Source organism: Trachemys scripta, chromosome 17 (genome assembly GCF_013100865.1).
Source record: "Trachemys scripta elegans isolate TJP31775 chromosome 17, CAS_Tse_1.0, whole genome shotgun sequence".
NCBI lineage: Eukaryota > Metazoa > Chordata > Testudines > Emydidae > Trachemys > Trachemys scripta.
The window spans coordinates 20345053-20406000 of NC_048314.1; the positions used below are offsets into that span (position 1 = coordinate 20345053).

Below are 60948 nucleotides of genomic sequence, written 5' to 3' on the forward strand. Positions count from 1 at the left end.
CCTAAGTAGACCTTGCCACAATTATCCATGTTTTTGTCATCGCCAGATTGGACTTCTGGATTGTGGCCTACTCAAGAGCTACTAGGGAGCTTCAACCACTGCAGAATGGTTTCACTTTTATAATACAGTGTAACTTGGTTAACAGGATGGATTTAAGCACTAGTTCTAGGGGAATTAAATAGATGTCAAACTGGTTTCTTCAGGGCCATGAAATCCCAGCATAAGAAGCTAAGGAATGCTGGAACCAGAAGACAGTATAAATACAAATGGGTCTTTTGCAGACAGGCAATACATTTTACGTGCCACACGGTTGTAGGATACAGAATGCAGCTTGATAACGTTGGGCTGGCAGACAGTTGATGAACATGTCCAGAGATTATGTTCCAGGTTTATGATGTTTCATAATGCACCCCATGGATTTTATGTCATCTGCATTGCCTTCAGAGGGTGAAATCCAGGCCCCGTTGAAGTCAATTGCAAAACTTTCATGGACTTCAGTAAGGCCACGATTGCGCCCAGAAAGTGTAAAGCTGGGGGTTTAAGCTGGCCTTAAGTGATACATAAGTCTTGTGCCAGCTCTCTGCACAAACAGGGGTAAAATGTTCACCTCAGATGAAGATTTGTACTTTGAAAGAGTATTTCACTTTGGATCCCAAGCCCCTGCACAGAGGTGTTTCACCTTTGATAGCAGGGGCGACGTGTGGAGGGGGACCTGCGGGGTCATGTGCCGCCCCCAGATTTGCTGCTTAGCTTGTACTGAGCATGCTCACATGGACTGAGCATGCTCAGTAACACGGCTGAAGCCAGCTGCCCTCACTCTGCACCCTCACTATTGGCAGGCGTGGGTTGTCTCTGTATAATAGAGGCTCTAAGATGTTGGCAAAGCTGCATCTAAGTGTTGCTGTCAATCATCATTGTTTCTCCAGGCTGGAAATGTCATGGTATCGCCCATGGGAAAATGTGATCAATATTGTCTTACACACAAACACTCACTGTGCAATATGAACTCTTATGAGGGTTGACAATATTCATGGGTCCTTTTCTTAATAGAACAAATACTAGCTAAAAACCAGCTTACACTATAAACAACCCATCCATGAGTCTCACTTCCTGGCTAACAAAAACAGAAGTACTTTTGCTGAACTCCTAAAAGGAAGGCTAGGTTTGTACAGTTGGAGATTGGTGCTCAAGTAAATTAATGAAATGGATAAGATGGGTGTAAAAATAGCTGTGTGCTTGGATAGTTAAAATGTTTGAATAGCCTTAAGTATTATTGTTAGTTGCTGCTACTGTTGGGGTGATTTTTATTCAGACAAGGAATATTTGGGGCAAAATCTTTTTTTTTTAAAGTTTACTTAAATGCACTTTTTATAAACCACGAAAAATGTGCGTTGAATTTACCAAAAAACTAAAGTATAAGTTAACTTAGCCATGCATAAAGATATACCGTTGTCACTTTAAGATCTTCATGTCTTTCAGAGATTAATGATAGGTGTCATGCTCTCTTACATTTGGAACACACAAATTCAGCCGAAATGGATGAAGCTACACTCACCCCTGTTCCGATAGAAGACAAACCCCATGAATTTCTTGTAAGCACATCCTTCTTTGAGATCCTGTGTCCACTTATGACCACTGCAGTAATTCTACCCCAAGGCCTACGCGCCAGTCCAAACAGTGATGAAGTGGTGCATTGGCTTCATATTGGCTTCACCCTCTGCACAAGGGTGAATTCCACCATTTAAGATCTTGAATAGCTTTATAAGCAGGAGCTCTTATCACCTGCTAGGTTAAATTTACTAAGGATAACTGGTTTGAAAATACGGCTCCCTTGTACTGTATGTTGTTTATTTGAGGCTTAAATGCTGTGTGGCCTAAGCAGCGACCTAACCTTCCCTCCCTTGCTCCCAAGGGCAGTAAACTATTATTATCCCCACCACCCACCTGCAGCAGAAATGCAGGGAGGCTGCATGGGGGTGTGTGTGTGTGTGTGTGTGTGTGTGTCTTAGGCCTCCTTATGTCTCTGTATAGGCCTGGCCACTGTCCGGCCCTTAAGACTTTGTCTGCACAGCAGCTGGGAGCAAGCCTCCCTCTCCGGGTAGACAGACTCACACCAACTGTGTGAGCTAGCTTGCTAAGAATAGAAGTGTGGACGTTGCTGCCCGGGCAGTGGCTCTGGCTAGCCGCCCGAGTCCAAGCCCACCCAACCCCGTAGGAGCCAGCTCAAGTGGCTAGCCTAGGTTGCCACCCTTACAGCAACTTCCATACTGCATTTTTAGCATTCCAGCTTGAGCGGAGCTAGCATGAATCTGCCTGTCCGGATCAGGAGGCATGCTCCAAGCTGCTGTGTAGACGTACTCTGAGGTACGTCTACACTGCAAAGAAAAACATGCAGTACCCAGTCTAAGAGCCTGAGTCAATGGATTCGGGCTGGTGGGGTTCAGGCAGTGAGACTAAAATCAGCAGTGTAGCTGTTCCCATGTGGGCTGGAGCTGGGGCTCTGAAACCTGACAAGGGGGAAAGGTCTCTGAGTCTGGGCTCCAGCCTGAGCGGGAATGTCTGCACTGCTAATTATAGCCTCACAGCCCAAGTCAGTTGATCCAGGCTCTGAGACTTGGCGCCGTGGGTTTTTCTTTGCAATGTAGACATAGCTTAACTGGCTTTGTGCTAAATCTCCCAACTGCAGAGTCTGGGCTTCTCTTCATGTACAGTACTACAGCTGTGTCACTGTAGCGCTACAGGGAAGACGCTTCTCTCATTAATCCACCTCTGCGAGAGGCAGTAGCTAGGTCGGTGGGAGAAGCTCTCCTATTGGCATAGCGTTGTCTACACAGGGGGTTAGGTCGGTATGGCTACATCACTCGGGGTATAGTTATACCGATATAGGTCTGTAGTGTAGACCTGGCCCCTCTCTCTCCCCTTTTATGATACTAACTCTGACCTTTGAACATTTACATTCTAGGATTACGATCATAAGGAAAAGAAGTTTGTTTCAAACCGAGCACTAGCCCCTAAAGACAATGAGGATATTAATTCCCATGACAGTGAGTTTACAATGAAAGGTTTGGGGATACTTTCCACTTGGTGTAGCTTATGCCTTGCTTGAGTAGAAAATAGTCTTCAAGGAACTGGTAAATCATATTTAATGCTATTATGTCCAATCTGTTTCAAGCGCTTCAATCAAACTTTAATATAGACAGAAAGAGAGACAGTCTTCTCATTTATTACCTAAGTGTCTTGCTCACTGTACCAAATGTATAAATCACCTTTAGGCAAGATGTTGGAGATCTGTCTAAGGGTTATTATGAGAGATGATTATACTGCTTTTTCAGAACAAAATCATAACTTATTTGGATTGTGTCATTAACAATTTACTTTCTTTTGAGGTATTTTCAAAATAATTTAAGGGTCTGCATCTTAAAAGAACATAGATCAGCTAAAGATAGACTTTGACAGGACATACTGGAGTTATTTTTGTTTCCAGGTTTTATCTTCAGTTCATATTTCTTGTTCCCAGTTCAACTTATAACAAATAAAACTGGCTTTTTATATATGAGACAGTTATATCATTTATATAGTTCTGTGTATGCAGAGTCTCTGGATTATAAATATATATATATAGTCACATCAGTTCTCATTTGTATCATTTTTACTAATGGAGTATCTTAACTGCATCAAATTCACCCAGATCCCATGATGAGGGCTGCTCAATTCATTTGTGTAATTTTTTTTTATAACAATGATCCAGATTACCTAGGCCTAGTATAAGCTTAATTTCAACAAGGTACTTAAGTACATGCCTAACTTTGAGCATGTGGGTCGTCACATTTTAAGTCAGTGAAGTCAATAGGAGTTTTTCCATTGACTTCAATGGGGCCAGGATTTCACATTTAGTGTTTTGTTCTCATTTGTATTCCTGTCCAGAGGCTCAGCTCTGTTTCATTACCTAGGTTTGCCATTGGTTAACTGCTAACACTCGTGCACAAAAAAGGAAGAGGAAAAAAACAAATGTTTTTGTTTTTTTCCTTGAAAAACTGAAAATTTCCATGGAAAATTGTGACTGGAATGGAAATTTTGTTGTTTCAGTCTAATGTTTCCATGGGTAATACCTAGCACTCTTCAAACATCACCACTCAGAATATATTTATCAATCCTGCCCAAACACAGTGCTCTCAGAAGCAAACAATACACAGTACGAAGGTGTTTAGTAAGAGCTTGCATGGTAGTCCTTCCCAGTGTGAACAGGGGTAGTTTTTGTCTGAGAATCATGTTAGACTAGACCAGTTTTTTATAAAAACATGCCAGAGATATTACCTACCTATCTGCTAGATACTTCAGTGATCAGTGCTTTACATAAGCCCATCTACAGGTAGACAGAGGGGACTAGTAGCTTTAGGTATAACAGTGGTAGAAGACACAGTTTGGCTAGCACAGCTCTTGGGGGCGTAAAATATCCTTGCGTACAATGTTCAAAAAAGCCATACAAATCATCTGGCACCACTTTCCATTCTCATGGTTAGAGCTAGCCTGGTGCTGCTGACACAGAGTAGAGAGCCGTAGATTCTTCCTTCTGTGTCCCAATAATCTGTGTATTGCAGGTAATGCTACCTCATCCTCAGTGGAAGAATTAGAGAGTGATACACTGACAATGGAAAAGGTGCACAGGGTGCAAGGAGGAAGCCAAGAGACTGCAGGAGAAGACGAAGGCTCATGCCATCCATATAAGGTGCATGGCAGGGCTGCTATTTATGTTTTGAAACTGGCTTTTTCCCAGATAAACATGCACCCAAATAAACCCTCAAAATCAGCCGGCATGACAGCATGAACTCAAGCTGTTGGCATAAAAACTAACTCTTTGTGCCGGCGCTTTGTTACGGTATGTTAAAGTATGACCCTTAAATCTCATAGGTTGGCTTACTATGGCAGTACAACTCTTATATATAGGGCCCTACCAAATTCACGGTCCATTTTGGTTAATGTCACAGTCATCGGATTTTAAAAATCATAAATTTCAGTTTCAGATATTTTAATCTGAAATTTCATGGTATTGTAACCATGGGGGTCCTGACCCCAAATGGGGTCATGGGGAGGGGGGACGCAAGCCTACTGTAGGGAGTGGGGGTCATGGTATTGCCACCCTTACTTCTGTGCTGCTGTCTTCAGAGCTGGACAGCTGCTGTCCGGGACCGAGCTCTGAAGGCAGCGCCACCACCAGCGGCAGCGCAGAAGTAAGGGTGGCAATACCACATCATGCCACCCTCACTTCTGCGCTGCTGCTAGTGGTGGCACTGCCTTCAGTGCTGGGCTCCCAACCAGCAATTGCCGCTTTCTGGCTGCCCAGCTCTGTGAAATCTGGTCTCTCCTACAACAGTCCAATTTCATGGGGGAGATCAGATTTCATGGTCCGTGATGCATTTTTCATGGCCATGAATTTGGTAGGGCCCTACTTATACAGCTCTCCATTTATATTCTCTTTCTCCTACATAATCAGTGGGGCTGATTCTTCCTTTGTCTCTTAACCATGGTCCATGCAGGCTAATGATGGTGACAGAGGGTCAAGGTTGATTTCAGATGGAACCTCAGCAGTGGAAGCACAGACAGGAAAAGGAAGGCGGTCAGAGGAGCAGAGGTACGCTAACCCCTGAGAGCATGGACTTCTGTCCCATATTCTGTTTCACTCACAAAGGATCAAAGCCTGTCCCAACTTCAGAGGTCTCAGAGAGCCCTGATCCAATGCAAGTGGTTGGTTCTACTGCAGAAAGGGGGAAGTAGGATATGGGGACCCTGCACAAGGGTCTGCTCACCTTGTGTGCCATGGAATTCTGCAGGGGTCCATTAGCCTGTCCCCCGCCCTGAGGGAAAAGCACAGAACAGCTCCACTGCCATTCTGTGGTCTGGGGGGGAGGTCAGGGGGTGGAGCCATCTATTGCTTGGCTCCAATGGAGACCCCTCATTCACTGAGTGAGCTCTCCTGCCATATGTTGACTTCCAGAAGAGTCGAATCACAGTAAATTCAAAGCAATGGATTGCAATATGATATGAAATCACAGCTGAGCAACAAGGGTGAATTATTCTTCCAGGTTAACAGACTTAGATATAAGGGGCAAGTTCTGCACTTGGATGCCAGTATGAAAATCCCATTGAAACTGTTGAGCGCCATAGAGCCATACAGCCAAGGGAACATTTGGCCCTAATCTATGTTTATAGTATACACGTGTCTGAAGATCACATAAGATGCAACATAATGGGTCAGGATACTGAAGGCACTAATTCCTCCTATTGAAAATGACAGTTTGTTTATGCGGAATCATTTTATGAGTCTGATGAAGTAACTGTCACATAAGCAAAATGTGCATTGACTTCCAGTTTACGTGTGTAAGAAATTACTGCTAAGACCTGATCCAAAGTCCTCTGAAGTCAATAGAAAGACTCCCATTGACTTCAGTAGGCTTTGAATCAGGCCATACGTGTCTGAGAACACAGTTAAAAAATAAGTAATACCATTTTGTCTTTACCAGTGCGTTTATTTATTGTGCATAGACAATGATTGACATATTTAACATTACATCCAGCATTCATTAAGATCACCCGAATACAGGGTTTAAGTACTAATGGATCCCAAGCTCTTCCTAAATTCACTGGAAGGATACTTTAAATCCAGCAAACGTGTGACTGTATTTCCAGGACAAATGTGAACTCCAAACGAGACTCGGACATCACTTACATGGGTGTAAAAAAACTCCAGGGGTCTGAAATCCTTCCACTGCAAGGTAAGAAACAAACGATTTTTTGCAATAAAGTTTGTGTGTTTGTGTAACACCGTAGAAGGGTTGACTCATGGCTGGTGCGCCCCCTTATGGCTGGATGTGGAAGTAGCAGACTCTCCTCCTCTGCCCTGCCAACAGTTAGTTGCTCCAGCCCTGTGATGGCCAGCATCTTCTCACACCTCAGCCTTTCAGTCAGGTCATGTTTAGTCTCACCCCTTCCATGGTAAACACAGAGTCCAATAAACTAAACTCAAATGAACATAACTCCTTGCTGCTACCCAGGCTCGCTCGTCTGCGGGCTCTTCACCCCTTCCCAGGCTCTGCAGGGATGTTCTTCCACACTTTTGCAATGATGCCTCCCAGGGCTTTCTCCCTGGAGGTCTAGCTCTAAACTCAATAGTCCTTCTTCCCTTGTGTCAGGGTGTGGTGTTTCCACACCACCTTATCCAGTGGATCAGAAGGGACCCCAGATCCTCCCTGTCCTTTGGATTCTAGTCCAGGCAGGGACCTTGTGGTGAGCAGCTAAGATTTGCTGTCTCTCTGGATTTCATCCTACCTTGGCCTTCTTTCAGGCCCTTTCCCACAGCCCCTTCCAAAGCTTGCTGCGCATCTTCCTCTAAGTCCTTCCTTTACTCTCTACCAACTAGAGATGGACTTCAGAGTTCTTCCCCTCTCTCCCAGCAGCCTCCTTCTCATCTGGGCTTCCTCCCTTTATGCTCCCCACACAGTTTCTTCCCCAGCTGGGCTTAATACAAATAAAGAAGAAGAAGAGTTGCAACCAGGTGAATTAATTGCTCTATCTTCAGTTATCTCTTTTATTACTAGTGTGAGGTACATCACAAAAACACTTGCAGATGAGTCACATCCCCCTTTAGCAGCCAGTCCTCATAAAAGATAACAGCCTACTATTGCTACCAGGTAGTGGAATTACTCCTTTAGCTCAAATGATAGATGTCTGTGCTTTCGTGGTGAAAGTCCTGGATTTAAACCCTTCTAATTAACCATACTGGAGGTTATTATATTTGCTCACTCATTACATTATTTAGCTCTTCAATGTTATCGGGCCTATTTTAAATTTATGCACAATATGATATTAAAAATAGTGCTTGCCTTGACTGCACAGTTAGTGTTATTGACTTTGAAATGAAAAATACAAGTGTGAATAGAAGGTGTAGCTTGAGTAGGAAAGTACTACATATATATTATATAAAAAAATCAGTATTTGCCAGATGGAAAAAGTTAATACCTGGAGGGTGAGAAATGTTGTTTGCAAATTTCTAAAAGATACTTGCAAACAGCAGAATGAAAAGAAAAAGAGAATAGGCCCCAGTCTTGCAGCTGGCTCCCCACAGGCACTCCCAGATCGAGACTGATTGAAGTAAGGGAGGAAAGGCCCTAGGAGGAAAGGATTGCAGGATTTGAAGGCTCAGGTACTTGACTGTAACCATTTAAAATAAAACTAAATGACTGTCATGATCGCTGATTTTGGCAGATGTTCCAGTCAACGAAGAAGCGAAAGTATCTGCACCATATGAGAAAAATCCTGCTGAGGACAACCAGTTGATTAAGCATGTGGACAACGATCCGTGTGATCCCTCTGATGAAGAGCATGCTTTGAAAACATATTCAGAGGGACTAGGGTACACAGAATCATCCACTGAATCACACGACTCCTCTCTGAGATGTGAGAGTGTAAACTCATACCACTCCCTCCCTGAATTTCACAAAGTGACTGCGGTTCGGATCGACGTCTCAGAAAGCTCTGTTTCAGACGCTGAATTAGAAGCTGAGGACACAGATATCAGCCTCCCTGAGGAGTTTACCATCCAGCAACAACTGTATGGTGGCGATGATGCTGATGCGTTTCCTAACCCTTTGACAAAGGCACAGATAGCAGTAAGTGACGGAAATGAATTATTATCCAGTGATATATGTGATGAACAAGTGCCCCACGATGATTGCAATCGTGAGGCCTCATCGCTCTTTCATGGCTCTGAAAAACGTCTTGGAGATGTTTCAGAATATGAGTGTGCTTATGAATCACATTCTGTCACTTCCTCAAACAGCGAAAAGCCAATGCTAAGTGCCTCAGGGAGAGAAGAACCATTTTCCTTTCAGTTCGATAACACTGCTAATGGAAGGAGCAAGCCGTACTTGGAAGCTTCAGCTCTATTGCCTTGCTCAGAAAACTGCCGTGTAAACAAGATCCCCTCTCAGGGAAAATCTGAGCAGCATTCAGATTCATCATCCAGCTCCTTATTGTATAATGTCGATTTTTGTACTGAGGAGACCTTTGAACAACAGGATTCCGGAACTAGCAAAGCGGAAAAGGATGGTGAAAGTTATGGTTTATCTGTTGGTCAGAGTAAAGTAGCGTTCACGTGGTTTCCATCCGAAAGTTCCCTGAAGCACCTAGATGCTGTTTCTGAGCAGTTCAATAACTGTGTATTGCTTCCACCTAAAAAATCCATGACAAATGAACAGATGCCATTGTTTCCTGTAGACTCTTCACTAGCCTCCAGAGACTTGTCAGGTTTAGAGGAAGCTAAAACTAATCAGACAAAACTTTTAACTGAAGGACACATATCCAACAAACCAAACGAAATTGCATCGCCACACTTATCAATGCCCACAAGTTCTGAAGAGGCTCCTAGAGAAGCTGAAGTCAGTTCATTTGACACACAAACCTTTCAAACGGTGGCTGCACAAAATCAAAATAACTCAGCAAGAGAAGGACAAACCTTCAAGAAACCTGAGATGGTGCCACTTTGTTCTATCACCTCCAAAAAGCAGTTGCCACAAGCGAGGCGCTGCCCTTCTGAGAGTGAAGATGATATGATTTTTATCAGTGATGAGGTTCCGCCTCCTATTGATAAAGATACCTTGTCAGAAATACTGTCTCCTGTTGACGAAGTGCTATCCTATGGAAGTGTTGATTTACCATCATCTAATAAAAAGGATTTGTCATTGTACAGTGAGGACCTTCCCACACCCCCAGAAGAGGTAGGTGGCATAAAAAGTGGGGACATTAGCTTCAGCACAGAAGACTTCCCTTCTCCACCAGAACAAATGACATTCTCCGAGATGAGAGATTCACACTATTCTCTGAATGAAGATGTGTCAGGACAAACAGACGAGTTACCCTCGTTAGGTGATAGCACTATACCTGAAGAATTGCCCCCGCCATCTCCAGAGTTAATGGATGTTTTTTCAGCTCAGGACAGGACTCTCTCTGGATGTTGTTCGGGTAAAGAAATCATTTCAGGCGGAAAGGAGGACTTATTAGAACATGTGACAGCGGAAAACGAGACAACATTGCAGCCATTAGGCTCACTCTGTATGTCAAGTCCCACTTCTTCAGAACAAGCCATTAAAAGGCCGGAACATTTAAAGAAACAAAGCAAGCCATTTTTAACGCTGTCCAAAGCTCAGGAAGATCATGATGACCCATTATTATCATTTGAAGTTGGAGACAGAGTATTAGTGAAGCACATCCAGCCAGGTACGCTGATGTTCAAGGGATGTACCTCTTTCGATGAAGGTTATTGGGCTGGCGTGGCACTTGACAAACCAGAAGGTGATCATGATGGAACTTATGGAGGAGTGAAATACTTCGTGTGCGCTAAATATTTTGGCATCTTTGTCAGACCTGATCAAATTTCACATCTCTTGGAGGATAATGAAAAGAGTTCTGATTACTCCAGGGATGAAGACTCATTCTCTGATGATGGATCATCCAGGGGGGACTACAAATGTGCTGTTGATAACCAGCAGGGAACAGGATATACAGAGCAGAAACCTGAAGACACATACAGTGCACGAGGTTCAGCATTGAAAGAAAACAAGTCTAGGTCACATACGTCCATGCCATCAGGAAAAGAGCACAAAGGACAGTTTCCTACCAATGAGCAGTATATATCTAATGAATTCACTTGTCAAGCTGACTTTGTATGTTTAGAATCAGAGAAGGAAACAAGAGAGCTAACACAGAGAAAGAAAGAGACAATTGCAGAAGATGTGCTTCCAGTGAGAAATAAAGACAGTAACACAGAAGAAGTAAACAAGAGCAAACGCATTAGTTGCTTGTTGAAAGATCAAGAAAGAAATAAACTGGCTGATGATATCTCAAGCGAGCTCACAAAAAAACTTTTGTATGACACTTTAAGTGCATTTTCTGATACAACCGAACACAAATATAAGAGTGCCTTTGAAAGAGAACTGCGGAATCATGTTAAAGGCCTAAAAAAAGAAGGCAATCACAGCACTAGCTTATCAGAGCGATCAGCTGAAGTTTTGGATGTCTTACGGTGTGACTTTGACACACTTAGCATTCATGGGCCTCACACAGCACAAACAGTAGCAGAAAAAATTGTAACTAAATTTGTAGATGATGCAGTGAAAGAATATAAGAAAATTAAAAGGAAACAAGGAGCTAAAGCAGACACGATGTTTCACCTATCTTCTGAGATTCCTCAAGGCACTTTGCCAGTAAGTATAGACTCAGGAGTTTCTTTGTCTTCTAGATATATCTGTTTAGGCCTTGATCCTGCAGTTGGGCATTTGCAGGCAGACCTTTGCGCTTGTCAAGTTGGTTTTTTTTGCCATCAGGAAGTTATATAATGTCAAGAGAACAACAATTAGGGCCAAATTCTACTTGGGAACATGCAAGAGAATCCTGAATGTGGCTCCCTTCCAACCTCTGAGGTAATGCTCTGCCCAGGGAGGGGCATTCCAGAGAGGCAGTTAAGGATCAGGGGACATGCTCAGCGTGATTCTTGCATAGACCATGCTCACCTTGACCCATCGCAGAGTAACTCCATCACGCGCCGAGCACCCTGCAATCAGTAGAGGTGTGTGGGTGTGGTGGGTTGTGCGTGGAGCCAAAGACAGTGACAGTTAAAACTTTTGTGCAGCATTAATGTACATCTGCTTGGGGGTCAGTTATACTGGAATCTGGCTCTTAGCTGTTAAGCTTAAATGGCTCTTTAAATATTAGCAAACTGAATACCTCTTAAAATTGGGAAAAAATACAAATGTAAATGCAATGGATTTTTCTTTTTCTTTTCTTTTTTTCCCCCTTCCAGTTCCTTATTAAGATCCTCGATGCTGGTGTTTTTGGAAGCTCTGAAGATTTTGATCAGCTCAATTCTATCCAACATAGCAAGGAGATAAAAACTCAAAGGCAAACTCAGCATAGATTAGATCACTGGCACTCAGCTCCTTGGAAGAAAACAATGGAGGTTCCTCTGGTGGTACCACATAATAGTTCACATGTTAAGATACTGTCTGCACATGCAGTAGATGAACTATGGACGCCTCAAAACATTTGTTCAAATTCTAGGAGGATCCATGTGCCAAAGGATTCTGAATGTAATGACATCTCAGATGACGATCTGGAAGCAGAAAGCAAGAGGATTTACAATCAGGTATTTTTAAAGTGTTAGCTGCGGTTTAATATTTCCAGTTTTTTAAAAATGAAAATTGCTTTTTAAGGAGCACCTAACTTCAATCTAACTGTACCGACGATAGCAAAGGGAGACCAAAACAGGTACAGAAAAATGAAGAGTTAATACATTATTTTTATTAAGCTATTGTGAAATAAAATATAGATTGCACTAATCTGAGACAACTATTTTGTTGCCGTCCATTGGGGGACACAAAACCAACATGATTTTCAGTCCCTCCTGTTCACTATTACATGTAAAACAGCAGCAATGCCTAAACCATTCATACTTGCACAGTAGGTGCTCGGCTAGTGCTGTGCTGATCGCGACTAGTATTAGGGTTCATATGTTCTTTAGATTCTGGCCACCAGAGGGTGGCACAATCATACCCACTTTAGAGATGTCAGCAATATAATTGCGTGTGGGAATCTTGCACTGAGTCTGGAGATTCCAGGGCTGTCAGTCTGGCCCCTTTCACCAGCCTTAAATTAACTTTTGAAAAAATAGCAGTGGCAGATTCAATTGATTTTGCTATTCTGTTTCCTCTTTGTTCCAGGTTATATTTGATTTAACTCACGAGCTGCTACACGCAGAATATCAGGTGACAGCAAATCCAAATCCTCTTCCATGGCTCAAAGAAAATTTGGATTCTCGCTATTACAGACATATTTGCAGAAAAGCAGATATCAGTGAGGTCAAGGTACATCATAGGGATTTAAAGGGCACAATTCTGAAAGTCAGTGTAGAGATCTGAATGTGTGATGAGTAAAATGGTAAGGAAATGTACAACACTTGGGCAAGCAGAGTGATAAGAGCACAACACAGGTGGTGATAGAGAGGGTTGATCTGAAATGCATGCATAAAAATAGAGTGAGGTGTGCAGCTAATCCCTAGCACATAGACTTCTAGAGCCATTTAATTATGAATAATTAAGCTGCAGACACATATTCTACAGCCTGGAGATGTTTTTATGTTAAAAGAAATGGGAATTGGGCCTCTAAATCTCTTAGTCAGCTTTACTCAGAGGTACAGTATAGCCTTCAAAGTATTCTCACTTTAAGAACGTATTTTTGAGTAATGATGACCTTGAGCCCAAACCCAGGATTCAGCACATCCCACACCAAACCCACAAACTTTGGGACATTTCCAGATTTTGAATTTGAATTTCACAGATCAAATCAACATTTCTCATTTGCAACTTCCACATCAGTGACAAATCTTATGTGCACAGCATTACAGTTCAGCTTTTTTTTATTTATTTATTTCAAAGTCATTTATTCAGGGAGAAATTATTAAGATAATGAACTTGGAAAAGAACAGCTTGGAGATGAAGAGGAAACTCCTTAATATGACCAAGTATGGAAATTGTAAAAGGGACCGAGTGGATCTTATTCTGGTAAGCATAATGGAGATGTTTTATATTTTATATATATTAAATCTACAATCCTTACGGACTCTTGTGACAGAGCTACATTTACTTAAAATAACGTATTGAATGTTATGACTCTCCTGTCTTTATATTTACAATAATAATCCAGCATTGTCAAAGCATTAAGGCTCAGGTGATGGATTTGATTGCATGTTCTAATGGTTGCTTTCAATGGGAATTGCAGTTACTCAAAAACTCCTAAGTTTTGGCCTTGAATTAGTTCATTTTATTTCAGAGTAGCAGCCGTGTTAGTCTGTATCCGCAAAAAGAACAGGAGTACTTGTGGCACCTTAAAGACTAACAAATTTATTAGAGCATAAGCTTTCGTGGGCTACAGCATCCGAAGAAGTGGGCTGTAGCCCACGAAAGCTTATGCTCTAATAAATATGTTAGTCTCTAAGGTGCCACAAGTACTCCTGTTCTTTTCATTTTATTTAGCTTTCTGTTTGAATGCAGAATTAAATCCGCTCATTGGGCTCAATCCTGCAAGGTTCTGAGTACCATGGCCTTGCGCCAGCAAAGACTTTAAACAGGTGTTTAAGCATGTGACTTCTCCACTAGACTTCACAGGAACTACTCATGCTTAAGGTAACGTGCGAAGTTGCTTTTCTGAATAGGAGACCAACTGCTCAGCATCTTGCAAAATCAAACCCTTTTTCTAGATGTCAACATTTATGTCTATGCTATATTTTTAGATTCAGGAGCTCCACAAAGAAGAATCTCAGTGGACTGACTATGCTGAGGATGAATTAGCTGTGAAGATGAGAGTAACTGAAGATATTTTTGACAGCTTGGTCCTTGATACAATAAGAGTTCTTAAAAAGATCTCTCTCAAAAGAACTTCTGATTAGATGTTTCTCTTAGAGCCCACAGTGGTGGAGGTTTTAAGTTCTGTGAGTTTCAAGGCAATGGTTCCATAAGCATATGCTTAAGAATTTTCATTCTGAACTTTGCATCCAATAACCAGCATCTCCTGGCTAAGTTATATGTTCATGTTCACAGTGAAAAGGGTGCAAACAATTGACTTACGGGGATGAAAAAATATCGCCCCCCCCCTTATGCACTGTAGATAATGTCTTCATGGCAGCCCCACATATTCTGCTCCAAAAGGCCAAGAAGGGGTCAGCCGAAAGGAGGGACCACCACATCTGTGTTTAGGCAGATCCTGTGACCCCCTACACACCTATAGAGAGGCTGTGGTCATTGTGGCAACCTACAGGCTGGAGTTGCAGTAGCAGTAGCTACAGAGGGGCTCACCAGCAGTTCTTCACTCTGACCCTGGATTGTAGAAGTGGATTTGATTTCCTTAACCCCCTCCAAGCTCTCCCTAATTTCTCAGGATTTACACAGGTGGAACGGATTTTGTTCACATTTGACACCACGATGCCTGCTCTCTGCACTAATATCGGCCCTACTGCTCATGTCCCTTAGAACCATGCTGTCCCCTCTGCTGGTTGTGCTAAACCCCTCAGTTTCTTGAGATATTTAAGATTAAATTGGAGAAAGCAAAATGAGACTGGAGCAAGAACATACTGTACAGAATGCTCCTGCCCTGGCTGGGGTAGGCAAATGATCAAGTAAGTATTTCTGTTTCAGTGTCTGTGCTCTTATGTAAATAAGACACATACCAATTGTCTGTACACTGTGATGCACTTTAAATGGGATACTTCCTATCAGCAGCCCAGTTTGATGAATGCTGTATATATTTATGCAAATAATTAGGTCTTTGGTATGCATTTAGCACATGTGAGTTTGTTTGAATTATTATAATCCCCCTAAAAAGAATGTATGCTGAGCATGTATGACTTGCCTTGGGATGGGCAAAATTGGGAAACTGAGGAAGTAGAAGAGGAAAATAGGATGTTCACATTCCTTGATCCAGATAAGGTTTCCATGTGTGCCCTGTACTTGCATTTTTTTCATATTCAGAGAAGGCCAATGACTTTGTTACTGTTTTAAACAAACATTGGCCAGTAGAGACTAGGGGTCTGATTTGTTTGTATATGATTTGTTAATTGGTGTTTTATTTAATTTATCAATATACAGAAAATGCTTAAAACTGAGGAATCAAATAATTAGTTCCATTGATTTATTAAATCCTACTCATTCAGGGAATCAAGATAATTAATTTAATATAAATTATATGTAACTGTTTATATTTAAAGCACAATATTTAAGATTTGGAATTGTTGGACAAGATGTAATGCAAATGTATTTTGTGTTAATATTTTTAAATATAGATACTTCATACTGCAGTTTTCAAATTGATTTGTTAGGCTTCTGAACAACTTAAATAAAACCTTTCTTTTTTAACTATTTTCATCACAGACTGGAATGGATTGAATACCATATGTTAATATATTTATATTATTTTATTAGATACCCATTTATATCACAATAGTGCCTAGTGGCACCAATAAGAGATTAAAGTCCCATTGTGATAGGAATTGTACATCCATAACATGAAAAGAGGTTACAAATGTAGGCAAAGATTTGTGCATGTCCTTAACTTTACGCATTATAGTCCTTTTGCACTCAGTGGAACTGTTCACATTGCATAAAGTTAAGCATGTGTGAAAGTCTTTGCAGATTCAGTCCCCAAGTAAAGCAAATAGTGGAATGGGCAATTCTGACATTCAGCTGCAATATTAAAATATATTCAATTATTCAGACAGTTCTGGTGAAATTAGCATGTTGTGGGGTACAAGTAGAGGCACTACCACAGAAACACACATTCTAGGCCAGATCCTTAGCTGGTGTAAATCAGCATTGCTGCACTGAGTTCAGTGAAGATGTCAAATTATACCAGCTAAAGAGTTGGCTGGACTTTCTTGTGTTTAAATTCTCATTCTTAATGTACCACTAATGGAGCCCTCAGTGAAAAGTGACCCAGCCAGAATTGATGTCAGCAATGCACAGGTGTTCACCCCAGTGTGTGGGTTGCACTGACTCCAAAAAAAGGCTAACCATCATGTCACTCTCCTCCAATGCAAAGCTACTGTAGACAGCAAGTGCTGACGTAATAACCCCAGCAGTGCAAACTGCCCTCCCACCCTCATTGCAGAAGACATCAGTCTTTTCCCCAACAATTCTGTTGGTACACAGAAGGAGTTGCTAAAGCTCCCACAAGCCACTTCTTTGGGAAGCTTTGATGGGAAACTGTTTGATAGATACCAAGAGGGAAATGCGTTGCAATTTTTTACTAGAGAGCGATGTGTGAGTGCAGGATAGAACTTGCAACCAAAACAAGGTGGCTGACTCTGGCACCATTCCTGTTTACATGCATGCCATCCTACTGGTTCAGTTACAGTGGTTAGATTCTCTACTGTAGAAACAAGCTTTGGGACTAGCTACCCTTTCCTGTCACCACGGTGACCTGACCTCTGCCCTTTGTACCTTTAGAATGAATTGAAATTAAAACTCTCGAGGGTGAAGGCTCTAACAGAATCAAAGGGCAAAACCATCTGATGGAGTGAGAAGTAAGAACTGGCCTTTCAGCTGTTTCCAAATGACTTGAAAAAAGGAGGGACAGAAGAAGAAGAGAAGCAGCTACGTGCACTGAACATTTTGAATCCCATTTTGAACATCTGGTTGAGGGAAGGGTGTCCCTGCGTCACTTCTCACACAGTGAGGCAGCTTGGAAGAATGATAATGCCAAAAGAAATGTGATGGAACCCACACTCCCTTCAGTATGATGCTCTGGTCCCTAGCTCGTAGCAACTGGACCACACAGAGAAGTTGCTGAGCCTGCTATAGCCTTGGCTAACAGTACAGGGTCTTTTAACTTAGGTAGAAGAGGCTCATGCTTTGGTTTCCCAGGTTCACTCCCTGATGCCAGTGACCCGCCCAGGGTGCAGTGTTACATGCCCTCTGCCCTTTTGGGGAGGTTAATTTTCCTATTTTATCCTCATGGTAATTCAGCTCTTTGTTCCAACAATAAGGTTTTCTTATTGTCAGTACAACAGGGTTTGGCCTTCCATGCTTGTCTTCCTGCACAACTGGCTTTGACGCCTCTGGTTTGTAACCACTGTTGTGTATTTTATTTGTGTTATAGCAACAACCACCACCACTCTTACAGCCTCATGCAGCAATTCTAGTTACAGTGTCACAGAATCATCATCCCCTTTTGACAGAGAGAGAAGAGCTTTCCCTTTACCCTACCCAGTGCTGGTTCGCTACACACTTCCCTTCCTCCCCCAAGCATCTCCTTCCTGTGCTCTTTTTAAACTACTTCCCTGTTAATGGGCTAATTTGCACTTTAACTTCCTAACCCCAGTCTAGCCTAGTAATCAGGCACACCCCTGACTAGCCAGGCTTTCTCTGGAGGAACCTAATTGGTGCTAATAGTGACCAGAGTGCTGGCTCAAGCGCCATCTCTTAGCACTCTGTGAGTTAATAACCCATCTACCTGATGGGGACAGTTCGCTCCTGCCCTGGTTGTACAGACAAGTTGTTGGGTACAGTAACACATCTATGTATTGAAGAACCATAGTTTTCTCAAAGTTTCCTTTCTTATTATTTAGTACCAGCATCATCAAGATTCCTGTTATGTATGTTAGCAATAAAGAAGTGTTTTTGAGTATAATTTATATATGTGAATGAGTGCCTCAAGGGCTTGGTTGATTTTAGAGTATTCAGATTGCAGGGCTGTATGTTACACTTGAGAGAGATGACCATTACAGAGGCAATCAGGAACCTAAGTGAAGCCTGAACCTTTGCAGGATAGCTATATATAGAAGAAGGACAAAGCTATAAAGTAACTGCTGCTTGATGGGAATAAAAAGTTTATACACAGAACATGTCAGACATGTTTAATATCCTCCACCATTATGTGTACAAAGCCTTAGACTTTGGCACCCAGATATATTGACCTGTTCAGGCAGTGGCAAGACTTCAATATCAAGATTACTTTATTTCAAGGTCTAATATTTTGCTTGCCTTGGTTTTGATCAATATTAACCTCCTGGGTCAATAAATCTTGATACTAGCCTCAAGAGAAGTCATTATCTTTCATAGAAAATGATTATTTCTCAGTTAAACCCTACATTTAATTTTCCTGTAATCCATCTCTTTCAGTCTCACACATTTAACAATTCGTCTTCTGAATAAAATGTACTCTAAAATATCTTAAACATCCACCGATTTAAATTCCTCGTTAGCAGTAACTAGGAGATTTTGATTAATTTAGACTTCACTATTGAAACAATCTCATTTTGTTGCATTGGATATACAATAAAAATAGAGTCAGAAAATTCTTTGGATCAAATTAAAAGATGACATAAATCGTGGCGTAAGTTACAATTCTGTAAGTAGATGTAAAGGAACATAGACTGCTAAGGGGTGGCAAAGAGGTGAGTAGCAGGTGAAACAATTAATAGGAAAATAAAGGATAAATCAAGGGGTGATACCAGCGTTTATGTTATCTCTGAATTTGTCCTGTTGGATATTTAAGGTACAGCAGCTTCAAACAACTAATATATAGCAAAAAGGGCTATATGGAAATTTGTTCTCAAAATATAGATCTAGCCAAATGCAAAAAAGTATCTGACATCCCGAGAACTTTTGCTCATTTCTGTTTCAGTGATGGTGAAACTTCAGTGTTGAACAATGTTTAACCTCCAATCAGCCCATAATGCCAGTCTCCACTGTCATGCTTTTTCCTACGCTGCCCCTCATGCTTGGGAGAAACTCCCTGTAAACATCTGCAAAACTAACTCATTATCTTCCTTTAAATCTTTCCTTGCCAACAAACAGCCTACAAAAAATTTGACAGGGGTAAGGCAGCTGGTGTGCTGAGACCACTGCCTATCACATGGACCAATATTGTCCTATTGTTTCCTTGTACTGCATGTTGGTCCATCTATATCCATCTGTTATCTCCTGTCTTATTCTTAGATTGTAAACTCTTTGGGGCAGGGACTGTCTTTGTTCTGTTTGTACACCACCTAGTACAATCAGGAGCGCCGCCAGCTTTTCTGCCGCTCTAAGCGGCAGAAGGTCCTGCGCTGAAATGCCGCCTCCCACAGAGGCAGCGGAAGGTCCCGCTGCCAAAATACCGCCGTGGTCGCTGCCCCCCAAATTGTAGTGCCCTAGGCGACCATCTAGGTTGCCTAATGGGTTGTGCCGGCCCTGAGTACAATGGGGTCCTGGCCCAGGATTAGAGCACCGAGGCATTAGATAACAAATAATAATAATCATGTAAAGGACACTTTCAAATATGCACAATGAATTTGTGACTGGACTGAGAATCGCCATCCCTACTAACCCTAACACAGTGGGGATTAGATTCGCAAATACATGGGGTTTTTGTTGCTGTTTGGGTGGGTTTTTTTAAAACCCACCATCATGGACACACCTGAGCTGGTTGTATGAGGAGTTTCAGAAGTAGCGGAAGGTCAAAGGCATGAATCTTATTTCTATTAGTTATTCTGCTCCTTCCTGGCATTTCTATAGTTTGCACAGGAGTGAATTTCACCCCTTAGAAGCAGCCACAGAGGCCAGCCGAAGGTCTATGCCCTCAAAATAGGATGTATAGGCCCTTGTATTGGTCCTCTGTGAATTTTACCCAAAGTTGTTGGGTTTTTTATTCATTTGGCTTGATTATATGGGGAAATTGACCAGCAGCACTATAGTGGTATAATTATACCACTATAGCAATGTTGATATCGCCCCTCCCACTGTGTCGACACTGAAAGTCACTTTATTCCAGAATAGTGTGTCCACATGAGGAGTTATACTGGCATAGCTACAGCATTATAATTATGCCACTATAGTTTCCTCATGTAGACAAGCCCTCAGGGTTCTGCAACAAACGGCCTCTCTGCTGAAAAGGTCATTTTATTGCAGAGTCAGCATCCATAGTTTTCTTGCATTTACACAGCTTGCAGAGCCATACGTTTTCAGACACATTATTCCCCATTCTTTCATCTGGTCCATTTCACTTTGCTTCACTTTTTTGCTGCAATTAAAATACATTTCCTTACCAAATATCCAGTCAAAGGACATTGCATGCACCAAATCAAAAGCATACAGACAAATACAAACAGACAACCCAATTCTATACATTTATTCATGAGTAGCATTTGTGTAAGTGCTACTCAGCATAAATAAAGGTGTCAGAATCTGGTCTCTGATTCTCAGATCAGCATTATTTGTTTATTTTATGTTATGTATTTGTAAGGTTCTAATCCGTGCTATAGACATCATGTGGACATTGACGTCAGTGTAAATGCAGAGTAAATTATCATGGAAGTAGATTCCATTATCTGAATTTACTCTGGTGTAATTGAGATAAAAATCTGGCCCCATATGTTTGCTATTTTACCCTGAAGTATTAAGAGGTGAGTTTGTCTGAACCCTAAAAAGCGAAAGAATTAGTTGGGTTTTGGGTGACTTCATTCTTTATTTGAATCTATGAGAGTTCTTAGAGTCCTTTGAATTCTCCCTCTGGGGAACATTCTCTCTTTCTCTCTCTTTGGTAATGTAATGAAAATCCTTAATCCTACATCTACAAATGAAAGGAGGCTTTGGTATGTTTGCTACTGCTACAGGAGGTGTTAGAAATGCATTACTAGCTCAGAACCAACCTGACTTAAAAAGGACAGTATTTCAAAAGTCCTCTTTAGAACTTGGGGAGTTCTGGTCAGCCTTTTTATCATGTCCTGTGTGCTGAAAGAACTTTAAAGTACTGTAGTTCCATTAGTGTCTCTCTCCTGCTGTGTTCTACAATTTAAAATATGATTCTTAGTAGGATTGATCCCAACTCCTCACAGCCACAGTTTTAAACTGTTCTTCTCCATGAGCCAGGAAGAAATGTCATGAAGGTAAAAACTTTTATTTTCATAATAAATGTATAATTTTTAAAATAAACCATAGACATGTTTCTGGTGTTTGTTCATTCTCCTGCACTTCCATGACAATATCTCTTGTTACTTAATTGTATAGTCAATAATTTCCTTGGAAAACAAGGCCAGGCTTTAGAATATGCAAAAAATTTTTTAGCTACCCTGTTTCCCCGAAAATAAGACAGTGTCTTATATTAATTTTTGCTCCCAAAGATGCGCTAGGTCTTATTTTCAGGGGATGTCTTATTTTTCAGAAATGAAAAATGCCTTATTATCGGTGGATGCCTTATTATCGGGGAGGTCTTATTATCGGGGGGATGCCTTATATTACAACGAGAGGCAAAACTGTAAGTAGGCCTTATTTTCGGAGGATGTCTTATTTTCGGGGAAACAGGGTATTATTACTAATGGACGCACTAGTCCAGCCACTGTGGGGTTCTTAACTGTGACCCCCTTTACGCGCCTCTGATTGTATATGGGGGGGGGGCATAGGAGGCAGAACAGGCCCTGGAAAATTGTGCCTGTACAGAGGTGTGCTGGTGTGCCCCCACACACAGAGCCCACGGAGTAAGGACATGCTGAAGGAGTGACTGAACATGAATGGGAGAATATCGGTGGTAGAAGACGAAGTGTCTGGAATGCCGATTGTCAAGCTTTTCTGGGCCACTGAGTAGCCCAGTGACAACTGTGGCCGTAGACACCATAAATTAGGGCAGATCCTAATTTGGGAGCAGGGAATTCTGCCCCATTTTGAAGTGTGTGTATGGGGGAATTTTTTTCAGTTGGGGAATTATAAGAAGATTGATTTTGAGATACTTTTGAAGCAGCACCCCCTTTATAATGCAAGTTTTGGCTGTGAGTGTGTGTTTCCATGCATCATTTTACAGTGCTTCTGAGTCTCACCAGTGTAAGGGAGAAACTCAGCTTTTTTGGGGGGAGTAGACTCCACTTCATTTATATGGAGCTTTCCTTCATTTAGGGCAGGCAGGACAGCTTCATTTGAGGGCACAAGATGCAATTTTTTTGGTGGGGGACAATTTTCAGGGCAGCACCCCTCTGTTTTCAGGGGGATACCTGTTCTCATTTTGCAGGGTCTCCCCTCATTTGAGTGATTGTTTTGGGGTGTCACTCTCCATTTTGGGGATGACTCCCTCATTGGAGTGAGTTTCTTTGAGTGACTCTCCCTCACTTGGAGGCAGCGTTCCCCAATTCTCACAATCTTATCTCGACTCTCATGATATTTGGCATTTTTCTTATAGTCCCAGCTCCTGGAATCTTGTGATTAGATGCAACTCGTGGCTGTCAAGTAAATAAAAAAGCCAGTAAGTTTCTAGGTTTCAGAGTAGCAGCCGTGTTAGTCTGTATCCGCAAAAAGAAGAACAGGAGTACTTGTGGCACCTTAGAGACTAACAAATTTATTAGAGCATAAGCTTTCGTGGACTACAGCCCACTTCTTCGGATGCATCCTAGTAAGTTTCTAGGCCTTGTGGCAGCAGAGAAAGGCTCAAAGACAGAATCTCCTAAAGGCTTGAAAGCCAGGAGGCAAATAAACAGAACCCCAAATTTATTATTATTTATATCCCTTCATTTTTGAAGGCTTGGGGCTGGCAATGCTGAGTGGGGGATGTTGATTCGGGGTGACTCCCCCTCATCTGTGGGGCAGTCAGTGCAGAAGTCCTAGTGTGGGGGGAGGGCTGATTCGGGGTGACTCCCCCCTGATCTGTCGTGCGTGTCAAATGCGTATAGGCGGCGGGGGCCTAATTCGGAGTGACTCCCCTCAGCCGCGGGGCGTGACAGTGCGGAAGCCCTGGGGGGCGTGTCTCGCGGACCCCGCCCCTCCTGCGTGCCAACCCCAGCCGGGTGCCGGTTGCTAGCCTAGGCCCGTCCCCAGGCCCGGCCTGTTGCTAGGGCGAGCGGCGGCCGGACTCCCCCGCCCCTCGGCTCCCAACATGGCGGCGGGTGGTGCAGGCGGCGGCTGCCCCCCGGCCCCGCTGCTGCTGCTGGGGCTGGTGGCGGCGGCCGGGCTGGGCGGGGAGGCGGCGCGGCTGTACCGGCCCGGGGAGGACCCGCTGACCGTGTTGGAGGCGGGCACCGTGCGCCGGGCGCTGCTCAACTCCTCGGCCGCCTGGGTGCTGCAGTTCTACAGCTCGTCGTGCGGCCACTGCATCGGCTTCGCCCCGACCTGGCGGGCCCTGGCCGGGGACGTGAAAGGTGAGTCCGGGAGCCCCCCCCCCCCCGATCCCTTCCCCGGGGAGCCCAGCCGCGCCTCCTCCGCACCGCCTCGGCCAGGGACGTGACCCTCTGCCCTCCTCCCCGCTGTGCGGGCTCCGGCTGGGGATGTGCCTGTAGCTCCCCCCCATTCCTACCCCCTCGCCCCCACTGCAGCACTTCGCCCTGGCTGCACATGGGAGAGAAGATTTCAGTCTCTCCTACTCCCCCCACCGTGTACCCCCTCAGCCCCTCCACCCACAGCAGCTTTGCCCTGCCCTTGAGATCTCTGCGTTGGGATGTGTAAAGTAATGGGGTGTCCCCCCCCTTAACATCACTGATCCTCCCGCCCCCACAATCCCCATTCACCCAGCTAGCCACCATAATAAGCAACTGTCAAAATATGACTGGGTGCACGTAGAGAGCGGGTTTTAGTTGGTAGATCTCAAAGCAATTTACCTCCCGGCATCCCATCACCAATCCAGTCCCCATAGCAAGCCCCCCTAATCTGTCCAACTTCCATCTGCCTCGCTTGTATGGGCTGCACCCCCTCTCCCCAGCAGAATCCTGGACAAGGACATCAACATTATACCCCAAATCCCAGTTTGCCCCCACTTTATTTTATTTACTTGTTGATTTGCAAAACATATATCAAAGATCTGCCCAGAAAGGCAATATGTAATAAATGGCAACAACCGTAGAAATAGTGAAAAATATTTTCAAATTAAGAAAAGAATCGCTGCTTTCACTGTCCTGAAGAAGAGAATTCCACCGCTGGGGTGTTGTGTATGTGCAAATATCAAGTATCCAGGTGCTTCACAGTGTAAAAGTGGAAGCTCTAACAGCATATGTGGTATATTTAGATTGTAAACGCTTTCAGGCACTGCATCTTCTGTATGTTTTGTAAAGTGCCTACCCTATTTTAAGAGCTAAACAAATAACGAAATAATAGTTTGAGCTGCAGTGCATTAATATAAAAAGGAAGACTGAACACTTGCAGAGAGCTGTATAGAGAAATGAAGATAGAAAAGAATGAAGTACTGTAAAAATCCAAACTGTAAGCCAAATTCTCAGAGGCATGGGGATTTACTGCTTAGATACCCTGATGATGGGCACCACCTAAGAACCTGAATAGAATTTTTGTCAAATGAAATGGCAACTGTACTAAATTCCTGTTAACAATCTTAGCATGTATGTCTTGAGAGGCCACCTTTATTTCCTTATTGTTATGAAATGCTATAGTCCCATATTGACTATAGGTTTTCACTCAGGCGCTGCCCCCCAGGAATGAACTTTCTGCTCCTATTAATGAATTTATAATATTTGGTTAATGAAAAGTGCCTGGCTTTCTTTTGGGTGTTGTGTAAACAATTTCTTTTTATTATTTTTATACATCAGCATGGCACCTTGTTAATTTTATGTACAAATAGCTTTCATTGCTTATAGTTAAAACGTATATTTTCTTACTAATAACTTTTTTCAGCAACATTTTAAACTTCTCCAGTCCAGAACACTTGGAATTTTTCATCAGCAGTCTGGCTTATTGGATCACCAAACACAAGATTTATATCATCCTTGACATGAGTTTGCCTTTCCCTTCATATGAATTGCAAGACACATTTGAGAACCTACTGGTTAAATGGATGAACCCTAGCCTGGTCTGAGACAGCCCTGGTGGCTAATCTGGAGGGTGGGTCCATATGCAGCACATTCAATGTGTTTCTCGCATATTGCTTGACACTGTAATGAATTTTCACTTGTGGCCTTCTGGAACACTGACTCTTACCCAGTGTGGCTGCTAATAGTGCTATCTCTCGCTTCTGTGCTCTTACACTTAGTACAGACACTCAGGTCCCAGCACAAAGCAAAAATAAGTGCTTCATTCCAAAAGGGAGTGTTGGATAAGAATAACAATGGGAAAATAGGCGGACATTCTGTGTGTGGTGTGAGACTGCCAGCAGTCATGTAATAGGACAGAATCATTTTGTAATAATCAGTATTTGATTTGTGTGCCAAAAAAGTTTTGTTACCCCTGTCCCTAGGTGTGATGTGTATTTAGTCACTTAAGATACTATTATTGTACTATTTTTACTCGTTGAGCTAGCACTGACCGTCATCTCAGAACCATATAGAATATACACCGGAAAGGTCGCTACCACAAGCTGCTTTCAGTCCAATATGACATTACTGATGACCAATCAAATGCAAATACCTTTAAAAAAAGAGAACTACCTGGGCAGTGCATTAAGCTTGATGGACTGAATGGTAGAAGTGTGGTTTGAAGAGGAATTTGAAAGAGAGATGGTGGAAGCTTGGCTCTCTGGAATAGAGAGGATCTTCCAACTCTTAATAGCAAAATTGGGTGATTTCCAGATAAATCTTTGCATCTTGGGACTTGTAAGGAAAGATACCTCTGTTCTCTTGTGAAATTCTGATTTATCTTATTTGGAGCCATTGTCTGTGCTTAACTTAGCACTGTATGGGTTCCAATTATTAGTTTTGAAAAAGGCTTTTTTTGCTTTGCTTTTTGGGGGGAGGGATAGCTCAGTGGTTTGAGCATTGGCCTGCTAAACCAAGGGTTGTGAGTTCAATCCTTGAGGGGGCCACTTGGGGATCTGGGGCAAAATCAGTACTTGGTCCTGCTAGAAGGCAGGGGGCTGGACTCGATGACCTTTCAAGGTCCCTTCCAGTTCTAGGAGATGGGATATCTCCATTATTTTTTTTTTAAATGCATCAGAGCTGGCAGCTCTTTGCAAATACAGCCATAGAGTTCGACTCAGCACTTCATAAGATTGGACCTTTGTTGAAACTTTATTTATATTATTGTGACCAACTGTGGGGTTAGGGGGAGCACCTTGTGGGAAGAGGGATTTGTGCTTCTAGCCACATCTGAAAATTTCCCCCCTAAAAGATTTACTTTTTTGTGATTGGCAGACCTTATTGCATTAGCAATTTGTCAGACCAAAATGGGCACTACTAACAGTGCAGTTGGTTAGGGCACTGTCTGAAATAACTTCTCTGTCTTAATTCTGGTCTACACTGGGGCGGGGGGGTCGATGTAAGATATGCAACTTCAGCTATGGGAATACGTTGACTTCAGCTACACTATCTTATTTCGACTTACCTCCCGTCCTCACGGCGCAGGATCGATGGCCGCGGCTCCCCCGTCGACTCTGCTTCCGCCTCTCGCCCTGGTGGAGTTCCGGAGTCGATCCGGTGGGTAGTCTGGACATACAATTTGTGTCTGGAAAGGTTGGTGTTAGTAGGAGACCCATGTGAACTGCCACAATGAGGAAGGAAATGGAAAATATTTCACACAGGGGGGACTACTCAGATTTATCTTTCCTGGGTGTTTTACTCAAACACTAAAATGTGTTTCAGATCTCCTGGCACTTGTCCACATAAGTAAATTGTACGAATTTAACAAAATAGAGTTAGGAATTTGTTTTGTGAATTTGGTGCATCCCCTTTGTGTGGCTGCTCTTAGGGCTTGTCTACATGACAACTGGAACCAAAATAACAAATTGGTTATAATTCACACTTAGTTATTTTGAGGAAAGTTTGAGTGTGGACACGCTTATTTCAGATGAAGAGTGTCATAAGCCAGAATAAATTCCCACACACAGATTTACATTGAAATAAATAAAGATGTGATTTACAACCTATTTTAGGTATTTCAGTTGTAGTTACCACATTGACAAGACATATGGATCTCTAAATCAATATAAGGCGCTCTTGTACAGAAACAGTGTCTACACAAGGGGGTTGCAGTGATTGAACTAAAGCAGTTTTTACTGATCTAGTTAAATTGGTGCAGGTTTTCTATATAGAGAAGGCCTGTGCTAATGTAGTTCACTTTTATTCCTTTCTTGAAGGTCTCAAATTCTGCAGTAACAACTGCAAACTTCAAACACTGAAAGCAGGAACCATGGCTGCTTTATGCAATGCCACGTACCCTGATGGAGCATCAAAACTTATATTTTCATTTAGGTATCTCTCTACTCTTCCATCAAAATAAACATTAAAATTAATTTTGGAGTTGGTCCTGATGGTGCCCAATTGCTAAAATACTCAATATTAAAACAGTTTCCAGGACTGCTGCTCTATTTAAGTTTACTATTGCTATTTTTTTAAAGGCAATTAAAACTTGCCTGTAATATTTGCTTTGGGGCTGGAATTTTACATAATAGTTCTCAGTGCAAAGATAACTGAAAAACCCTGTGACCACTGCTTCCGAAGCTGGCACTTGTGTCTTCCTTCTTATTTCTTAAATGAACACCTTTTCAGGAGAAGCTGTATAGTCCAGGAATAGACTTTCATGCTAGTTCTACACCTGATCATCAGGGAATACTAATAAAGGGAAGCCCTGCAATGTCTCTCTTATCTGTTACTAAACATTCATAATGGAGAAAACTGCAATGCCAGTAGTATATAAGAGAAAAAAATTTGTGAAAAGGTGTTCCCTCTTTAGTAATGTTTTGATGTTGATACGTTGGATACTTTAGAATATTAAGTGTTGATAGGTTTAATCTAAATACAGTCAATTTGACCAGCCTTTGAATTTATCGTTTGTACTTTTATATTTGCAGGGATCTATAAGGGAGGCTGGAAAATTCTTCAGAATAAGTAGTAATAGTCTTCTTTTAAATAATTTTACTGGATTTCCTTTGACACACATGAGGTACTTAGAGATCCTCCAATGTAATCTGTATCAGAAATTGTTTTCCATTGATATCCCTAACTTTCATTTTTGGAACAATTTCCAATATATTTAAATATATAGCAAAGTATTGCTGTTACTTTGGAAGCACTGGACTAAATTTAGCATGTGAGATGTGGCATGTTAAATTTTTAACTCTTTAGTAATGCAGTGTTGGAAAATCTTGGTACTATTTTTCATTCTGCATTCATTGAAAACTATTTGGGCCTTTCCAGTAATACTACTATCACTTTAAAATCTAATATGCAGTAGTGTTGTAGGCTGCAATGCCACTGTAAATAAAATGTGTACGATCTAGGCTGCGTGTTACAGAGGTGAACAGAAGCATGGGTTTCACTTCCCTTAGAAAACTAAAGGCTCTTTTAACAGAAGTGAATGCTAAACTGCTCGCATCCCAGCTGGTGCTCTTTAACCCAAGTATTTAGCTAGTGATGGGCTTGCATTGTTGTAAAGTAGGCTGTTTGCATTCGGTTTATAGTGCTTCTGTTCATTGTGTGTAGGGGGATCAAGACAGGTGGAAAAGGGAGGAGGAGTGGTAAAAGTTGAATGAGACAGATACCATGAAGCCAAACTTTGTTTTTTAATTTTGCATTTTATTTGATAAAATAGACTGTTGTATTCACAGGAACACAAAAGCTACATGTCCATCTGCTCTAGGATGCTTATAGTTACTGCTGGCGCCTGTTCAGCTGTTGGCATGTTCGCTACAACTGAAATTCTCAATCAGCTGCCCCATCCTTCCTGATAAAAATGCAGGAGTTCTTTCAAAGAAAAACAAAGGTCACGCTAAATTTCAAAAGCAGCCTGGCATAGAAATGTCGATCAAGTTTTGAACTTAATGAAATTTTCATGTCCTTTGATGCAGAGGCAAGTTTAACTTTAGTATGTTTTTAAATTTTAAGGAGTTTGTTGATTCGCAGGAATTCGTAAATGAAAAAACTCCCAAAGACACTAGCATTAATAGTGACAGATGAATCTTCAACTTCTGCCAAAGCTGTTTGGATTCTTCTTTCGGTATTTTAAAGTAACTACTTGAGGATTCTCCTTCGACATACTGGTATTGTAGGGAATGGCTTAAAAAGAAAATTCCTGAGTTCTTATGCATCCAAGAACAATTGTACAGATTAAGTCTTGTCTGCATTCGGAGAATTTTGCTAGCTACAGCAGTGTTCAGAAATGGTGATCAGACACCAGATGTGGTTCTACCAGCACCACACTTGACAGACATTTTCTAGCATGACTATGAAAGCACCATTTCTCTGCATAGTACAGACAGATTTTTTTGGAATTGAGAGAGAATGATGCTAGCAGAACCTGAGTTGCAAATTGCTTTCCACCCTCATCAAGTCCTGAAGCACAGTTTCTGAAAATGACTTGTGTGGTGTGACCACCAAACTTTGTCCAGCTGTGAATTGCTTTTAAAATATTATAAGCCCTATTAAGTACATGGCTTTATTGTTTACTTTTGGGAAAAGGGAGGGAGAGCCTTAGCTTCATCTCCACACCTACACGGAAAAATAACTTGTAAGATAAAATTCAGTATTTCCTACAGATGGATGCTTGCATTCCACAACTTCTTTTTGTAAAGTATAGTAGTATAGGACAGCAAGAAGAGAGGCGTATTACTGTATCTTATGTCATTGCGCAGTTTCACTGTGAAACTGGAATAATAAACATTAATACAGCTCTTCATGTTGAATATTTCCTAAAATGTTTTTTCCTCAAATAAGGGAACGGTTGCCATCTGTTACACCAACTGGATGATAGTATTAACTATATTTAGTTTAGTTATATGCAATTTGAGAATTCAGAATGATGTGATCTGTTGTTCCAGTGCAATTTGTATGATATTGGTTTTTATTAGGGTTTGAAATTACCTACTGAAGCTAGTCGGATTAAACTGGTTGCACAACATGGCATGAAATGTCACTATGATTTTGCTTATTGATCATGATGCAGACATTTTAAAGTTTTTTTTCTCTCCTTTTGTCCTTCCTACTGTGTTATGCGTTATCACTAACGAAAAATCCCTGATTATTCATAGATGGATACCCTATCTTCATAATAATAAAACAAATGCTTTATCCTTATAGAAGGAATGGCTTGGTGAGCACATTGTTATGCTGAAAATATTGATCTGTAGATGTGGAATGTATCAGCCACTCTAAGACAACAATATTATACAAATTATTTGTTTTAGGAGAAGTGAACTGTAGCTTTCTACTTCTATAAAGAGGGACTTTATTCCTGACTCCCAACATATAAATCCACTATAAAGTATCCAGAGATTAGACTATATTTCAGATTGGTCTTCAATCCAACAGGCAGTACCTGAAGACAAAAGAAACTATTTCCTGTACACATTATTGCTTTTTCTCAGAGCTAGATGATAATTTTACCAGGATAGAAAGATTTAGAATTCTTGCAAGAAGTGTGTGAACTATTATATGACATACCATTGATTCTAAGTTTTGTAAACTATGCTGTAGACCTTCAGTGGAGAGTACTAAAAAACTTGTACCACTTGTGCATGCATTTAATTGGGTAAGGGATTGTAACAGCAGTCATTTCTTCTGCCTAGAAATAAACTTTGGGAGAGGCAGTTATTAAGACCATAACTTTCCCGATCTCACCTTTTTGACACACTGAATGGAAAGTCCTTTTTAAGTCTCTGCCTCTGTTGTCCTGAGGACAGCAAGCATTGACGCTTTTTGTCAGATGCTTTTTGGTGTGATGTGAGAATACTGCATGAACAATCCAGTTTGAGCCTACAAAACAATATTTGAGGCTGTCTGTTAAAACTGTTATTGTAGTCTGCCAGATGAAAATAGAATGGAATTAGTTATAAACAAATCCTTCTGGAAAATGCCTCGGGTTATGATACTGCTGTAAGAATTCCTCTGTCAATGCCAAAGAGAGACTACATCCTATTAAGTTATGGATATATAGCCAAAAAAAATTGTTAGTATACTTGTTTTGTTCACAGTCTAGCAATTTGACATGACATTAAGGTTGCACTAATTACAGTAAAAGTTACCTAGCTCTTCTTATGCTTGCTAAGTTTAGAACTCTGGGGCAAAAAAATATTGACAATTCTAAAGTTCTTGATGCAAAGCTGACAACATGAATGTATCTGTTTGCTTTAGTACCACACGTACACATGGGACTTAAACGTCAACAGTGTGTGTGAATACCAAAGGCTCCAAAAGCTTGGAAGCGTGTGTGAACTATCCGAGCTACTTGGAGCTGCAAAATTGAGTTGGAAATCTCACAAGAACAGCTTGATTTGCAGCATTTTGGCATTTACACTTCACAGTCCATGGAGGGCATGTGTGGGCAAAAACAGAGGAAATAGGTCAAGCTAACGTCTTTAAAAATATCTGAATAAAGCTTTGGATGAAAATTGAGGGACAATGATGTTAATTTATCTGAGCCAGTTCACTCATCCCTAATAAGCGTATTCTATCACACAACAAAATGAATAATGAAAATGAGTGATAATAATCCTTTTCCAAATGTCAAGCCTTTTATCTTTGGCCTCCAACAAGAAACACAAGTTTCTTTAAAAGCCACTAAAGAATGATTAAACTGATGGTACAGCAAGGAAAGTGACATATGCTATTTCTTGTTTCCTATTGCGGGGGAGGACATGCTGGAGATGGGACCTTTTCAATGCTGAGGGCTGGCTTTTGAAGCTCCCTCCTTGAGGATGTCTAGAGTTGTCATGGCTGTTTTCCAAACTTCTCTGGGTTAGTTATGGACATTTAATGTTCCCTTGTTTCCTCCCATTATTCTGCATAGGTAGGGGAGGAAGGTTGTTGGGGAGTGAGAGTTGCAACAGAACTTTATTTTTAAAAGATTGAATATTTTTCTGTACGGTGCACAGGTATCTCTTAGCAATGAAGCTTAATACATTTAAATGTTTACTGGCAGCATGTACTTCACCATATTACTTTAAAATACTGATAAAGGGGGAAAGAAACTAACTATTAAAGGCCTCCAAAGGTTCTCTAATCAAAATGGTTTGTGTAAGAATGTTTCAAGCGATTTATCATTCCAAATATTTGTAGTTATTCTCAATACAACTCTTTACAAAACTTGAAACTACACCCCAATTAATCTTCATGGTTCTGTGTTTGCTCAGATATTTTCCAGTTGCATCCAGCATGCCCTTGGACAGCACTTGCACCTAAGAGCACCTTCATTAATCAAAATGTGAGCTTTGTGGTTTAATTAGGCATTGCACCATTTTGTAAGCCTCTGAATAAGTTACAAGTTCAGCAAAAAGCAGGTCTATGTTACCATCAGCTCCGATAGATTATACATCATCTATGTAACCATGTAGCTGAAAGCCATGCAGATGGGTGACCATTATGTTCACCTTTGAAAACTGACATGAAGAATACAGTTAACTGAATAATGAGCTTAGCTGACAGGATAAACCAGAGAATGCAGTACCACTTGTTAGTGTTGAGTTGGGCCCTGCTTCATCCACTTGGACTGAGTAAATGCCAGCAGCCTTAGAGAGAAGTCTAATTGTTTGGTTTGGGTTTCTTTTTCTTTAGATTTGTTGAAAATACTTCTCTCCATTGTGGTAGATGTCATCTTTAGTTAGTCTTCAAAACTAATCAGCCAAATTATTATTGAGGGTGCAAATGTAGGACAGATGTGCCCAGACCTACGACTTGATCCTCCCCCATTGAAGTTGGTGAGAGTTTTGCCATTGACTTCCATGGGAGCCGGAGCATGACCTAAGATAGGATGCCTGGTCACCGCTGCACCAAAAAGTAAATGTGTTTTATTTATTTATTTTCAGACTGGGAACCTGCCATCAGGATTGGTGTGCTGGATTGCGGGGAGGAAGAGAACTATGAGACCTGTAAAGAATATGGTATTCTCTACTATCCAACTTTTAGGGTAAGTAGCACGATATACAGCATCAGGCAAATGGTGGTCATTCCATTTTGTAAAAAAATACTTGTTTTAAATCTCAAACGGTTTCTATTATTCCATGTTCCAAACTACAACTGTTGAACCTCCTACCTGTAGTTAAAAACAGAGCAAACTTATTTACCCAGTATATTGTGTACTTGTTCTTGGATTTGGGTGCTTTCTTTTTCTTCTGCAAAGATTCTTGTGATTATAATAAAAGATGTTTCAGGCTCTGTTAATCAAAAGAATGGAATAGATTATGCAATTATATGAATCAGCTGGACTTATGATTGTCCTAAACACTGAATTAGAATTTTTCAAACATAAGACATGTGGCCCAGGAAGCAATATATTCTTAAAAGCATTTTTTGTGTCTCCCATCACTAAGGTATCTGGATGCAATATATTTTTGTTAGCTGTTAAACATGTAAAGATCCATATATAGTAAATATTAATAGAGTTATACATTTTGTTTCAGTTAGTGACATGAGGGTAAATCCGGTAGTTCAAAACCGATACATCAGGGACAAAGATGGAATCAAGTAGCTGATTTCATGAGGGACTGTGTGTTAGTTAGTCTTGTAATCTTTGGATCAATCGTTCGCTAGCCTCATATCATTCTTAACTTTTTACTTCACAGTTCACTTAAATTGAATTTAAAAATACTTTCTACTGTTTGCCAAGAGAATCAGGAACTGTGTTTAATACGGAAATTTTGCATCTAAGGATGAAAATGAACTTCTGTTTTTGCCATGATCTTCCCTGTTGTTTGTAATCATCATCATTATTTACCCCATGTGAGAATAAAATGGGGGACAAGGAGAATCTCAATAAAAAGTTTGTAGTGTGAGAAGGCAGAAGAGAGGTGTTATAATATAAAAACTGTTTGTTCTTCTGATGGTGGGAAAAACAATAGTGATTTTTTTTTTCTTTTATCATGTTGTGAGACCAAAACCTGACTCATTTCTTCCCAAAGCACTGTATGTTTTGCTTTTTAAAATAGGTAGAAGTTATGTTGCATTATGTGTTTTGTTTTAACCACCAGAGGGAGTTAAGAATGTTTAGGGTGTCAGCAATATTCTTTAGCACGGAATCATAGAAACGTAGGGCAGGAAGGGACCTCGAGAGGTCATTTAGTTCAGCCCCGCATGCTGAGTCAGGACCAAGTTAACCTAGACCATTCCTGACAGGTGTTTGTCCAACAAATGGGGATTCTACAATCTCCATTGGTAACCTATTCCAGTACTTACTTATCTTTATCCTAATAACTAACCTAAACCCCTTGCTGCAGATTGATTGCTTCTTGTCTTACCTTCAGGGGACATGAAGAACAATTGATCACTATGCTATTTATAACAGCCCTTAGCATATTTGAAGATTTACCATGTCCTCCCTTAGTCTTCTTTTCAGAACATTCCCATTTTTTTAACGCTTCCTCATAGGTCAGGTTTTCTAAACTTCTGTATCATATTTGTTGCTCTGGCCTGTTTCCTTGAAATGTGGGGCCCAAAACTGGACACAGCTGAGGCAACACACGTGCCGAGTAGATCAGGACAATCACATCCTGTGTCTTACATATGACACTCCTAATAATACACCCCAGGATATTAGCAACTGCACTGTAGTGTTGGCTCCTGTTCAGTTTGTGATTCGCTGTAACCCACAGCTCCTTCTCAGGAGTACTACTGCCTCGCCAGTGATTCCCCATTTTATATTGGTGCATTTAATTTTTCCTGTGTAACTTTGCAGTTGTCTTTATTGACTTGCGTTGTGTTGATTTCAGACCAGTTGTCCAATCTATCAAGTATCAGTTAATAGTATTGCTAAGTAAATCATCCGTATGAGTCAACCTCTCAATCCTAACCTTGTCTATGAAGTTGGAGACTTGAGTTGAATTTTTTCAAAATGCCTCTGAAAATTGTTGTTGTTTTTTTTTTTCCTGAGAAAATCCATATGGAATTTTATGTCACTAGTTTGTTAAATTATATCAATTTTTGACTTTTAAGAGTTTGTTTAAGGATCAGTGGGCAAGATCCACAGCTGGTGTAAATCAGCAACCATTATAACCACACCAGCTGAGGATCAGCCCTTGGAATTTACCAGGCAAGAGTAAAATTTCACTTGTATATTCTGCTTGTCTGTAAGCTAAGTAACAATGTGTGATGAATTAAACTGTAAAAAGCAAGAACTCCTGAAAATTGTGTTCTGCCTCTGAACTGAGCTTTCCTGAAGTACTTTTTCCCCTTGAGCCATGAGTTGTCTTCAAAGGAATATTTTTTTTCACCCCACAGTACTTCAAAGCATTTACAAAGCAGTTCACAACTGGGGAAAATTACAAAGGTAAGAAAACCGCACTCTAACCTATCTCAAAAGCATTTATCCCACTATCCCAGAGTACATTATATAATAAACAAGATTTCTTTACCCATCAATAAAATTCAGACATCCCTAGGTGGAATACACAGGCTGTTTAACGGTACAGTAAGCAACTGTTTAGAATAGGTTAAAAATATCCTTTGAAAATGAAACTGCAGGGGAAATTTTAGATGGCAGAATGTAATTGCTAGAGTTTATATTTGTCCGGGACGGTGGAGTTAACACACCTGTGCTTTTAAAATACGTTATGGTATTTAATTGCTGCAAGTGGGCAGATCCTTCATTTTAAATCTCATTTAAAAAAACCACACACACCTCTCAGCAGCATGGTGTCCCTGTTGAAGCACTTGCTTGGCTCTGACTTCAATGGAGGATTGCCACCTTCTGATTTACCAGCACTGCTTTCTCCAACACCTGAATTTATTAGAAGTCCTTCATTTAAATGTTAAACAACGTTGGACTTTATGGCTCTGATATGGTCACACCGTGAAGTGGTCTGGCTGAAGACTAAAGTAATACATCTTTTCATTTGGACTAACATATAAAAGGCCAGAAGTCAGAAAACAGACCACCTGCACCATTGACCCTTCCGGTAGAATATTATTGCAATTGTACCTGCTATTTTTAGGGTTTGTGAGTAGGTTGCTTCTGTTGGCAAAACAGTTTAAGGAATCCGTTTTTAGGCTTGATTTCCCCCCCCCCCCCCCCCCCCCCCCCCCCCCCTCCCGTTAAACTAAAAAACCCTTTATTATTTATTGCCCTTTGTGGCTGGCTGTTACCTTACCTGGGCCATTTGTTAAGAGCGTTACACCAGTGGCTCAAATTTTCAATGCTTGCTGTTAGCCAGTGTGCAAACAAAAAGCGTTCATTTGGTCACTGAACATCTCCATTGCGAAAAAGCTGCTTGAACTCCTGCCACTACAAGAGTTGTTTGTGTGTGAGTGTAGACCAGGATGATGCAAGATGATAGTGTATTGAAGATGAAACTGATGAGACGCAGGTGAGCTATTTTGAGTAACAAATATCTTTGTTTCTTTTAAGCTTTTTGGGAAAACGACTTTTAAAAAAAAGTCTGCAAACTTAATCTTACAAATAAAAGTACTTCTACGCCCTCCTAAAACAAACATTGTCACCTAGCTTTTTAACTAAAAGAACCTCAAACAGAGAATGAGACAACCTGAACTTAGTGATACTTTTCTGTCTTCTGAATAGTTCTTTATTTATCTGTTGTTAGCAGGGTCAGATCGTGAGCTCCAAACCGTTCGTCAGATGATGATTGATTTTCTACAGAACCATTCCCAAGAATCAAGACCACCTGCTTGCCCTGCCTTGGATCCAATTCCGTAAGAATCTTGTTTGAAAAAACAGAAAATATTGTACGCTTAGTAAGCTACTCAAATAAAATGTCAGGACTGTTTCCAAGGATAAAGAATGTTTTTGTATTTCTGTTTAACAAATACTTAGAGTAAGTTCATGTTGTGAATAATGAGAACATTGAATTCTTCATGTGCTAAATAGCTTTCCTTTTCTTAAAAGGTCCAGTGAGATTTCTTCTCTTTTTGACAAGAATAGTCATCATTATACTGCCATTGTGGTTGAAAGTAGTAACTCCTATGTTGGGCGAGAGGTAATGTGTGACTTCTGAATTTAATCCAATATTTAAATCATGAATAATACAATTGAGGTTATATTTTATTCAGTCAGTGGAACTATTCATGTGAATAAAGGTGCGCCTGCTTGCAGGATTGGCATGTAAGTAGTTAAAGCCAGATCATATGCATTTAGAATATGACTAAGCCATGTGCTGCCATAAGACATTGGCTTTTACTTTAGTCACAGAGAGGAGTGTGTTTTTTAAAGAAATGCAATTTTACTTTTCTTGCTATTGGGATTCCTTTCATGCCTTAGTGGAAGTTTAGTTTATCCTCCTCAATATTAGCAAAATACTTCTGACTGTCAAACCTCACTTCATCACAGGAAAAATATTTCAGATCATGAATGACATTGCTTTATCACTATTAGAGAACCATTCATAAAGTTTGTTCCTTTTGGTCAGCTTTTGCAACATCGTTATCTTATTGTAATCTGTATGATATACTGTGTGTCTGTGTGGTCCATACACCACACTAATTAAAATAAAAAAGCCACCAAAACCAAGACAATGCAGAATATTGTAGTAGAATTCTTGGATGATGATGGTCTTAGCTCAGTTTGTGCTGAGGTGTAGTAGAGACTTCAGGAATTGTATGATCTTACATTTAGGGTATTGCATATCCTGTATGCTGTTATAATGTGGTAATATGCTGTTTTTCATACATATCTTATTTAATGTCTCAAATTGGCCCAAGCTGCTAATATGTTTCTTGGAGTCAGGGCCTAATTGCCCATTTAAATCTTATAACAGATTTCTGTGTGTGATTGATATCAATCAGTGAAGCAGTTAAATATGTCATTGTAGCAAGTAAGTGAGGTAAGAACCCCTCTGGGGTACTTGGCCTTCCTTTGGATGTGCCAAATAAAGAACACAGCAGGGTCTTTTGCAGCAGGAAAGGGCCAACAACGAATTAACTAAACATGGATATTGGAGTGCTGCACGGGGGACAAACTTTTTTTTTTTTTTTTTTTTTTGAGCAATATTGAAAGCACTGTGGGATTCAAAATGCCAGACTGAAACAATCTGCGTGGTGGGAGAGATGTGGATAATGCCAGTACTAGCAGTGCGCTATACAACATAGTCCTTGCCTTGAGGAGATGACAGTCTACCCCTGCATATAAATCTTGCTAGACATGAATGGGGTAGCTTTATGTGCCACATTGCCTAATTAAATGTGAAACTTAAGGACACTTACAAAATGTTGTGCCATCGTTGTAGTGTAGACTGGATAGTAAATATTTTCAGCATCTTGAACTGAAGTATGAGGAGGTGGAGAATTAATTTGTTATGAAATTTGGTTTGGCCCCATTTCACAATCTAAAGAGCTGCAGTTAGCCTACACAACTTCTGTTAGTTTTCTACTACTGCCAAAACCTAGGACAAGAAACAAAACCAAATTGCATGATTACTAGGCATAATCTGTATAGAAACATGCAATGTGTGTTTGACACGTCTAATTACATTAGATTAGGAGCTGGCCAGCAGCACAACCGGAGTATGGGGTGCTGCCTGCTTTGAGAACCATGTCTGCTTCTGAACTGGTTCCCAGGTGCTGGTTCATTGTGGCTAATTGTGGAAAATCGACATTACTGAGATACAAGGAGGTATCAGTAACAAAGCTTCTCAGCATTTTATTTTGTCCATTCTGTAGTCTTATTGCCTTCTGCTCTCTGCCTTCCGAAAAATGGAAGATACTCTGATGGTATCTGCTGTCAAGAATGGAAATTGTGCTAACATTGTATAGTGTTCTAAGTTTACATACAGTGTTTAAGTGAAATAGACACACACCTCACCTCTAGAAGTTTACACTCTCAATAAGACAAGACATGCACACGACACATGGCAGAATAGTTCAGGAGAGGGAGGTTTAGGTATTTATCACTAATGAGAAGAAACAGGGAGAGATTGGAAGAGATGGGTTTGAAGAAGCTAGCTGGAGAAGAGAGGTGAATGAATCTAGGGGAGAGTTTAAGGCATAGGGAGCAGCATATTCTTATTTGTATTATTGTAATGCCTAGGAACCCCAGTCACGGACCAGGATCCCATTGTGCCTGGTGCTGTACAAACAGAACAAAAAGACTGTCCTTGCCCCAAAGAGGCTACAATCTAAGTATACGATAAAAGACAACAGATGGATGCAGACAGACTGATGGAGGAGTATAAGGAAACAATGAGAGAGTTCTGGCTAGAGTGATAGGTTGTGATCTCTGAGCACCAGCTGCCTAACTGTTGTCAAGTTTTTGTAGGCATTCTGGCAAAGGAGAGTAATGGAGTGGTTTTGTGGATGTTTATGGGGAGTACCTCCCAAGCATGAGGGGCAACGTGGGAGCATAGCAGACGGTACAAAGCCAAGTGTGTAGGGGCAGCAAGGGGGGAGTGAAAAGAGAGGATTGGGAAGAGCACAGAGAAGGGCAGAGTGGAAAATAAAGGCAGAGAAGTAAACGAAACAAGATTATTGAGGACCTTGTAGATGAGAATGAAGAGTTTGATTTGATATGGTAAGAGTGAGCCAATAGACAGATTTGAGGAGGACAGTCATTGGAATGGCAGGAGAGGAAGATGACTCTAGTAATGGGACCTTGAATGAATGAAATGGAGAGAGAGTTGTGAGCCAAATGTTCATCGGAATCTTAACTGGGCCTGCATATTTGCAAGCATAATTTTGGGAGTTAATGTTTAAGTGATGTAGATGTTTAAGTCCTTGATTGTGTCCACATAAGTCATAAACTTCGACATCTAAATGACATCTAAACTGTGAGTCAAATAATTGTCCCTACAATTATTAGAGCTCAGAAAAAATGGAAGCCAGTGTCTGAAAAATTGGCTTTAAACCCTTGTATGTATGTAACATGTCATCACAAACCAGTGGGTGTGTGACAAATATCATTTTATCATCTGTGTTTGGAGGCTTCTTCAGGACGTTTCATCACTCTCTCTCATGTGGTCTTCAGCTATGTGAGACTTGAGGGAGGAAAAAGTCAGGATGGGTTAAGGAAAAATCATAGAGCTCAGAAGATGAGAAAAAATTGTTTCTCCCAATGAGGTAAAATTTCTGTTCAACAGAAATTGTTAGTGTCCATATTGGAATACTGATAAATAATAGGGCTGTCGAGAGATTTAAAAAAATATGTACAAAAAACTGCATTCAAAAATAAAACCAAGTAAAATTTTAGTGCCTACAGGTCCACTCAGTCCTACTTCATGTTAGCCAATCGCTCAGATAAACAAGTTTGTTTACATTTATGGGAGATACTGCTGCTTCTTGTTTACAGTGTCACCTGAAAGTGAGAACAGGTGTTTGCATGGCACTGTTGTAGCTGGCGTCGCAAGATATTTATGTGCCGGATGCGCTAAAGATTTATGTCCCCTCATGCTTCAACCACCATTCCAGAGGATATGCATCCACGCTGATGATGGGTTCTTCTCGATAACGATCCAAAGCAGTGGGGACCGACGCATGTTCGCTTTCATCATGAGTCAGATGCCACCAGCAGAAGGTTGATTTTCTTTTTTTTTTTTGGTGGTTGGGTTCTGTAGTTTCCGCATCGGAGTGTTGCTCTTTTAAGACTTCTGAAAGCATTCTCTACACCTCGTCCCTCTCAGATTTTGGAAGGCACTTCAGATTCTTAAACCTTGGGTCGAGTGTTGTAGCTATCTTTAGAAATCTCACATTGGTACCTTCTTTGCATTTTATCAAATCTGCAGTGAAAGTGTTCTTAAAACGAACATGTGCTGGGTCATCATCCGAGACTGCCATAACACAAAATATATGGCAAAATGTGGGTAAAGCAGAGCAGGAGAGACACTATTCGCCACTAAGGAGTTCAGTCACAAATTTAATTAATGCATTATTTCTTTTACGAGCATCATCAGAATGGAAGCATGGCTTCCAAAATGGTGGCCAAAGCATGAAAGGGTATATGAATGTTTAGCATATCTGGCATGTAAATACCGTGCAATCCTGCTATAAAAGTGCCGTGCAAATGCCTGTTCTCACTCTAAGTGACATTGTAAATACGAAGCGGGCAGCATAATCGCCTATAAATGTAAACAAACTTGTTTGTCTGAGCAATTGGCTGAACAAGAAGTAGGACTGAGTGGACTTGTGGGCTCTAAAGTTTTACATTGTTCTGTTTTTGAGTGCAGTTACGTAACAAAAAAATTCTACAGTTGTAAATTGCACTTTCTCAGTAAATAGATCACACTACAGTACTTTTATGAGGTGAGTTGAAAAATACTATTTCTTTTAATTTTTAGAGTGCAAATATTTGTAATAAAAAATAATAAAATATGAGCACAGTACACTTTGTATTCTGTGTTCTAATTGAAATAAATATATTTGAAAATGTAGAAAAACATCCAAAAATATTTAAATTTAAATTGGTATGCTATTGTTTAACTACGATTAATCACAATTATTTTTTTAATCACGATTAATTTGTTTGAGTTAATCATGTGAGTTAATTGCAATTAATCGACAGTCCTAATGTATACATATACTTGATGAATAGTAAGGTGGTTCTATCAACAGCTTAGTTTACTTAAAAGTATGGTGCTCTCCCTGTAATATACTTATCCTTTCTTACAAGAATTGATATTCTTTGAACAGTGTGTAACTCTTGTGTGTTGTCTTCTCATCACCCAGGTGATCTTAGACTTGATTCAGTATGAAAACATTATGGTAAAGAGAGTGCTGAATTCTGATAAGGCTTTTCTAGAGAAACTTGGTATTACCTCAATCCCTTCATGTTATCTGATCTATCCAAATGGGTCCCATGGATTAATTAACATGTAAGTACTATATATCTGTAAGGGATACTTGCAGTACTTTGAGGGGTTCAGTTAAGCTTTAAAACCGTTGCCTTAGTTTCCTTGCATACAAGTTAATGTATTTGATAACCAGGTTTTATTTGTGTATTTAAATAAAGGCAATATATCCCAATATGTGATCAGTGCATTTTACTGATTGAAGTTAAATGTTCAGACTCTTCATATTTGAAGAGACTGACAATCTCAGACATTGTTGAGACAGCTATTCCGTTGCGTATGAAAAATATCCCATTCATGTTTAATAATCTTATACTTGTACAGCTGACTCTCTGTAGGAGTTTACAATACATTGAAATGGACTAAGAGAACAAAAATAGATTTCTCCCTCAGCTGGGAGAAAAAACAAAATGCTGTAGCGATTAGTTATAACTTCACTGCAGTGGTGAGTTTAGACGGCTCACAAACGTGCTTGTAAAATGAACGGTAAAGAAGAATCCTCCATCTGTGAAATAGAAATTCCAGGCTGATGGTGTCAGTGCAAAGTGTTACGAAAATATAAACTGTTGAGCAGTAGCTAGTGACATGCTGATAAATAGGATATCACTGAGGTTTTGGGAAGAGACTCTGTATTAGTCATGTCTTCCACTGCTACCAGTCATTATCACTGACTCATTATTGTGATGCCTGTGAGGAGAATATGTATGGTTTGGGACAGATCTGAAATAAAAATATTAAGTACCAAATCCCACAGATCCAATTCAATCAAATCACCTGTTGGATTCAGTGAAAGTGTTGCCTGCAAAAGGTGTACAAATATGACCTGAAGTCTTTATGAAAATGGGATGTTGCTGTTCGTTTGAATGGTATTGCAAGCCACTGGTCCTAATTATTTTTGTTGCTGCTTCTAAAATTTGCAAACATGCTGTCTTTTACCAGACTTTTAAAAGAAAGAGTAAAGAAAACCAAATCTTGTATTTCACAGATCTATTAAACTGCTCCTGTCAATCATTTAGCTTGAGGTGATTTTTAACCCTTACACTGTCCTTTCATACGCAGTTTGAAGCCTCTTCGGTCTTTCTTTTCTTCCTATTTAAAGTCACTGCCCGGTGTGAGAAGAAAACTTGTTTCACAACTTCCACTACCAAAAAAGCAAAATAAACAGGACGACGCAGAAATCAAGGCATGGAAGGAATTTGATAAGTAAGTGATGCTGTTGAGCTTCAGTTTAATGGTTGGTAGTTAAAATCCACAGTTGTTATTGCCAAGTGGGAAGCTATACAGTAATTGATTTTAACATCCTACTGTAGCTGAAAGCTTTATTTGATTCCATAACTACTCAAAGGAAACACCCGGAATTGAATAGCTGAACCACCACATGGTGACCTGCTGAGCAGAACAAAGGGATTGTGTGTGAATATTAAAGGGATCCTAGCACTGAAATGTCTTGCAGATCACGTTGTACGGCATTGCTTTCATTTGTTTGTTCAGCAGGATCCCTTTCACAATATACTAGATACACCGGTAAATTAATTCAGCCCTAGCAGCAGAGATGTAATAAACACTCTACTTAGTGAATGTACCTTTCTTGCAATTATGACTGTTTTAGAGATTTTAAAGAAGCTTCAAGCAATATTTTCAATCTGCATTTGGAGCAAATGTCTGCATTTTTCTGGAAGAAAGTTCTATTAGAGACTATTTTTATTTTAAACACATGCTTTACTTAAAAAATCCAAGGCTCAGTTCTGCTCCCATTGGTGTCAGTGTGAGCAGGATTGATGATCAAACCAATATCTGAAATGTAGGGTTCACTAGTTTATTTTTTTTATTGGAAAACTTTAGCTTGTAAATCAATATCCCAGATAAAAATAGTCAGTACTAAAAATTTTTAACAAGCTTTTGGCAAATCTACAGAAAACAGCAAACCCAGTATTTGTTTGTATAATGGTGAGTCAGGACACCATTAGAAAGTGTTAGGTAAATGCATATATATTAGAAAACCCTGAAGTCACCAGAAAAGATGTTTATCAGACCAAATCCACTTAGGTTTATGTTCACCCTCTGACTATTTGAGAGAAGGATACAAGAGCTTTGCAGTGAGATAATCCTTCAGCATCTTTAGCTGGAAAAGATGTAGGACTGAGTGCTTCCATTTTGTACTTATTTTCATTTTTTGTTATGGTTACTATTAAAGTGTCAGCCCTGTTTGTTTTTTTTGACAGATGGCTATGTTTTCTTTTAACAGTTTATATAGAATATTGTGTTTTGATAACTTATTTTTGTTGCTAATGAGTATCTTATTAACGTGAATGATTCTATCAATCTTGGTGCTTGTACAATACAGTGTTTTATAAAAGATCACTATATAAGAATCTCCCAGTTAGATTGTTTGTGTGCCTGATGATTTAATACTGGCAACTATATTTAAGAAGTCAGCAGACATATTAACTAATAAACTTTTTATAACTGTTATTAAGTGAATACATTGTTTACTAAAGAGGTGACACTCGGCCACTCAGAATACGTCTGTAGTCTGTATAATTCAGAATTTAACTGTCACAGTTCTTGAGATACCTGTATCTCTAACCTCTTCATGGCCTCCATGAGGGGATGCCACTCAGGCCTCTAGCCATTACCTTTCTTGGGGTGGTAGCCAACGTTCCTTCCCTTCCAGATGGGATTTAGGTTAAAATTCCTCTTGCAATTCACTGTGATCACGTTAGCAGGTCTGAGTTTAGTTCACAACTTGTTCTCTCTCAGGGGCTATGACAGTGTTAATCAGTATCCAGCCAGCCTTCATAAATCAAAATATTTATTTGGAACCAAAAGCATTATAGAGAAAACATATCTTGAAAACAACAAACAGCTTGTATGCCTGCCTCCCGTACCAGGTATCACCCATCTGCAACATGGAGATGCTGGTAGATTTCAAACTCTTTCTGCAGGGTGTGTCCTTCCTGTCACAGCCTGAGGTCAGTTCTTGAGTTCAGTGAGAGTGACCTCCCTCCTGTAGCAGGCTTGGCAGTTCTTTGTTTGGTAACCTCTTTCAACCAGTTCAAAGCAGGATAGTCCATTTTCCTCATGAGGTGCCTTTCCAGACTTTGTTTACCTGCCTAGGGATTTACATTAATTATTCCCCAGTAATTTTAGTTCCTGATGATTCATTTATGCTTAGGTGACTTCCACACAGTCACTCCCTTGTCTCAAAAAAATTAATTAACCCCTACCCACATGGCAGAACAATACAAGGGGAGAGAGGGGAAACTGAGTCTCTCACTTTTTTTCATAAAACCCCCCCAGAAGTTTCCCAGTTCTCCACTGCAGCTTTTCATTTGTTTTTAAGTGTACTGTTATCATTATGCAATCATTGTCAGAATAAGCTGGCTTTCTGATTGATCGGCTCTCTTAAATCGACTGTTTAATCATGTGGGTTATAAGACATAAGGGTCCTCAGGAATTTTTTGAAACATTAGGCTGTCGGGTCTGTATCCAGTTCTGTTTGTTATGCCGTGATGCTGTATTTGGTACTAACTTGGGCTAATCTAAAAGCACTGAAGGATACAAACTCTATGGTGTTTATATCTTGTTCAGTTGCTTGTCTATTAGTGGTGGTGGAAAATATAGAAATATTTTCCATGATAGTTGCTGCTCTGAGGAAGGGCGGTGTTGATGTCTCATTCACCTCAAATGTGTGCTTAATCCATATCCATCAGTGGGTGACTGACTGTCACAAGACCTTCTGTAATTGACTGACTCTTAAATACACTGTGGTGCACAAGGTCTCTCTAGTGGGACTGCTGCATTTGGGGAGAATGTCTAAATTCCATCTTCCTTAATATGGGTTTATTTTCACTTTTGTTGTTGTCAGTTTCCTTGGCATTGTTCCTCATCAAAGATACTTCTGTTAAACAAAAGGTTTTTCCCCTCACAGCCTGTTGTTCTCTACTTATATTTAACCATGTAGAGGAGTTGTAAGTTGTGACACCAGCAATTTGCTTGCTGACAATGTCAGGGTTATGATTTCTCTAGAGGGAGAAATTGGGTTGGGAGGCAGAAAGTTCTTACTCAAACACAAGATAACTTTTTATGCAATTGCGCTTCATTTGTCTAGTCTCTGAACTAGTGGCATAAAATTGCTGTTCTAAAATTAGAGTACTGTGGAAGCCATTAAACTTGACATTCACCATACTAAGCACTGCACTGTATAGTCCTGCACTTGGAATAGGAGATACTGCAATCACTGTGGAATTACAGATTGAGGTTTGAATAGTGCCCACTGTATATCCGTTTTACCTTAATGACTGGTGAGCAAATGGGTGAAAGAAAGCTGCCTCGATTTTTAACATTATATATGTGTTTTAGAGCTAAGCTGTACATGGCTGACCTTGAATCAGGATTGCATTACCTGCTCAGGGTAGAGCTTGCCACTCACAAGACGCTTGAGGGAGTTGAGCTAAAGACCTTCAAGGATTTTGTTACAGTCATTGCCAAGGTATACACTTCTAATCTTTGATTACATTCACTAGACTCTTACAAATATGTAAAATTTGCTATTTGACAGAATATTTTATGCTTCTGAAAATGTCTTTCAGAGTGCCCTTAAAAATGTACATGTTTTGGTTACTATGGTATCTTCGATATAGAAATTCTGTTATGCTTCTGTGGATAAACCTGAAGGATTAAAATGCTCTTTGTTGCAGTGCATGACTCAGAATAAAATAAGGATTCTGGTTGTCCCAGGCTTGCAGGGCAGACCTGTGAAAATTGGGATGATTGCTCAGATTTTTCTGGATAGGTAATGATTGTAACTGAGCATAGATTATTTCCCCCATACAAATACCCCCTCACTCTGGATTCTTGGAATTTCTTAAAGTAACTTTAAAATTGTTGTGCCTATGTGACCACATACAGTGTTTAGAAAATTAGGTTGGACTTCTAACGATACAGCTGACTTTAATCAAGATTTTTTGAACATCGCAGATGAGCCCCATATTTCAAAGACTCTAAACAGGGTCACCTCTTGGGTGCTGTGAGGATAAACCCTTCAGTGTTTGAGGTGCTCAGATATTGTGACGATGATGGGAGTTTAGCTGCTGCTTTGTTTTGGACTTATTTGTCCTAAAGTTTAGACATTTTTAAAGTGAGTCTGACATGAAGAAAATTTGACTTGGAAAAATTCTAATATTTTAACCGTTAAAAGTGACTCCGTTAAACATGAGCTGCAGTGTCTCTCCATATTTCATTACCAAGTAATTAACAGATTGTATTTGTTTGTAAACAAGACAAATCAATGGCTGGTTAGAGGAACAATAAGAGTTATATAACATTTCCAAGTGTCTGGCATTATGTGAAAATCAGTCAGACAGATTCTTACCCCCTATGACAGTCAGAGGTCAGAAATCTCTAGCTGGCCTCATTTCCTTTAAGAAAGTGTAGTGCTAATCTGTCCATCATATTATCCCTCAAACAGCCTCTGTTCCTCCTGATGGAGCCTGGCCAGCTAATGTCATTTATTTTCCTAGCTATTAGTGACTAAATGGGGAATGCTCTCTTCTAGGCAGCAGAAAGGTTTTTTCTTTTGTATTTTTTTAACACTTTTCTCTTCTGATATTTCACATTTTATTCACAATTCTGATTTCTTTCCTGTATGGTTCTTTATACCAAAGGACTTCAGAAAATATAGCATACTGCATTGATGCATAGTTTCTATGAGATGCATTTGAGGTTTTGTTTTTAAGACCTTAACTCCTTTTTAAACTAAATATTTTGTGATCAGTTAATAAAAACATCTGTGTGAACTTAGATTTTTAGGACTTTGTACACTAGCCTCATTTCTGAAGAAGAGATTTACAGTGCTGCTAAGTCACTAAAGTCTGCGCTCCCATCTCCTGCTCAGGGATTTTCATTGTTGTAGGATTAGTTTCTTGGCTATTTGTGCAACTTGCAGTAGCCCTTTCTTTCGAATCCTCCATAAGACTGATACCTATCTCAGCTCCCCTATCATGAGTGCAGCTAAAATGGGGTTCACATGCCATATGCTGCTTTGTTTCCCCTGACGTTTGCACTGGTCAGCTTTACTTTGGGAAGGTGTTATAACTTTAAGTGCATAGATATATCTGTCATATAGAGTATCAGTATTTCAGTTGTGTACAGTTTACTCATATTACGGTAGTTTATAGGAACCCCAAATCAAGGGTTAGGGCTCTTTGTGCTCGGTGTTATGCAGATAGCAAAGAAAACAGTTGCTGCTCAAGAGTTTTTCATTAAACCAATTAAGAAAGCTCTGGGCTGGGGGAGGAGACAGAAGAGGGGAGCACACACTGGACCATGAATCAAGTAGTTGGAAGGAACCAGTTATCTGCCAGGACGTATCTTATAAACAATTGAACAGTTACTGCAGAATGAATTTTCATTGCTATAGCATCTCCCATCGTAACGTTCTCTACGTAACTGATAAAGCAGATACAGGGACAACTTCTCCTGCTGCTACTTTTGGAACTGTTTAACAGAGAGCAATTCTGCTTCCTGTCCTAAGCTGTTGTGTATAGACTCCCAGATGCAGTTGAAACAGCCTGAGGCATTTAAGTATGCAAAGTGTACGTACCCAAATTGAAATTGATCTGGACCAGTTGGATTGGGACCTGTATTCCTCATAAATAATACTGAAAAGCGCCACTGGAAGCAACTCTCTTTACAACTCCTCAAAGACAGCAGTATGGTGGAGTTTGTCTTGTCCTCCGTCTGTGTCGCTGACGGGAAATTTGCATCCAAAGTGTTGTGTCTTTACTTGTGGTTGAGGTCTTTGGTGCTATATGCAGCATAGTCAGAGCAGTTTACAAGTTTATGCATCATTGTCTAGAGCGGATTTTTTTTAAATAAAGGTCAGTTCTCAAAAGAGAACTGAAAAGCTTTTGGAAATTAAAACTCCCCAAACTGTAATCACATGAAAGTAGACTTACAAATTACAATATATTTCCAATTTTAGAAGTGACATTACATCTCAAATAAAGTAGGGTCAGATTGAGTCAAAAGTTTGATGGGAAATCTCCATGGTTTTGTAGGAAGCATTGTGACACTCTTCCACTTACGTCAATAATGCCAGAGCAGTGGTTCAATATTATTATTTTATTTGTATTAGGGGCTGGTATCATTCAGGAGAGGTGTGAAAACGAGGTCCTGAACATTAAAAGTCTTCGGGAAGTGCCTGTCATAATTCCATCTTGAGTGTATTCCGCCAAGCTAAATTCTTCCTGCAGTTTGGATACAATTTCCTTCATGTTCTATCCTAAACTGCTGTATTATGTTTGTGTGTGCTGTAAAATACCAGCTGCATTTCAGTGGTGAGCAAAGTATGTGTACAGATGTTAAATTAATGCAAAAAGGGTATTTACTGAAAAATATAATAAGTGATTAATTCCAATTGTATGTAACAAAAAATCTAGTATGGCAAGTTTAATTAAAACTTTTAAGAAGTAAAAACATTTAAAAATATGAATTGGTCTCACCATAATGAGTGCTTTAAAATCTATGGATACTTTCTTATTTCCATTAGTTATTTCCTGGCCGTCAGCCCGTGGTGAAGTTGTTAGAGACCTTGCAAGAGTGGCTGGTGAGCCTTCCATTAGACAAAATCCCTTATGATGCTATCCTAGATCTGGTCAACAACAAAATGCGGGTAAGCTGTTACTAGTTTCCAGCATAAAGTACAGAATTAGTAAAGGATAAGGTTCTGTATAAATCCAAGACACCACTTACTGATGCCTCCCTCAAGCATAATGCAGTTATAAGAAGGTTAAAATGGAAATAAAGTGAATTCGTTAACCAGAAAAAAATCCCCATGAAGGAACTTAAATGAGAGACATGTAGTACAGTGCAGCATAGCACAGTCCCTGTGTATGAACGTGCAGTCACTGATGTTACAGTTCTTTCCTTTGCATGCTCAGGTAACTCAGTGTCTCTGATGAAAATGTTTGCTCAATATCCTTTAAAAGAGACACATGCACACACAAAATATGAACATTGCCTTTCTGGCAGAGAAGGGCAGGATGAGACTGTTCAGCACAAATCAATTCCACGCATTTATTGTATGTTGAAACACACCTCCCTCTTTATTTCCTTCTCCTCTGATGAATGGGATTTTTAGGACTTTGAATTGGACCAGTTATTGCCAGCACTGTGATTGTCCTGAAGGCTAGAGTTTAAAAGCTGGCAAAGTTAGCCATTGTGATTTTACATTAACTCTGAAAAATTTTCAGAAAATTATTAATATACTGACCTAGAACAGGTGTTGAGGAGAATAAAAAAAAATTGTCTAGTGTTTTTTATAAAGAATCTTACAAATTAGGATGCCTAATATTTTCCATCACACTAATTTATAGTGTTTAAGAGAAAAGTATTATGTCCTGCTTTAATGCTTACACAAAAAGATATTTAATAACAATGCATTAGAATAGCCCAGACTACTTAAATTCCAAGTTCCTTTAAACATGAATTTAATAGCTTCAACTTAATACACTGTCACAAATGGATCATCTTTATCTTAAATTAGGATCTACTGTCATTAACTGTAATGTTAACTAATACATTTGGAGGCTGATCCTGGAATGTGCTGAGTGTCTGTGGAGCACTGGGTACCCTCAGTTCCCTTTCATTTCAGTGGGAATTGAGAACGTCATCTTGCAGGTTTGGGCCATTCTGATCTGAACTGAGCATTTCATTAAACTGCCTTTTTTTTGCAAGGTGCTAGCTGGGAAAATACATGAACTAAGGCTATTTCCGTGTAGACAGTGGTGTGCAGAGTACACCATGAAAGGCAGGCTGTGTCCACACTTGTCACTGCAGTGTGTAGCTGCACGCCATGGGGACCAGCCAAAGCCTTTCCCTGCTCCCCCGCACCTTCCGGCTGGAGCATTTCACTGTGGTGGGGAAATGCTCCAGCAGCAGGAAACTACACTACTAAAAATTGCAGCGTAGACATGGGGGGAATGGAGAGAGCGATGTAAGGCATGGAACCTGGGGGTTCAGGCATTAAGGACATTTATTCTACTCACCTAAGCTGTGTTCATCATCAACACTGCTGTTGATACCTGTGCTAGCTTGTCATGCAGTATTTGTACTCCACACACCGCTGTCAATGTAGACATACCTTCTATTTAACCAGAAGATAATGTCCAAACATCAACCTGTAATATCCGCATTGTACATGTTTGGCTGTTTAGGCTTGCTTGTCTTAGGCCCTTTTCTGCTAGTCACACATGCATAAAGGTCTGTTTCTTTTAACTGACTTATTGAAATTACCAGGTAAACACAACAAGAAGAGGTGCACACATACCAGACCTATCTTGTATGTTCGGAGCAATTAACAGACGTGATAAGTTCAATAGGGAAGTGTCATTTTCAAGTAATCTGGTCCCAGACTGGACACATTTAAGAATTTTTTTCTTTTCAGATTTCTGGAATATTTCTCACTAACCACATTCAGTGGGTCGGCTGTCAGGGGAGCAGACCAGAGCTGAGAGGTTATACCTGTTCCCTCTGGAAGCTGTTCCACACCTTAACTGTTCAAGCTGCCGTTCAACCAAAAGCGCTAATCAACACAGGTAAGCAGCAGTTATGCAGGAGAACTAAAGGAGGGGAGATCTTGATGTGGCAATCTAGCTGTGCATAAATTAGCATAACAGATACTGGATTTGAATAAATCTCTGCTCAGAGATCACACACACAGGCTTTAATAAAAGATGCACTCCAGTTCCATGGAGGACATTGACATCCAAGGCTCAGTTTTTCAGTTCTGGACCAGTAGGGGTCAGGGCATATCTGCCGCAACCCTTCTCGTTGACTCAAGAACTGTGTTGAGGGCTCTGAAAGGAGCAACGGCCATCTCTTCTCTCCTGCAGGAGTGGTTAAGTAAGGTCTATGGCCTTGAAGATGGGGAAAAAATGAAACACAGATCAGTGGGAATGTCTTTGAAACACTGAACTGATATTTCTCCCAATTAAGTTGGGGGGAGGATGGTATGCAAATCTGTTTGTTGGGATAGATCATATCCTATATTTTTTTTTTTAAATGTAAATTAGTAGTGCAGCTCAACTAGTTATAAAGCAAAATAATTGGTCATGAACCAATTCATGTAATTTTATAGATACTAAATCATAGGACTGAATAATTATTTCGATTGCATTTTCATATTGTAGGTCAACCATGAAAGTTTGTGCCCAGAAGTGATCTTTCTTCTTTAATAGCAGACACACCAAATAATTAGTTGTCTTTTACAACCGGGGGGGGGTGTTATGAAAATTTGGTATTCTTCATATTTAAGAAGCTTGTATGCATTGTTGGTCAGATGTACATTTTATTTCCATCATAGTTAGAAGAATGAATTATTGATGCTAAAATGAAATTTTCTAAATCATTTTGTATTTGACAGGACAGTATTTTATTTCTGTTCTGTTGTATTTTAAAAATACTTGCGCTGATTATAATGTCAAAGCAATGTAATGGAAGAGTTCTAGAAATGTTATAGCAAATGGATAAATTATGGAATACCTTTCAAATCATCTCTTCAGGAATAGGGCAAGAATAATCTGAGGTTGCCCCAATTTTAGTTGGGTAGTTTCCAATTAATTTCCCTTAATTATGGCCCCAAATGCTCTGTATGCTAAAAATCCACTTTGGTTTCCATCAGTCAGGAGGGACTATTTAGTGATAAGAATATGGAGGTTTGTACCTTTTGCGGATATACCTGTTTGAGAGAGACTTTGTAAAACAATTGGACAATTAGTTTAGGCAGAGCCAGGCTCTAGGAAGCCTGTGTGGAATAACCCTGTGTCCAGATTGGTGGATTGGAATCACAAAAATAATTTTCAGGCAAGAAATGTCCTTGAAAGATAAAATTCCAGGAAGAATGTCACCACGTGGCCAACGTCAGAAACTGGTTTAATTTTTTCCAGTTGCCGTTTGTAACAGGCCAGGTTTTTTAAAATAAATAAATAAATAAAAAGCCTCTGTGGTTGAACTCACAAATTATAGGCACACATTTTTGTGCTGCATTATTTGCAGACACAATTAAGGTTGCTTAATTGTCATAGCTTGACTCCATCTACAAATTGGGTAGTTCAGCATCTAACTAGCGGTACTTGTACATTTATACTTGTGGAAAGACAGGTTGAATCCCTTTTAGAAGTTAACACCAACAATGCCTAGTGAAGAGCACACCGTAGAGAGTCACGTTGGATGGCACTGCACTGACAGCCGGTATAACTTACACCTCCCGGTGCTCTTCGTTCACTCATTCCACTTGCCACAAAAATGCTGTAGTTTAGCAGTATGATTTTTTTTTTGTTGTTCTGCACAATTTAACTATGCAAAATTGCATCTTAAATTGCTTCCATATTGCAAGTGTGTTTTCAAAGCAGGCAGAAATGTAAAGTATACTCTAGAACCTGAAAAATCTTCAGTACACTTAACTATCAATTTAAAACGGGGCAGATATTTGATGATCACTTCTTATGGCGAAAGAATTGGGTCAGTCTGAGACTGTCGGATTATGTCTTGGGAGGTTTTCCTCTCCTTATTGCTTGTTTAAATCCCATCTACTAAAAAGCATGATGCACTCCCTAATCCTTCCCACCACAGGTAGGGTTTTATGATTCTTGTCCACTTTAAAGATTAGGGTTACCCTGAATTGCAGTAGTTTGGGAGGAAAGAGAAAAGAAGGATTACGTGATGATACATGGCAGATGTTAATAGAAGATCCATCTCTGGGCTGATAAAAGAAAAACAAACAAAATGAGCCATTTTGCGTTTGGATTTTTTATTTTTTAAAAGCAACAGTATTTTCTTGGTAGTTCTAGTTACTTGTAGAGTCTGTTAGCTAAAGTGAATTTGCTCTCGTTTTCCAAACAGATCGTGTCCTTCAATATATATTTGCAGACACATTGTTAAACCGTTGAGCTGTGTGGTCTGATCCTGCAACAGGATCCTGTAAAGGAATCTAGTGGAATCATAGTGCTTAAAATCATTGCAAGAATTCAGTCCTGCAAATCCTTAGTTATATGAGCTGCCGTGTTGAGATGATGGGGCTATTCGCATGAGTAAATATTGCACGTGTAAGGTTTTGCAGGATGAGGTCCTATATTTGTTTTATTGATAACATCCAAATTTTCTCAAGAATCTGTAAATCAATAAATCACAAGAAACACTCAAAAGATGAACATTGTGACACTTGAGATTTCAAGGAGGTAGAATTTTAAGAGTTAATGCATATGGTTAAATCTGCGTGTGATTCTTTGCTCCTATGTAAAGGGGCTGAGTTTGCCAATAACCTGAAGAATAGTATAAACTGTGTTTGTTTAAAAAAAATGAAAAGATCAATCTTTAAAATACTGTTGCTTAGTAATAGTTTTGTTTTGCCTGAAATTCATGTTGGCTTTCTAAAATTATTTTTCAGCGGTTCTTTTAATACTCACATTTAATCTGCTTTAATCTCAGTTGTTTTTTTTATTTATACATGTCTGTTCAATCACAGATATTGAATGTCTGAGTAGAGATTGTTCACCATTTATTACTTCTCTTTGGTTTCAAATCACTTCTTTTCATGTTTGAGCTTTCATGTTTACAGCATAATGCTGCTGTTTTGTTGCCTACATGTGTTTTATGAATAGACTCTTGTGCATGTGTTTCTGGAGTACATGAACAGTTAATATTTTTAATAGCTTGTGCTAACAATTTTTCCAGTGAACAATGCAGGAGGTTATAGATGCACTACAGAACTGTTTTGAAATTAAAGTACTTCAAATATAATTATATTTAACATTAGTCAATGTAAATAAAATGTTGTATATGCTGTAATCAATTATGGTAGAACCTTACTGTATCTCATCCCATTGTAGATTGTTGGATTTTTGTTCAGCTACAGTAGTTGCTAATTCAGTCCATCAAGGAAGCTACATCACAAAATGTACTACATTTGGCAAAGGTTTTTACGTCCATTATTTACGATAATTCATAGTATACTAGTAAATATACTACAGTATGTTTTACAAGAGAAGTTAAGTACTAGTCAGACATCTCTACGCTACTCTGCAATTAAATCTTAGCAGAGTGCTCTTACAGTACTTCTCAGACTACAGGCCCACTGTATACAGTCATAACGGCAGGATAAGGCTCTTCGTTTGCAGAGGTCTTTGCAGTTTTTCTGCACTACATAATAATGCACTCTCGTATCTTCAGCATGGGCGTGTAAACACTGTGAACCAATAGTCATGATTCTACCAGAAAATCATTCCAAAATTCTGATTTTTATAAGTGTTACTTAAGTAAAGTCACTGTATTAAATATACATATATGTATGCCTTTGTGTTATGTAAATGTAGTGAGAATGCGATATTTGTGTTCCTCAAACTTACAGAAAATATTAATGAAAGGTGAGAGGCAGATTGTGGCTACAGAGACATCTTTACCTGTTTGAGGGGTTTTGCTGTTTGGGTTTTTTTTTTTTTAAATGAGGTCACCCAACATTATAGTATTTGAGCTCAAATTTAATATTGAATTGACATTGTGTGTTCATTCAGTCATTGAAAGAGGTCTTAGAGTATACTCTATTGTTGTAAAAATCACTTGCTATATAAAGAAACTACAGTTGGCTTCACAGTGCCAAATCTTACTCTGTGACTTGAGCTTCTGAAAAGTGTTTTACCATCTGTGCTGCACATAGATCTTGTAGCTGCCTTTCTTTTCTGTATTGGCAAAATATCCTTTGAAAGGGGAAATAAGTGAACACCACTGATTAGCTTTTGATACTATATATAATGTTATCCTTCCTGCATTCAGTTCACCTTTGTAAAGTCAAATATCTTTAACACTTTGTGTCTGTCTAGTATTTGTTTACAACAAGGTTTTATTTGTATAAATAGCTATTTTTATTAGGCAGTAGAACTATTTATGCAAAACTGTTCACTGTCCACCTCCGTTGTGATTCACTGAGGTGCAGTTGCTGTGTGAGCTCACTTGTACGATGGATATCCACAAAAGGAACATCTGTAAAATAAAACCAACATTCTAAATTTTGAAATGCTAGCATCATCCTGTGGAACCAACAGGGGGCAACATTTCCTTCTCTTTTTCCCCCATGATCCATTTTTATTTTGGTTTGCTATGTATCTTGCTTGTGCAGGTGGAAAAATGTTGGAAGCTGTGTTTGTTCAGGTGCTGCTAACAGGGACCCATTGCTCTTTCCAGGTTTTGAGGATAATCCCCAAGTGGTCCTACAGATCATGCGGCGGTATATTCAGCACTTTTTTGGGTGCAAGGCTTGTGCTCAGCATTTTGAAGAGATGGCTAAAGAATCCATGGATTCCGTGAAAACCCTAGACCAGGCTGTTCTCTGGCTGTGGGAGAAGCACAATGTAGTGAATGACAGGCTTGCAGGTATGGCAGATCTGGCATAGGAACACATACCAAAGCTAGCTTTGGTCTGGTGACTATGATGATAGTACTGTTATACAATGTAATTTGAACAAATAGTGGTCTTACTTCTGGGGGTGTTCAAAAGTTATTAGAACTGATCACAGCGCACATTTCCAATTCCAACAGAAATAACGCTGAGTGAGTAAAACTTCCATTTAAGGCACACCGCTCTTCAGGTCACAATGGTTCAGGATACAATAATGTGTCTGGTGGAGGCTCCATTGTTCTCAAGAGCATCAGTTTTTCTGAAGTTCCACCTGCTGCGTGATGAGATGATTCTCCCAGAGTGTGTTTCAAACCCTGTTTGAAACTGAGCAATGCAGCTTAACTACTTACTAATCTGTGAACGAGAATAATTACAATTCTTTCCAGAATGTTTTAAATCACCATTAAAACATGTTTTCATTTTGTTCTAGCTGGGAATACAAAACTCACTAGAGAAATGTAATTGAGAAGATGATCATAATTGAACAGAATTCTGTTCCTTGGTTTAGAATGGTTTAAACTATTCATAAATCAGTAACTGAATAAACTAAAATTATTCTTCAAACATGATTTGTTTCCCTATAGAGCTTTTGTTATAACAATTGGACTAAAACACCATGAAACTATTAGGTTGTATTTAATCCATTGAGTTGCACTGGTGTCCTATAACTAAAAGCACTAAAGAAAATTGGTTTCTATTTGCACTTAGTACCTGTCTGCTGTTATGGATTAGTGTATGTAACATTACTTACAATTCAAATGTACAACATTGTGTTTATTTTCTGGGTAAGATGCATTCCCAAGATATGTGAAGTTTTAAATATTGTTTTGAATACAAACATTTTGTCTTGTGCCTCTAAGTAGGAGAAGCATGCAACATAGTAGATAAAATTTCCCCGTAATGCATGTTACCAATGTATGATGGGGTAAAGGGAAAAATTGGAGTCTTTTTCTTCACGATAGGTTGCTAAGTATTGTCAAGATAGAATATAATATTTTAGAAAAAAATATTTTCTCCTTGGAGAGTTCACTAAGATGCTGGTTTGAGTAATGCAACAATTGGTCAAAGTCCCTTCTAGTACAGATTTTGAACGTGCATTGCAAATAATGCCAAATTATATGTGCTAAATTTGTTACAATCTGTTTTCTCTTTCGGACTGTAATTTAGGATTAATCTGTAGTTTGTGGTGGTTTGTAGGAACTTTACAACTCTCTAAAAGCCACTTAGTGAATTCTACAATTAGTTATTTCCTGTTGTGTATTAGCATAGTTCTGTGAAATTTTTGAACAATAAATGTATTGACACTGTAGCCATGTTAGTTTTTTCAAGCAGATAAAGGTTTTTGTTTTAAAATACCTCAACTGAAATTTAAGGAGTTTATTCTAGAGCAGACAAAGTCCAACACTAGCTATGGAAGACAGCTACCACCAATTAAGACAGAATGATGGCTGCTGCTATGAGAAATTGAAACACTAAAATTGAACCCAGTCCAAGAGAAACGCTTATATGTTTAAAAGTTATCAAGCAAACTGAAACATTTTAAATGTATAAAAACCATCATCAAAGTACTGAAAATGGTTTGCTATGGTAGTAAAACGCACTTCTGAAATAAGCAGGGTAAGGATGGAATTGTTGCCAGTATCTATAAAAACTTGTATATATATTTATAAGACTTTGAATGGCCTTGAAGCATCTTGCCGAAAACTAGGCTTCAGGACTACCTAGTACTGTGCACAGAAGAGCAGTTCATTTTGAGCCATAACTTAAATTAACTCCTGGAAATGCATTTGATTGAGTGGTTTTTATCATTGCTAAAACTGTAGCATTTGTGAACTGCTCTCCTGTTACAGGGAGACTGTCATAATGTAATGTTTGTGTCCTCCAAGAAAAAAGCAGTAACTCAGAATATGAAAATTAACATTTCAACAAGGAAAGCTTTGTATTGATTTCAAAATTCATCTTGATCATTCTTAGATTAGTATAAACATGTTGACTGTGGCTTTTTAAGTGTGGTTTTTATTGTTTCCTTAAACTAAGCTTACTACTTGCATTAAATGGAAAGCAGTCTCCTCAGTTTCATGTGAGCAGATGCATAGATTACAAATGGACAAAAGAATGTATTTTCTCTTTTTCCTTCCTTAGGTGATCTGAGTGAAGATCCAAAATTCCCTAAAGTTCAGTGGCCAACTCCAGACCTCTGTCCCGAGTGCCACGATGAAATGAAAGGGTTACACAGCTGGGATGAGGCCCAAGTGCTACAGTTCTTGAAGCATCACTATCACAGTGAAAATATTCTATATAAATACACGGAAGGCCAGGTTAACGTTAATGAAATAGAAGTTGGGGATGTGAGAGAGAGAAAAGACAAAAATTTACCCAAGAAAACAAGTGGAAACAAAGAAGACAAGATCCTGGATCAAAAAAATGTGTTGGATTCAAAATCTAAGGCCTTAGATAAATTAATAGCAAATAACGGACCTGTCAGAGATAGAAGTAAAAATGCAGTCGAATCCGTTATCCATAAAGAGACCAAGCCGTCTGTGTCCTTCTTAGGGATTGGATTTTCTAACATAGACATGAGTCTATGTGTTGTACTTTATGTAGCATCGTCCTTATTTTTAATGATAATGTACTTTTTTTTCCGAATGAGGTCCAAACGGTGGAAGGTGAGGTATTATCGTCCGGGTGTGTAGAACTTACCAGAAACGACATTTTCATTGTAAGTGGCTGATCAGTACCAGACGCAGCTTTAATATTTATGATCAGGGATTTTATACACAGTATTGTTTCAAAACCCTCCTCCCCCGCTCCCAACTCATTTCACCAGTGTTCTCGCTTAGTGCTGTAGAGCGTGCTCTAGGAATCCCAATATTTGACTAGTATCCAGGTCCGTAGCACTGACTTAGTGTTTACTAAAGGAGAAAGATTGAACTTTTCCATTAACATATCATTACGTACTGTTTGCATCATTTACTGGTCTCTAATGTGAGGAATTGCACTACGTAATTAGTTACTCCGGGTTTTGGAAAGAAACTGAATACTATTGTGTGTGTTCTGACACAGCCTTTTAATTTTATCCTGAGCTGACTTAATAATCTACCTGTCCACCCGCTGCTCATTGTGTGAGATCTTGTTGTTGCCTTTAGAGAAGCAAGAATTCTGATTTTTTTTTTCAGAGGAAGAAAAAGTGTATTTGAATAAACTTTACAAATGTATTATGTTTTTTAAAAAATGAATGTTTTTCTCCATTACATTTTTGCAGTTGGAAGCCATAAGTGTCCAAATACAATTCCTCCCTCTCCCCTTAGTTCCGCCAAGGGACTGTGCACTTCCAGGAGGCTCGGCCTGGGGTATTTGGATGATCTGAATAATGTACAAGAGGCCTGATTCTGATTGCGTAGGGCAATGTCCATTCAAAAGGAACCCTGTTGACGTCAATGGAGTTACACCATTGTAAGTGAGAGCAGAACCAGGCCCAATGTTTTTGCCTGCCCCGCTATTCCAAGCTTAAGCAAAGCATTAAATAACCCACTCTTTGCTAATTTATTAAGTAGGGAAGTAACTAAGGAATAGTTAGGGGAAATACCCTACTGTTGAATTACGCTATTGGAAGCCACTTCTCATGAACTCTAGTAAAGTGAAACTCCGTGCCTGGTCAAATAGACAAAGTCGTGAGTGGTTTTGGTGGGCCAATACAAATTGCAGTTCTGGTTACAGTGAATTTCTTACAACATTGTGACACACACAAAAAAACCCTTCAGTCTAAAGGGTTCCACAATGTAAGCATTTCATTTAGAAATCTCCCATTCTGAGCCTGCGAGGTGGTGAGGAATCTTTGCTCACAATTGTAAAGTTTTCTGGTGCTACAAAACTATGAGTGATTCAAGACAGTCTCCTTATGCATGTTCCTTCTGCTAGTGCATTCCACTGTTTGGATTAAAAAACAACAAAATAAGAATAGCCATACTGGGTCAGTCCAGTGGTCCTCTACTCCAGTCTCCTGTCTTCTGACAGTGGCCAGTACCAGATGCTTCAGAAGGAATGAACAGAACTGGGCAATTATCAAGTGATCATCCAGTCCCACCTTCTGGCAGTCAAAGGTTTAGGGACACCCAGAGCATGAGTTGCGTCCCTTACTATCTTGGCTAATAACCATTGATGGACCGATCCTCCAGGAACTTATCTACTTCTTTTTTTAACCCAGTTATATTTTTGGCCTTCACAACATCCCCTGGCAACGAGTTGCACAGGTTGAGTGCATTATGTGAAGAAATCCGTCCTTATGTTTGTTTTTACACCTGCTGCTTATTAATTTCATTGGAGTGACCCCTGGTTTTAAACAGACATTTAGTTGC

General features: G+C 39.8%; 2 protein-coding genes across 4 annotated transcripts in view; both read left to right on the forward strand.

The window, feature by feature from the left end:
* LOC117867248 (centrosome-associated protein 350-like) overlaps window positions 1-15914 on the forward strand; it is a 32257-nt gene extending 16343 nt beyond the window's left edge. Inside the window, exons 12-21 of one of the 2 annotated variants that reach the window (XM_034752124.1) lie at window positions 1480-1592; window positions 2963-3044; window positions 4599-4726; window positions 5535-5629; window positions 6685-6770; window positions 8260-11255; window positions 11852-12193; window positions 12768-12911; window positions 13482-13607; window positions 14336-15914. In XM_034752124.1, coding sequence (XP_034608015.1) covers window positions 1480-1592; window positions 2963-3044; window positions 4599-4726; window positions 5535-5629; window positions 6685-6770; window positions 8260-11255; window positions 11852-12193; window positions 12768-12911; window positions 13482-13607; window positions 14336-14491 — 4268 coding nt within the window. In that variant the 3' untranslated portion in view covers window positions 14492-15914. The remainder of the gene's footprint in view (window positions 1-1479; window positions 1593-2962; window positions 3045-4598; window positions 4727-5534; window positions 5630-6684; window positions 6771-8259; window positions 11256-11851; window positions 12194-12767; window positions 12912-13481; window positions 13608-14335) is intronic. The other variant, XM_034752125.1, reaches the window with a different exon arrangement.
* Window positions 15915-23411: 7497 nt separating this feature from the next.
* Window positions 23412-60491, forward strand: QSOX2 (quiescin sulfhydryl oxidase 2). 2 transcript variants are annotated; one of them, XM_034793876.1, is made up of 12 exons: window positions 23412-23695; window positions 33229-33329; window positions 35636-35684; window positions 36955-37063; window positions 37257-37347; window positions 42020-42165; window positions 43201-43344; window positions 46504-46633; window positions 49694-49816; window positions 51590-51740; window positions 56380-56568; window positions 58736-60491. In XM_034793876.1, the coding sequence occupies exons 1-12, from the start codon at window positions 23434-23436 to the stop codon at window positions 59284-59286; spliced, it is 2046 nt and encodes a 681-aa protein (XP_034649767.1). In that variant the 5' UTR covers window positions 23412-23433; the 3' UTR covers window positions 59287-60491. The 2 variants fall into 2 exon arrangements, with proteins under 2 accessions (XP_034649767.1, XP_034649768.1); XM_034793877.1 differs by having other exon boundaries at window positions 36958-37063.
* The last annotated feature ends 457 nt before the right edge of the window (window positions 60492-60948 follow it).

What these genes read in the sequence shown, in the direction of transcription:
- QSOX2 (XM_034793876.1), top strand. Translation starts at nt 23,434, where the DNA reads ATGGCGGCGGGTGGTGCAGGCGGCGGCTGCCCCCCGGCCCCGCTGCTG. An exon ending in AACTGGGGAAAATTACAAAG is followed by an intron (nt 35,685 to 36,954) that starts GTAAGAAAACCG and finishes ATCTGTTGTTAG; the next exon opens with CAGGGTCAGATCGTGAGCTC. An exon ending in AAAAGCGCTAATCAACACAG is followed by an intron (nt 51,741 to 56,379) that starts GTAAGCAGCAGT and finishes TGCTCTTTCCAG; the next exon opens with GTTTTGAGGATAATCCCCAA.